Genomic DNA, 72,089 nt, shown 5'->3' on the forward strand with positions numbered 1-72,089 from the left:
GATCTTGCTTTCTCCGTTGCTTTTGGCCACAGCTCTGATGTACTGTGTAGGCATGCGCAGTACATCAGAACTGCCGTGGAAACCAGACAGCTGCGGAAGGGCAGCAAAGAGGCATTATACAATGCCATTATTTAAGAAAAGTAATTATTTCTTTTCTTAAATAATGTCATAGTATAATAATAACTCACTTCTGGGTGTGGGTAATGCGGATTTACCCACGGTTGTCTTTGTTTGGTCCCGAGGGCTAAGCGCCAACCGTGGTAATCCGATTACCCACACCCAGGCGTGGGTTATTGCTATATTCTTCAATGGTACTTTCCATTCCACTGCATATCATTGTCTTTTTACATGTGTTTTGTATGTTACATATAGATATATATATATATATATATATATATGTATATATATATATATATATATATATATATATATATATATGCATGTGTGTATATATAAAACATATTTACCTTTCAGTTAATCACATCAACATTAGACAACTGTATACATACCAATGTTGATTTTTCAGACTTCCACTTCATTCCAACATTCCCTTTTAATGTTTTCTGACTTTCTCATGATAAGTATTCTGGGGATCCATTTGAAAATACATGGTCTAGAGAGCATCTATTAAGCAGGCAGGGTTCATATGCATGGCAGTATCCCTTGTAGCAGTGTACTAAACAATCTACATCGTGTGCTAAATTTCCATAACATACTATGACAATATACAAAGGAGACAAATTCACAGGAACCACACTAGCTAAAATAAAGTCCAAGAATCCAATGATAAATTCCAAGGTTTATCATGCAACCTTAGTAGTTTCACTTAAAAAGCTTCATAGGTTCATAGGTTCATAGGTTGGTACTGGGCTATCTGCCTGAAGGCATATATTAGCCCGGCCACGTTGTGCGGTATTCAACGCCTCTTTAGTAGTTCCCTAGACCCTTGTACTAGCAGTTAGTACCCTTGGCCCCTATCTAGTAGTGCTGTTGATGTGATCCCCGGTGTGAACTTTGTTACCCATCCACTCATCAAGGTTCCTCTTGAAGAGTGATAGTGCGGGGCTCTGTCTTATGTAGATTGGGGCCCTGTTCCATAGTAAGGGAAGTCTCTGTGAAGGGAATCTATCCCTCCAGCATGTTCTATTCATTGTTGTGTTGAGGTTTATATCCCTAGAGCGTGTAGCTCGAGTAGATTTGATTTTGCTAAGATGGAGCATGTTCAACAATTCTGGGTTGGACATGGCTCTGTACGTTAGACAGAGATCGCCTCTGAGAAAGTGGTATGCAACAGAGAACAGTCTTAGCTTTTTCAATTGTGCTGCATAGGGCAATTGTTTGAGGCCAGTAATCCTCTTGGTTAGGTACCTCTGTGGTCTCTCCAGCTGCTGGAGATGTCTAGCCAGGTACATTCCAATTGGTGCATTGTACTCAATAATGGGTCTGATGAGAGAAGAGTAGAGGGGCACCATTACATCCTTAGATCTTGATGCAAACCCTTTCGTGATCAGATGGGTCGCATAGAAGGATTTTCTAACCACTTTGGCAACATGGTTATCAAAGGAAAGCTAACTATCTACTTTGGGTCCCTAGATCCCTTATTTCTTCTTCAGATTTCAGGGGATTACCTCCTATGTTGTAGTTTGCGGGTACTCTGTTTTTTCCAAAGGGGATTACTATGCATTTTTTTGCATTTAGCTTGAGACCATGACTTTGACACCATGCATCAGTCTCATTTAGGCCCTTCTGGAGGATCTCCATGTCGGCCAGAGGCTCTATTATAGCACCCAGTTTGCAGTCGTCCACAAACTTAGTCAGCCACAGCCCTTCCGTGCTTGCCTGTACTTCTGAGAAGTATATGCCAAATAGGAGGGGCCCCAGGACAGAGCCCTGATGCACACCACTCATTACTGGTCTGGATTCGGACATAGATCCCACTACTCTTACTTTATGGGATCTGTCTGAAAGCCAGTTTGCATTCCATCTTGTGATGTAAGGGTTTATGCCCAAGCTGTTGAGCTTATCAATAATACCTGAATGGAGGATGATGTCAAATGCTTTAGCAAGGTCAAGGTAAGCCATGTGTACCTCCTTTCCCTTATTTATAGCCTGAGTAACTGTCTCAAAGAAATCCACCAGGTTCAGGAGGCATGATCTGCCCTTGACGAAGCCGAACTGTATGGGGTCCAGCGACTGGAGGTTCCCAATCTCTCCATTTATGAGTTCCATAATGATTCACTCCATAGCCTTACAGATCAGACTGGTCAGGCTTATTGGTCGGTAGTTCCCAGGGTCAGTTGTGGCCCCACCCTTGTGTAGTGGGACCACTGTTGCCGTGCGCCATTCTATGGGCACATATCCTGTGGATAGGCTGAGACTGAACAGGGTATTAAGATGCGGGGTTAATTCCTTTTGGAGCTCGCGTATGACACAGCCTGGGACACCATCTGGTCCCATGGAGGCAGTGTTTTTAGCTTTAGATAGAGCCTTGTTAACCAACGTATCAGTAATAATTGGACTTACACAATCCCCTGGAATGGTAATAGGCCCTGTAGGTGGGGGGGGGGGGGGGGTGAGAAATTTGTACTGAACCTGTCAGCCAAGATGTTGGCAATGTCAGAAGGGTCAGTGTATTTTGTTCCATTTTGTACTAGCTCAGAACAGACCTGAGCGTTGCCATTTAGGTTTTTGACGTTGCCATAGAAGGCCTTATGGTTATCCTTGGCATCCTTGGCAACTTTCTTTTCAAAATTAGCTTTAGTTGACTTGATGAGGGCCCTCAATTTCTTACTAATGGTGATCAGGGATGATTTTTCTACTTGAGATTTGGCCTTTTTTTGTATAAAGCAATCATCAGGCAGTAACAGAAACAGAACTAAATCAGTTTAAATAATCCAAGATCAAAGTCACATGATAAAATAAGTCACATAAGATCACATGATAAAACTACACAATAAAATCAGATTTGATGCGGTAACTGTTTTAACCAAGGTTTTAAAGAGATTCATTTAGACTTGGTGAAATATGTGCTCTGAGCCTCAAAATCCATTTAAATTCTTCTAAATCAGTATGTTGTACTAAGTCCCCTCATGAAAATAAAATCAAAAACTTAAAATAGTGTATTGAATCATGATCATGAATATGTTTATAAAGTGCATTAGTACATAATTTTCTATTAATATCTGAGAGATAACTACTTATATGATCCTTAAGTCTCCTATTAGTTTTCCCAACATAATATGCGCTGCAAGATTGACATGTGGCTAAATATATAACATTCCTTATATCACAATTCCCAAATCTGTATACATAGAAAGCCAGTCAGAGGATGAATGGAAGTCTTTTCAGTATTAATATCATCACAATGGGCACAGTTATTACCTTTAGAGGTCCCTGTTTTGTTAGTCTTATATTCTAGGCTGTTTCTTATAAGATAATTGATTTTTGAGATTACATCTTTTATAGCCAAAAACTGGTCTGTCACCTACAAACTTCCTTATCTCAGGGTCATTGTACTGTGACAATATAATATAAAATGACCTAATGCACCCATGTGACAGATTCCATAGCTCAGTGTGCTAATGCAGTGATATGTTTACCTCGGCTGCTTGTACTTCAATATTGCTGAAAGTGGTCTACCATGATCTTGCTACAGGTCTATACTGCAGCCAAGATGACTGGCTCATCATCATGCACACTGGCTTAGCTGCATGCATGATTATCATTGCTGCTTTTCGCGCACACACTGCCAGAACTGTCTTGGCTGTGATCAGAGACACAGTGTTTATATTTACTATCTATAGAACACAATAATGGCACAGGGGCTGCAGGATGTAGCTGAAATGGTGAGGCTAACTGGAATGGGGTAGGGCTCTATTACAGCAGGTTAATAACCACTATCTGTGACAAACAGATGTGGTCATTCATTTTCATCTACAGACTGTCTCTGTATGCATCCAGTCATTATAGTCACTTTACTGACTATATTTATCTTGTATGTCTGACTGCAATCAACAAGACAAGCTTTAGGTGAAATAGAGCACTAAACTAGGGTTCCATAGGTCCATCCTGTTGCACGTTAGTCCTACCTGCAGGTCCGCTGTGCCCCTCCTCACTATTCCCCCTCATTGTGGCCTAACACCATTCAGATAGATTACTTCTTTCTTGCTTTTTCACGTTGTCTTACTTTTTAGCTCCCTGCATAACTTTAATGCATCCTAAATGGCCAATATTCTACTGCAGTAAATCTGGGGACTGCAGCTGAATTAAGTTGGTGGATCTAGCTGCTACTAAGCATCGAGAAGTTGTGTTCTAGCTGCTCTGTGGTGCATAGCTTCACCCAGAAGTTGTGTTCTAGATGCTCTGTGGTGCATTTTATAGCTTCATCCAGAAGTTGTGTTCTAGATGCTCTGTGGTGCATCTTATAGCTTCACCCAGAAGTTGTGTTCTAGATGCTCTGTGGTGCATAGCTTCACCCAGATGTTGTGTTCTAGATGCTCTGTGGTGCATTTTATAGCTTCACCCAGAAGTTGTGTTCTAGATGCTCTGTGGTGCATCTTATAGCTTCACCCAGAAGTTGTGTTCTAGATGCTCTGTGGTGCATCTTACAGCATTTTTTACAACTTTTTGAATATTTAATGATGGCTTGATCTAAAACTCATGAGTAAGGGAAACGTTCTGACTTATTTTATCTTTCAAGGAAAAAGAAGTAGTATCTAAAGCTTAATGTTCTAAGCTGACAATAGTTCCCCAATAAATTGAGAAGACAAATAAAAATATATATAAAACCTTTGAGGGACTAGTTCCTGCATTTCTGCCCCTCCAAAGAGAGATAGTTACATTTTGTGTATCCTTTTGGTATTAAACTGAAATGAAATAAAAGTATAAATGGACAGGTGCATATAATATACAGCTGAGGGTCTAGGAGAAGAAAAATATGAGCATAGATAAAGCCCACACAGACAGGGAATACATGCAGATTCCACACACAAGTAATTGCTGCCAAAATCTCAACAAGAGAACCAAGATATGTTAGATGCCAAAACTACTCAATGTGACACACTGACATTGACAAAGTGCAAAGATGATATCTGACAGGGGCATCCCTAAAGCCTGCACTTAAATCTAGGAGACCGAGAAGTATACAGACATGACCAAGGATTAGTCTCACTTTGTTTATTAGTATGTATTTAAAAAAAATGCAGAGGTCATTATATCTTATGTTTAGATATATTTATTGCTAGGTGCTTTTATTTATATGAATATCTTATTATACACATTTTTAACATTTATAGAAGGCTGCTTTATAATACGTTTGTAGTTAAAAGCTGCTATTTTATGACAGTCTAGCTACAATGATAGAGGCAAGTTTATGTAAGGATGGTATATGCCTTTAAATTTTGGACTTACATTTGAAACTGATTCTCTGAATTCTGTTGGTTGACTAATTTTATTTAAATGTCTTTGTTTTATTAAGATGCTTTTACTGGTCTGAAGAAACTCACAGCGAAAACCCTTACCATTTTTTATTTTATGTAGCAAAAGTTTTATGGTTCGTATACTGCCTGGCTACCTCACTGCTATTCTCTGTGTTGGATTATTTGGATTTATACTTTTAAGGAGTGGGACACTTATCCTGTGGAGAGCTATCTGGATATTTGTGATAGCTGACAGTGATGGAAAGTGAAAACAAATATGACCAATTTGCCACTTGTAGAAACACTGTGACCTATCTCCCACACACATTCAGTCACTTTCTTCACAGTCAGTCCAGATACTCAGAACATGTACACCTCTGATATCAGATTATCAAAACAATCACTAGCTAGATTCACACAAATGCACACTACCTCTGCAAAGCTAAAATAATGACTGCTTAGCTTGAATGGATGTCAACAGTGTCACTTACTTTCATCCACGTACAACCCCTGTATGCAGTAATTAAAGCCAGCTTTATTGAGTGTATATATCTTAGAGACCAAAATGTAATAAAGTAAAAGTAATAACTACTGGCAGCAGTAATTTATTTTAACACCCTACACATACACATACTCACACACAGAGATGTGACCATCAATTAGTCACTAATAGGAGGCCTCAGGTATTTGGCTGCATCAAATGGATGAATAAATACATGTGGACTGCCACACAGGAATTTATATTCTCCACTCACTGTTGTCAGAATAATGTGTAGCCATTCCATACATCTCAACATTTTATCTCTTGGCTCAAGTAAAAAGCTAAGATAATGGTGGACAAAGGACCAAAATCAGGAACAGTGTTGCCTTTGTATACTTAGCAACTTGCTAGAAAAACAAGCTTTGCATCGAAGTCTATTAATTATACAATCTCCATTAAATGGTCAGAAGAAAAAAAACACCATTTTTTTCAGTAACAGACTAAAAATAAGATATAAAACATCAGAGCCAATCTGCAAAATCAGGAACAGTTGCAACAAAGACATGACCACCAATTACAGCCAGGTGTATGACTGTGACTGTATACCCCGGGTATTTAGTTGTAATTAATGAGTGAATAAAAACATCAATAACTGTCATGCATGACCTTATCTTCTCTTCTTACTACTGTAAGAATACAGCGTGCATCTCATTGCATTCTCATACCCAAATACCTCTCAACTACTAAGCTCAAGAATCAAGGAGAAACTTGAAAATAATGGCAAACAGAGGAGCAAAATCAGGGTAGAAACTACCTTCACATACTTAGAACATTGCTAGAATAACAGGCTTTGTGTTTCTATGATTTTTTCTGAAGACTGTCTGAAACTCAAATGTCTCAGTATTTATTGACTACAATGCAATCCTCACAGATTTGCCACATAGCACATTTTTTTGGTAAAAAAACAGATATGCAGATATTACTAAAGCAACATGTTTAGTATTAACACACATGTTCTGTAGAATATGTAGTCTAAAACTTAAATTTCTGTCATTATTTAGTACTTTCCTTCTCAACAATTTGCAAGAAAACTACAAATTTTATGAGTAACAGACCAAAAGTATGAAACAAAAAATGTGGTCATTCTGTAAGATTTTTTAGCAGTTATGCTGCAATCCCCAGTGATTTGCTAGACGATACATTATGCAAACAATGATATGATTCAAAATTAGGGACAGTCGATTCCTCATGTACCCAAGTCCATACATATTAAAAATGGACTAGAATATGATGCACAAATGGAATGAGGACAGTCGCAAGCTTACATGACCCCATCCATCCATGCATCCATCCTTTCATTCACATTCACATTAAAATTTCCATACACACACACACACACACACACACTTTAAGTACTTGTTTTTTTTCTGATGTGCTATATATATATATATATATATATATATATATATATATATATATATATATATATGGTTTCACTTCATAAACCCGAATTGCGGAAATATCGAATTTCAGCAATTCATGTCCATGAAGCCAAAAACTCAAAATCACGAAAGTGCGAATGGGACTATGTCGAATTCCCGGTTATGCATTTCTGTGATCGCACGGCAGGTTTCAGATGGGATGGGAAGGTAAGTGAGTGTGCGTGAGTATTTTTGTAATGTGAAGGAGTGGGTTAGGGTAGGGAGGTAGAGGTATGAGTGTGTGTTTTGGCTGTGTGTTTGTTTTATTTTACTGATTGTGTGATCTCGTAGTTAGTATATATAAGTAGGGGTGTAGGGGGTGTATGGGTGCTTGCCCCCCTGCATTTGTATAGTGTAGGTGTGTGTTTGTGTGGTGTTGTGTTTTGGTGTTTTGTTACGTGGGTGTTATGGTGTGTGTGTTTTGTGTCGTATTCTGTGTGTTCGCTGCTGTGAGTTCGTGTTTGTGAGGTGTCGGTGTTTTGATGGTTTCAACTTTATATGCTCGAAATGCTAAAATTCGATATTTCAGCAATTTGAGTATATGAAGTGAAACTATATATATATATATATATATATACATGTGTGTGTGTGTGTGTGTGTGTGTGTGTGTGTGTGTGTGTGTGTGTGTGTGACTGTGTATATGCATAAAAAAATAAATATATAAAAACGTGTTCCCTGAACTCATGCCATTGTACCTTGCCAACTTCCATTTTCTATCCTCAGGCTTTCTCGGTCATCTGGGGCAGCCTAAGCCAATAGGAGGGGCTCTTCCCTGCTTCATGCAACCTCCCAGGGAGCACTGCCTCTCTTGGTGCCTACTGGTGTCAAGGAAATATGATTTATGATCAGGGGAACTATTTCTGGAATGATTTTTTTTGTCAGATCTCCTTGAAATATGGAATTCTAAGGACCCAAAACAAAAGAGAAATTCAACTATTATTTTAAATTTAAAAATAATTATTGACATTCTGACAGTCTGATTCAGTTTAGCACATTCCTTTCCTGTTTTATTTGGGGAAGAAGCCCAGCAGCCAATATCATGAGCCACCCATTTTCCAATTCATACTCTTACCATCTCTTTCCTGGTGCCAATGATTATCTTTTTCCGGTAGCTCCTTAACATAAATCTATTATGTATATCTTCCATTCTCTGAGAAACCAAACTAGCATCTGATTTCAAACTTCTAAGCTTACACACCGACTTTTCATTACATTATGCTTTATATAAGGGGTGAGCACTATTATAATGTGAACAGGAGTCACTGCCTGAAGCTTTAAAACTAATACATGTGTTGATTGCCATTGGCTTGTTTATAGGGTCATAGGTTCATAGGTGTTTACTAGGCTAATGATCACAAGGGACTTTTTAATCCTAGCCATGCATCCCAAATCTCTGACAAGTTCAAATGCCCTTCACAAGTGCAAGCAGGGGCTTGGGAGATTAAACATTTACAAGCAGTGTCCTGGGAGATGAGCCATTTACAGGTTGCCTGTTTCCATTACAGACATAGGTGCCAAACCAGGGATGAATTTCCTGTTCCCCATCCAGTTGTCCAAGTTGCACTTGAATTGGGTTAGGGAGGAACTCTGCTTCACATGGATAGGGAGCCTGTTCCATAGACTGAGTAGTCTCTGGGATACATACCTGTCTCTCCTGCAGGTCTTATTTATATCACAGACAAAATTTAAGTCTTAAGAACATGTAATTCTCATGCTGTTGGTTTTGTGGATATGCAGAAGATCCATCAAGGTGTGGTATGACAATGCACTGTATGCCAGGCATAGATCATCCCTCCAAAGCCTGTAGGAGACAGAATACAGGATAGGGCCTTGAGGCGGCCTGCATAGGACATTTTACTTAAGGCCTGTATTCTTTTAGTGTGGAGCCTCTGTGGATGTTCCAATTGTTGGATAAGCCTGTTTAGGTACATACCAAAGGGGGATTTGGACTCAGTGATAGGTCTGATGAATGCCGAATACAGTGGAACAATGACTTCCTTGGACTTAGATGCCATACCTTTGTTTATAAGTTGTACAGCATAGAATGATTTCCTCACTACTGGAGACACATGTTGGTCAAAGGCTAGATTCCTATCTATGTGTGTCCCTAGGTCCCTGACTACTGGGTCATCTCTAAGGGGTGTGTTGTCAGTATGATAATTACAGGGTGGATGACTTCCCAAAGGATACTATTATGCATTTCTTGGCATTTAGTTTTAGTCCGTGGCTCTAACACAAGTTATTTGTCTGCATCAGCACCTTCTAGAGAATATCTGTGTCAGTGTGGGATTCAGACACAGCTCCTAATTTTCAGTCATCCGCAAATTTAGTCAGCCAGAGACCATTGACATTGGCCTTGACTTCAGACAAGTAAATGCCAAAAAGGAGAAGTCCAAGGACTGATCCCTGAGGGACTCCACTTGTGACTGGCCTCTTTGTAGAGGAGGACTTTCCAGTTCTAACTTCCTGGGTCCTGTCTGTGAGCCAGTTGGCTATCCACTGGATGACATATGTGTTTGTATCTAACCTCCTGAGTTTATCAACAATGCCCAAGTAGGGTATTGTGTTAAATGCCTTGGCCAGGTCAAGGTAGGAAGTGTGAACTATTTTGGTTCATCCGTTGCTTTGGTTACCTTCTCAAAAAAGTCCACCAGGCTAAGTAAGCATGATCTGTTCTTGATTAATCCAAACTGGGTTGGGTCCAGTGTCTGGAGGTTTACTATATCATTACTGATCATTTCCATGATAATTCTTTCAATGCCTTTACATATAAAACTAGTGAGACCTATGGGTCTCTAGTTTCCAGGGTCTGTAGATGGCCCGCCTTTGTGCAGAGGGATGACTGTTTCTCTTCTCCATTCATGAGGCATGAAGCCTGTTTGGAAGCTACATTTAAATAGTAATTCCAGAGGCCCTGATAGGTCATGTTTCATGCTATTTTGAAGGCATCCTGGGATATTTTCTGGGCCCATTAATGCACTGTTCTTGACCTTAGAGAGACCATTAAGGACCTGTTCCCTAGGGACATCAGAGGGAGTTATATTTGATGGTATTTCCTGAGGGAAGGTTGAGGGGGAAAGAGGGGTAAAACTGGAGATGAATTTATCATCCAGTAGGTTTGCTAAAACTTGTGGCTCAGTATAGGTGGCTCCATTTACAATGAGCTCTGCAGACAATTGTGTATTGTCTTTGAGGTTGAAGACATAGCTAAAGAATGCCTTGTGGTTGTCTTTGGCCTGGGAGGCCAAATTTACCTAAAATGTGGCTTTGGTAGACTTCATTTGTCCTCTTAGTTGTTTGTTTAGTTTGATAAGAGTGTTTTTATCCTGCTGGGTGCTGCACCTCCGAACTTTTGCCATGATTTTTTTTCCTCCTGTTATACAGCCAATTAATTTTGTGATTCCACCAGGGTGGCTTGTTTTTTGAGTTAGTTTTGTACTTCTTCCTGGTGGGTACAGCTGCATCTATGTAGCTATTAACATGTTTGTACAGGGTTTCTGTGAACAGTTCTGCATAGGCAGCAGTTTTCTCAGGGTTTATGGGGGCTTGACATTTTACCAGGTTATCACTTAATAGCAGGAGGTTAGCCTTAGAGTAGCGCTGAATATTCCAGGTTTAGCTGGGGGTCCCAGCAGGGGGTATGCAGCACTCTCCCACATTAGTGAGGACCAGATCCAGTATGGTGGCACTCCTGGTTGGTGTACTGACTATCTAGTTGAGGGAGTTTGTGTTTACAAAATCCAAGAATCTCTGTGCCTGTATGTTTGGTGTTGTATAGGATTCCCAGTTAATAGTGGGGTAATTAAAGTCTTCCATGAGTATGGCATTGAGTTGGATGGTTAGTGTTTCTAATAAGTTTAAATACATGGTATGGGTTTCCTGGGCCATAGAAGGGGACCTATAGCTTGCAAGGAAGTGGTTTTGGATTTTGCCTATGGTGATTTGAACATGGAGCAGTTCAAGTGCATTGTCCTGTTTGACCAGTCTTGAGGTATATTTATTTTTGATGTAAATAGAGACACCTCCAGTTTTAGTCCCTGCCTATGTAGTAGCCGATCTAAATGTGTGGAAGGCATTATAACCTTGCACTGTTTGTGTGCTCTACGCAGCTTTAAACCATGTCTCAGTGACTGCACAGATGTCAGCATTTTCTAGGGTGAAGAAAGCTTCTAGAAAATGGAGGTTTTTGTTTAGACTCCTAGCATTGAGAAGTAATACCTTTAGATTTTCTTGGGTTGAGTTGCGATGTCAAAAGTAGTTTCAGTTTGACACTGCCTAAAAAAGGCACTATGGGGGAAGACAATGGTTTAGCTAATATTTGAAAGCCTAGAGGGAAGATGTGCAGACCACCCTAGCAAAGCAGTGTGGTCTGTTGACCATCTCCTGCCATGCTGGCAAATATTGCACCCCCTTAGAATGACACCAGAAATTAAGACACTTATTAACGTCAATCATCTTTTGTTCATATTGTGGCATCATCCTAGGAGAAGGTAAAATGCTATTTAATGCTAGGCTCATACCAGCCTGAAACACATATTCCGAGATATCTCTCTTCATATAGTCAAAGGAGATGCGTCTCAGGTCATTTACTCCCACATGGACTATGACTGAGTCATATTGGTAATTATGGTCCAGTGACCTGAGTGCATGTATAACGTGGTGGGTCCTAGCCAGAGATAAGCAGCTGACAGTGACGTTCTCCTTACTCAGCTTGGTGAAAGGGATATTGTTGTCTCAAAGTGGAGTATCCAATGACTACAATGTTGGATTTTGTGGTAGTTTACCTTATGGGCTTAGAGGTAGAGGCTCCATGAGATGTGGTTCTATGTATTGATGCTGGTGTTGTTTTGAAAGAGTGAATTTGGGGCTGCTGAGGGTATTAGTTATGTGTACTTCACCAAGGAGGTCTTTAGGGTTTAGAAAGGGTGTATTTAAGTGCCTCAGCATATGTGAGTCTATATGTCTGCTTTGAATTGTGTGTGATGAGTGCAGCATGTTTACTACTGACAACCTTATTGACATTAGGAGTACTTTTATGTGAGAATTTTGCCTCTATTGACATTGTGTAAATACATCTCTTACATATCATATCAGTCTGTTTTAGAATTAACCAGTTGTCAGTAAACATATGGCAATTTCTGTATTGCCTCAGGATACTCATATCCACCAAGATGGTAATAGAGATAGTGGGCAAGTTCATATGCATGGCAACAGACTCTTTTTTATTGATTAGACAGTTGGAGAGAGAATATAAAGCAATCTCAGGAATATCCAGTTTGCAACTCTGGGGACAGTGCTTGTTACTGCAAACTAGATGTCATTTGTGCAATTAGGCATTGGAGAAATTTAAATTGTGCTTTTACAAGAAAAATGTCACTCAAGGTATCTGAGTCTGTACAGGGCACTGCCAAATACATAGACCCTGAAAATTTAAGGATGAAGTATTTAGGCAGATATTCTGAAGTTAGAAACAAATCAAGCAGTACTTACTGAAAAAAAGACTTAGCTTGTGAAGAATGATGAAAAAAGGGAAGTCACATGAATGGCTACTGCCTGACTATTGCTAGTGCTGGTCTCACTACAGCTTACCTCTGCTTGGATACAATGCTCCTTTGTTTCTTTTCTCACCAGAAACAAAATGATAACACCAATCCCAAGATGAGAAGCAGGCCACAGCCTGTTTGGTGATCCACAGTCCTGTCTCAAATGATGCAAGGGTCTGTAGGCTTGTTGCAGCCTTTTCCTGCTAGATGTCTTGAATAGCAAACAGACCAATCAGGAACATTAAGCACAAACACTCACTGTCCAACCAGAAACAGTCAATAATCAATGTACTCTGCTCCTTCTCTCACCAGGAACAGAATATAAACACAAATCCCAAGCTGTCACCTATAAAGCAGTTATTAGCCTTTCTGGTGATCTGCAGTCTCCAGGAAATAATGCCGCTGTGCCCCATTTCTCACCAGGAGAGGACAGAAGCACTAATCCCAATATGACTACTAAGAGGCAGAATGTGGGCTCTCCAATAACTTGTGGTCTTGCAACAGATGTTTAAAGGTAAGATGAAAAAATGGGTTAATATCCTAAAACACTGCAGTGTGTGCTAAGCAGTTAGATATGAAACTCTTAACTTAAGTTTTAGCTGCTTTTAGCTGTCAAAGCAGACAGCCACTAATTTTAAAAGAGCAAGATAGATTGAAATGGGGGTGGACACTTTTGTATTCTGGTTCAATGGAATACAGACAGTAGGATGGCCAATAAATGTAAATAGTTGAAGGGGAGTGATTTCACAAAATGATACATTTGTGCTTACTCACACCAGCCAGTGAAAGGGGGGAGGCAAGCAGATTTGTGGTCAAATTAGCATAAGGGGCAGGCAACTAGAAAGACAGTTGTTTTAAGAACAAAACAGCAATAGGGTGGAAGAGTGGGGAAAAATAAAAAAAAATTCTGTGTGACTCACAAGAGACACAGTTGTGGTCTCTTTCCAAGTTTTCATATGCAATTAAAAGCAGAATACAAAGTAAAACACAGTGTAAAGAAAACAAATCACAGTATACAAAATAGAAAAAGGCAATAAAGTAATACAAAATACAAGAAATTAAAAGCAAACTAACCTTTCCTCACAGCACGTTGTAGCAGAATCTGGGTGAGCGTTTCCAGTAAATATATGTTACTATATGTTATTATATTTAAAAACGAATACTATATTTATCGTTTTCATTAGTAAACTTCAGGAAATCTGTACTTTGATTCATAAACTCTAAAAGCTTATCTAAATGGTCTTCATTTTCCATCAAAATGACATCACCTGTTATGGGTACTGCATCCCCTTCCACACCCACAACTTGTACATACAAACTTCAAAGCTGCACAGATCCTCAATCTAATGGCAATTTTACTTTCATGGAAAAAAATGGCATTTGTACAAATGTGATCACATAATTGACAGTCAGTCATTACAATTATTATGATATTCTGTTATTTACAGATTCCTTAGGGAATATCTATGCCTTCCTCATAGGGATATAGGGGATCCATTAGTCTAAGAATTCTTATACCCACAAAAATCAAACATTCCTTCTAACACTAAGGCTAGACTTCTAAATCTACTTCAACAAATAAATAAGACAAAGTGAATGAATAGCTTTGCTGTGCAACACCCACCTCTTCTCTGGAGTAAACTTCCTCTCCAATTTAAGCAGTGTGAAACACTGCCTGCCTTTAAAAAAGGACTAGACAACAGGATGAGTATTCATCCCTGGTATGACTGGCCTGGCTTGCCTTGAAAAGGATGACAAGGCCAAAAGGTGAGTACTGGTAAGGTGATAATGACCACATGGCTCATTTGCCTTGTAACTCCTATGCTCCTATGATTATTAAGTGCAAACTTGTTTAGTATCCTATGATTATTGTTTAGAAAACAAGCTTGGCTTTCCTAAACAAATCACTGCTGAGCAATAATTAATTACTGGTTTGTTGGATAATCCTTTAATTATCTAGAAACCTAAAGGCTTTCATCTAAGTTGTGACCCACTTTAGCTCATACTATGGTCCATGAGTTATATTACACTAAATTTCCTTGATGGCAGAAAAGTACAATTAGCATATCTAGTCTGTCTCTAAGTGCATGCAGCAATGTACTGCCCATCCATCCCTTAATTCAAAATCGCATTTACTACACATGTCCTTCGCTCTCCAGAATTTCTTTTCAGATTCTCTCTACCACCCTTACTGGCTGTCTGTTCCATAGGTTTACAACAATCTCAGTGAAGATGTACTTTCACAAAAAAGTAGCTAGCCATTTCAGTCTGCTTTCTTTGATTTCTCTTCTCCTCAGTCTTTTTGTTTAGGGTGAGTCTTACACCCATCCCTTACTTGATTTTGTGTATCCTAGTCATGTCCCCACATCTCTTTTGGATTATAAAGAGAAAAGCTCCAATTCTCATAGCCTCAGATGTCTTTCCTGTGGATGTTGTCTTGCAGTCTTGTAGAGCCACAAGAGCTGTGCACAGTCCTTATGTTGAGCTCTAAATATCCCAGTACAGGGAAAGTATTACTACTCTGTTTTTGAAATCTTGCCCACTAAGAATGCACTTCAATATTCTGTTTATTGCTGTTATAAACTTCCCACTCTACTTCTGGTGGACCTTCCTAGTGTGATAGAAATTTACACATCCTGTTTTCTGCTCTTTTACCTTCAGTTCCACTCCACCCATTGAATGTTCACACAAAAGTTGTTGTGAAACAGCTTCAATACTTTGCATTTGTCTGCAGTAATCCTCAGTTGCAAGCTTTCTACCAAAACAGTCAGTTTCCATGGCCTTTCCTTATCTCATCCCTCACCATGTTTTCTTGCATTTATCATTCTGTGATTAGTGTAGATGCATATTCCGCTCTGTATTCTCTCAGATATGTCTGAGATGAACATATTACAGATGGCAGGACCTACAACCAATACCTGGGTTAGTCCTTTATTCATTAACCCCTATTACATCATTCTCCTCATTACAGTTCCCTCTATGCTCCCCTAAAGCTAAACAACATTCCAGTTTCACAACATCAGTTTTGTACTCATCTTCTGCACTTTTCATAGTAACAGCCTGTGTACAGTGCTGAGTTAAAGCTCTTGGTGAAATTCTGGTAAACCATGCCATTTGGTACTCTTTTGCCATGTTATGCTATAACTTAGTATGGAACTACATCAGTCTGGACTGACAGCTCCTTTTGGCCATGAAAGCATTTTATTATCCATATTATTTTGATAGATTCCCTGTCAGTGCTGCTAGGCAACAGGTCTGTAGCTCTCCAAAAATGTTTCTCTTCCCATCTCATACAGGGTTTCTGTTCTTGATATCTTTTTGTATGTGGTACTTCTATATTGGCAAGTAATATACTGAAGATTTCCTCAAGGGAACTGACTTCAAACTAGCCCTATAATGGCAAGTGATATATTGAAGACCTCCACTAGGGAGCTGACTGCAAACAAGCCAAACTTTTGAGTATCATGGGCAGCAACACATTTAGTCCTTGTGCCTTATCCTCGCTTAAGGTAATGATGTGTCTTTCTTCCTCCTGTAGTTTTATCTTGGTGACTGTTCATTGATTTCCCTGCTCTGGTCTACCACCCACTCAGGATGGCATCCTACCTTCCCTTCCTTTTTCTTTATGATGATTGAGGCAATGCATCTATTTACTATGTTTGCTTTTTCTCATGTTCTTTAAAACTTCTCCATCACACCCCTCTTTAGCCCAAACAAGTCTCTCCATCCCTTTCTTCTTTCAGCTATATATCTAAAATGCTTTTGTTGCCCTTCTACTAACTCCATTTTGACATAAACCTTTTCTTCCTTGACATATTTTGTTGTCCTACTTCTCACCTCATTATACTGTGCCACCTCTGCCTTCCCATAACCTCTCTTCTACCTATTGTATGCCTTATCTTTAGCCCAAGTTGCTAGCCTGACATTCCTGTGCAGCCACATTCACTTTTTCATGTTTTCATTTTGGATTTTAATAAAACCTTTACCATCGCCTTGAATACGGTAAATCTGTAAGACATTCCAATAACATGCTAACTCTGTAAGATTGCCTCTACTAATTTATCCTTGACTCTTTGACCAGCTCAGCATAATCCACAACATCATCATCTCCCTTACAGTCCCACACCATCATATATGTGCTTGTAGTCTTAATCCTTCACCATTCTAACCCACATAATATAGCAATTATTGCTTACCAGCTGCACCTTGATCTAGAAATCCATGACCTATCATCCTTGGATCACCTCCAGTCAAGAATTCTGTCTTTTTCTGGTACAGTCTCCCTTCATGATCTTAGATGACAGAGTCACTTCTCACACCCTAACTGCCATGTACAATGCCCCAGTCTGTTGCTCTCAAAATAAGACTTTCATGAGTATTTCCCCTTCCTCCCTAATCCTACTCTTTTACCCTCTCCACCAGTCTGCTGTTCTCTTCACTTGGGATGTCTTGGTCTATGAATCCACCATTACATACATCTTCCTCTACTTTAGATGTAAGGGCACTTAATCTATGTTCAGACCCTGCCAGATATATCAAATCCTTCATCAAGTGACATTCCCACCTCTCTAATGTCACATTTGATGCCATCCTTCATGTTGCTAATTTTCTTGTTTACATCCATCAGCTTATTTCATGATAGCCTGGCACCTAAATGTCTCATTCCCTGTTGTTATTGGCCCACGATTCTGTTATATCTGTAATATCCACCCTACAGGTCTGCTTCATGCTTAGATCTTCCCATCTTCCAATGCAGACTCAAGGATTCCCATAGTAATAAATCCAAGCATGCAACATATCTCCCTTTTTCTTCCTCTTGTGTGTCCCATGTCCATTTTCTGATTCTGCCTCCTACCCAGATATCATAATTTTTCTCCAGTGGTATGTCCTACACTACATCTACTATAGTTTACAATCACTGAAGATATGTTTCCAGCCCAGCTATGAACACCTCTGTCTCCTGAGATAAAATGTAGTCAGTACACAGTATAAATCTGGTGTCTCTGTCAAAGAATTCCAGCTCTGTTACTAGATCCAACCCCCATTTTTTGGATAAAGCTATGGGAGGGATTCTAATTTTTCAACATGAAATCTGTAATTAGAAACCTACCTAAATCTACCTTAAATCTCCAGGATACAGAAACAACATCTAAAAGTGTTCTTTGGGCGTAGCAAAATATCTGTAAAGAGAGACAACTTAAACTCTTTTCAGCTTTATTTCGTTCATTGCTTATGTCTATCTTGATTGTTCTAAAGAATGCATCCAGGTAAAAACTAGCAAATGGGGTGGGGGGCAGGGTCTGCCAGGCTAAAGAAAGCTGATTTGCAACATAATGTATTTTTCTTTCTTATTAAAGACTGTTGGCACTTTTGAGTACTGTATTTGAGCTCAGCTTTAATCTGCAAAATGTGTGTAACTTTTGTGACCATTCTCACTTTTTGAGTGTAAATGTAGATGCTTGGAGCTAGTATCTGAAGTGTAACAAGTCTATTTGGAATGTAAACTGTAACTTAGGAAAATATAGTTGGGTGCATATAATTAAGTCATTAAGTTACACAAAGGTTGCATCAGCAACCTAGCAAATCATAAAATGTGAGGTAATTGTACTTCAGAAGTGGCAGATCTCCAGGACTGGGAGTGGATGCAGACATTAATGTGCAAAGAGTTAATATATGCTTATTTATTTTATTTATTTTATTTTACATTTATTTTACATTTGTTGACCGGGCTAGTCTGGCTGGATACATGTCCATTTTCAGCAGAGGCCCGAGGAGAAAAGCTCCACTAAATACTAAGTACATTACAAAATATTACAAATGTTTATAAGTAACAAATTAGAAAATCATAACATCACACAGAATGCAAGACAGATTCAGGAGAAGCACATTTCGATGAGCAGTTAATACCATATTAGCAATTTTACATAGAATGTACCTAGGTCGATTAGTACTGTAAAAGGAGAAGAAATAAGACAGATACTAATAGGAAGAGTGAAGGAGAGATGTAGTATGAGAAAGAAAAGGTTAGCCTGGTGTACTGCAGGAACAAAGCCAATGATTTAGGTAGTACAGTTTAATTTTCTGTTTGAATTGAGGCAGGGATGTAGTCAAAGTTATGTCACAAGGTAAGAGATTCCAGCATTTACCTATAGTGTTAGTGAAAAGAGAACAACCTGCTGTGTTGTTTGCCTTTATTGATTTAGTCATAAGTTTACTAGAGGAGCCAAGCGAGTTCAGATTATTATACGGGATTAGGAGTTGAGAGAGTATAGGGGTGTTGTCAGGTAGGTGTAATATGTTGTGAGCTATAGTGAGTTGAGGAATTTTTAGGTAGTTTTGAAATTCGAGCCAGCCAAGTTGCTTTAGATTTATACAGTGGTGAGTCCTAAAGGGGTTATTAGTGGTGAAACGTGCTATGTTATTATAGCAAGTTTCAAGTTTGTTAAGATTGTTTTTCTTGAGGTTGGTATAAATGGGAGAAGCATATAGGAGAGTAGATAGGAGATGGGTTTGAGCACATTTGGTTCTTGTTGCTGGGGTTAGAAAAGGTTTAATACGATATAGGGATCCAATTTTTTTGTTAACAACCTTGATGGTGTTGTTTATGTGCTGATCGAAGGAAAGATGATTGTCAATGGTTATTCCAAGAAGTTTAGTAGTTGGATCAGGCGAGATGATAGTGCCATTATTAGAAGAAATGGTAAAGTTTAAAGGGGGGGACCGAGAGGTGGGGGAGAAGAGGAGGAGTTTAGTTTTTTTTGCATTTAGTAGGAGAAACCGTTTAGAAAACCAAGTTTCTACTTTGTTAAAGGTATTTTGTGTTAAGGAGGTCAGTTCAGTAGAAGAAGGTGCGGAGCAGATAAGGGTAGAATCATCTGCATATTGTATGCAGGTAGCTTGTGGTATAGCAGTCTGAAGATCGTTTATAAAGAGGGTGAACAGAAGTGGACCTAGAATGGAGCCCTGGGGAACTCCGATGGAAATGGGCAAGAGAGAAGAGATGTGATTTTCCCAAATTACTGCTTGTTGTCTGTTGTTAAGGTAAGATTTAAACCAATTTGTGGCTAGTTTATCACAAGGAAGAGATTCGAGAATATTGATTAAGAGAGAGTGGTTAACCATGTCGAAAGCTTTTGAGAGATCAATGAAAAGAGCGGAGGAGAGAGAATGGTTGTTTCGATTTTTGTTGATAGTATCTATAAAGGAGAGAAGGGCAGTGGTGGTACTATGATGGGGTCTAAAACCATGCTGGCAGTTTGCTATTATGTTGTGGAGGGAGAGGTGGTGTACCAGTTGCTGGTGAATACATTTTTCCATTATTTTTGCAAGGGGTGAAAGAAGGGCAATTGGTCTAAAGTTGGAAAGGTCAAGGGAGTTTCCACCTTTATGAAGTGGTATAATATAGGAGACTTTCCATATATCAGGGATGGTTCCTTCTTGGATAGTTCTGTTGATGAGTAAGGAAATAGGATAAGCAATTTCTTTAGCAGCTTTCTGAAGGAAAAGAGAAGGGAGCTTGTCAGCAGAAGGGGTGCAGGGTTTAAGTTTGTGAATGAGTTTGAAGATGAAAGAGGTAGATATAGGTTTTAGAGCGAAATTGAGGGAAGAGGTAGTTCTGTTAGGTGGTATATGAGAGTTGTTAGTGTTCATTTGTTTGGCTAGGGTTTGAATAGTTTCAGAGAAAAAGAGTTGAAAGCATTGGCAGTCTGGAGAGGGGTTTCTGGGTCAGCATTTAGAGGGGAAGGAGTTTTCGCAGTTCCTGGGGAAAGAAGTCTATTTACTGATGACCAGAACTGTTTAGGGTTGTTAATATGTGTTTCCTGGAGGTTACAGTAGAAGTTTTTCTTGTCAGAGATTATTGATTTTTTGCTAAATTACGAAGCTGGCAGAATTTAACTAAGTCAGGGTTTAGTTTATTACATCTCCAAGATTTCCATGCTTTGTTTCTAGCAAGCATGAGTTTTTTTGTGTTGGTGGTCAGCCATGGGGCCGATTTGGTCTTTACTCTAATAGAGCGTTCTGGTGCATGAGAATCAAGTATAGATAGGAATGTGGAATTAAAGAATAATACTGCTTCTTCTAGGGGGAGTGATTTTAAGCAATTCCAATTACATGCACTCAGTTCGGCTTTAAAAGGTCTATGTTAAAGTGTTTGACTGATCGAATTAGCCTTGTATTTGGGAGGTTAACAAATTCTGATTTTTGTCTAGAAATGTAGGTTAGGCAGTGGTCGCTGATGTCATCAGGCATAATACCTACCTTATAATGTGTCTTAACTTTATTAGTTAGTATCCAGTCTAATATACTCTCTTTCTTACTGGGTTTATTGACTCTTGTAGTTGAGGTAATACTTTGTGAAAACCCATGTAGGTTAATATGGGAGGTGGGATTGACTGTATTTATAGTGTTCCAGTCTATGTTAACGCCACCAAGAATTATGGTTTCTTGGCGGTAGTTGGTAGAAACCCAGCTTAAAAAGTCTTCTAGTATTGGAATGTTATTACCTGGGGGAAGATACAAACAAATAATGTAAATAGATTTTTTGGGGTTAAGTTGGAGTTTAATAATGATGGTTTCTGTTTTGCTATTTAGGTTTGGGCATTCTGGTTGAATAGATATGTTAAGTTGATTTTTGAAGAGTATTGCTACTCCTCCACCCTTACGCTTTTAAGCGGTCGTGTCTTATTATGTTATAACCCTGGGGTACAATCTCTGAGTCTTTGTGCCTGGGGTAAGCCAGGTTTCAGAGAGGCAAAGGATGTCAAATGAGTGTATATCTAAGAGGGCATGGATGAAAGGTATTTTGTTATTTATGCTTTGGATGTTAAGGTGTCCTATAAGGAAGTTATTGTTGGGGTTAGGCAAGCAGTTTTGGGGAGGTGGTGAGGTAGGGCCAGGGTTGGGGTGGATGTCTCCATCTAGTAGAGTAGGATTAATAAGTTTTGTTAAGTAGTTCTTATTTAGAATTGTTAGAGATTTTGTTTTTGCAAGATAGTAGGGGTATGTAAGGTGATGTTGCCTATGGAATTTAGATAGGTGATAACTAGGGGTGGAATTAACATTAGGGTAGGTTGTGAATGTGAGTCTAGTAGAGGTGTGTTTATGTGTGGAGATAAGAGAGTTATCTAGTGAAATTTCAAGAAAGGTGAGAAGGTATGTAGAAAGAAGGGTGGTTGTGATTGCGATAGAGAGTACAGGCATAGTTCGTATGTATGGAGGCATCATTTAGTAATTAGAGAGGTGAGGAAGTAGAGGGGAAAGTGTAAAGGGAGAAAATAGAATGTGGTAAGCAATATAGGGAAAGTCTGTAGTTTAAAGCAGTAGGTAGATAAGAAAGGATATTAATTGGAAAAGAGAAAGAAAGGCTGGAGTGGAAGGAAAGTGTAAGGAGAGAAGTCTAGGTAATAGTGAAAGGTAATAGAAGATGTATGGTCTTGGGGCAGAGATAGAGTAGGAAGGGATGTACTAAGGCTGGGGAACAATTTGGCGGGAAGGAGAGTAATAGGATAGGAGGGCTAGGGGTGTGGCTATAGAGCTATAAATGTAGGACCCCGGGGTGGGTGGGAATTGGGGTAGGGAGGAACGGAGTGAGCCAAGAGGCTTAACGGAGCGGTAGAAACAACTGAGGTATAGCCAGGAGACAATCAGAAAAGCAGGTGAGACTATAGGAGCAGCGAGTGTCAATAGGGAAGGGGTAAGATAGGAACCAGATACCAGAGGGATAGGAGAAAGGTAAGGAGGAGTATGACAGAAAAGAGTACTGAGGATTTAGGAGGAGATGAGTGAGGTGTAATGGAAGAGAGTAGGGCAGGTTACTGGAGAGATATCAGCACAGGTGGTAAGGAGAATAGGCAGTCGGTAAGGAAGAAAATGGAGGTAGAGGGATGGAAAACCAAATTAGCAGAGTAGACTGAGGAGGGCTAATCAGGGGAAATAGGAGGAAGCAAAGAAGAAAGAGAGAGTAGAGCCACCTAGTGGCTGGTATAGGTAAATGAGAGGGAGAATGGGGAAAATAGAAACAGGACAAGGGAATGAAAAAAAGAAAGAAAAAATGAGGGCAGGAAAAGGTGAGAGTGAGGGGGTTTTGGGGGATAAGAGAGGAGAGGTACTGGCTGCTAGGCACACAAACGCAGGCAGAGTAATGGACTCTGAAGGTGGACCTATACAGAGGCTAAAGAGGCAGAAAGCGAAGCCCAAGACCTACTTTCAGTTCCTTGACTGTAGATCAATATGGGAGGTAGGCAGATTTTCAGTCACTGTAGTCAGGGCCAGGATGATCCAACAGCAGTAGGGCTTAAAGCTGGACAAGATTCAGTAGGGATGGTGCTATTAACTTCTAGGGGGAGAGAAGAATAACAGTCTTAGCATAGATGTTAAATTGAACAGGTACAAAACACAGCCAAATTGGTAAGGATTAACAAAGGTACAACAGCAATATTATCAGCAGTCTAACAGTAAAATTATCTAGCAATCTAACCCTGTTGAAACAGCTTGTCTAAAACTAACCCTGATAACATTAAGAGCGGAAAATACATAAAAACTATCAATAGTGAGCTAGAAATAAATCAAGCAAAAATGTATACCTGGATCTACTTGATAGACTCTAAACAATAAATATTATGAGTAGCAACAGTCATGTGACCAGCTGGTAACTCACCAGAGTAATATATTATATGCAAGTCATTGCGGGGATATAGGGAGGTTAAACTATTTGTAAAGCTAAATTAAAAGTATGTAGTTGGACTTACTAACAGTAGAGTAAGTGATACAGCTATTAGGGTACTATGTAAGAGGTAGCCCAGAGCAGAGAATCCAAGGTACTGATTCAAGCGTTGCAGAGGTTCTATCAGAGATGAACCGAAGAGTACATCCCTTATCTACTGCAGCGCTCACTCGCAAGGAGTGTAGGCGTTTAGGTACAGCTAGGCTTAAGCGAGCCTAGTATGCAAAAATGGGTAAATGGTTGGTAACAAGCTCCAAATAAGGCTAGCAGCAGAGGCATCTATGGAAAATAAGCCATCAGTGCCGGGTCATAGGATAGTTGTAAGCACCTTAGCGTATTTGCACCAGCATACACGCCAGCTAACGATAAAGAAGCTCCACGTGTGTGATGCCGTTTAGTAGCAATGGGCTGTAACTCTAACGATAGCCTGGCCAGGTACTAACTTGTCTAGATAAGTGTACAGGCAGAAAGAAATACAAAGTAGAGCAGGAAATAGTATTAGTCTGTACCTCTTAACACATCTAACACAGTGCAAACGCTTTAACACTTAACACATCTAACACAGTACAAACGCTTTAACGCTTAGCGTTTTAGTGAAAAAAAAAAGCAGGAGTAATCTAGGCAACATCAGTTTGTACTAAGATGCATGAGCAGGTCTAGCAGAAAAAGTATAATCACAACACAGCGATGTAATAGTGCTAAATACAATGCTATAGAGATAAAAAGCGAACGAGCAGATTACTACAACAGTTTTAAGAGCTTAAAAATGCAATGCGACTATGTTGAACTACATTTAGAAGCAAACATCAAATAATGCAGCGGATTAAACAGACCCGATGCCTGAAGCTGTTAGTCCGAACCCTGGGTCCTTCGTTTAAGAACCAATGGTGCCTCGTCGGAATAAATAAAGACTTCACAGTAGCATAGTGATTAGGACTACTAGCGACAGTAATCACTGATAAATACAGTAATAAGTTCAGCTATTTCGGCCTTGACAACATCAAAAATTCCATGCAGAGAAAGCTCAAGGTAACCGTAACCTACCAGAGATAACTCGCCAAGGCAGGAGCGCACAGCAGCCAGGGACCTGGAACGGTGGAAGGAAGTGAAAGGGGTGACGCAGGTACAGGAAGGGGTATAAGTAACTTCAGCGGAAGAAGGGCGGGACAGGGGAAAAGAACACGGGCTATAGGGAAGGGTAGGCGGGACCAAAGGAAGAGGGTAGGGGAGACGGAAAAAAGAAAGACAAGGGAAAATAAGTGACGTGGTGTTAAGAAGGGAGATAACTAACAACTGAGGTATAGCCAGGAGACAATCAGAAAAGCAGGTGAGACTATAGGAGCAGCGAGTGTCAATAGGGAAGGGGTAAGATAGGAACCAGATACCAGAGGGATAGGAGAAAGGTAAGGAGGAGTATGACAGAAAAGAGTACTGAGGATTTAGGAGGAGATGAGTGAGGTGTAATGGAAGAGAGTAGGGCAGGTTACTGGAGAGATATCAGCACAGGTGGTAAGGAGAATAGGCAGTCGGTAAGGAAGAAAATGGAGGTAGAGGGATGGAAAACCAAATTAGCAGAGTAGACTGAGGAGGGCTAATCAGGGGAAATAGGAGGAAGCAAAGAAGAAAGAGAGAGAGTAGAGCGCCACCTAGTGGCTGGTATAGGTAAATGAGAGGGAGAATGGGGAAAATACAAACAGGACAAGGGAATGAAAAAAAGAAAGAAAAATGAGGGCAGGAAAAGGTGAGAGTGAGGGGGGTTTTGGGGGATAAGAGAGGAGAGGTACTGGCTGCTAGGCACACAAACGCAGGCAGAGTAATGGACTCTGAAGGTGGACCTATACAGAGGCTAAAGAGGCAGAAAGCGAAGCCCAAGACCTACTTTCAGTTCCTTGACTGTAGCTTAGTCTAAGTCAAGTCCTTAGTTCCTCTGTGCAGAAATGGAAACTAATATAAACTGATGTAGCTATAACTGTTTTGTAGAGGGAATGGAGGATGATGTAATCTGATGACCCTGACTTATTGACTGGAATAATTATCGAAATTATTATATTTTGGCATCAGAAGCCATGGAACTTAGTTCTGCTGATGGTATTAACCTGACCATTTCCTTTATGTTTCATAGCTGCAATTTCTGAAATTTATCTTCTAGAAAGTTATAACAGTAAGGGTCCTGAACTATTTATGCTAGTAGTAGTTAAATTTATTTATATGACTTAGGCAGATGTTTCCTTTAAACATTCCTGTCTGTGTAACTATCTATTACTTTGGCATTTCTTGTGTATCTTCTCATTCCTATATATATTTAATGTGTAACTGCAGTATTTTCTTTGTTGTTTAAGTAAAGTTTATTCACTATATGCTCTTGAGTCTGGTCTTCATTATTTATATAGTATTATTGCCACTTATTATCAGGTTGTTCTAGGTATGACACAAAGAAGAAGGCCTCAGGGCAGACCCAAGACACAGCAGACCGATTATATCTCTTAGCTGGCTGGCAAAGCATGGACATTCCAGAGCATGTATTTCTGGCTTAGCTGGAGGAAGAATGATCTGCCCTGTCTAGCGTCCTACCAACGTGAGCATGATCAAGACAGTCAGAAGGAAAATAATGTCAAAGGAAATTAAGACTTAATACATCCCTAGTTTGGACTTCAATTGATTATTGTTTTGCAATGCATGGGTGGGTCTTCTTGACTCCTTTCCCGTCCTCAGTCCTGCCATCCCACCTGTGAGTACTTAAATAACTAAAAAGTGACTCTCCTCCAATAACCCATAACAACCAATGAAAAGCCATATATAGGGGATGAAATAAAAAGTACACTAATGCATATGAACACCGCCCTATTAAACAATGAAATGTCCTACTAAAGCTTCTGATTGTAACACCAGCAACTACACCTACAGCAGACAATGTTTTTAAAGATTGCATAAATAAGCCAAAACAGTTGTCAGCACAAATTACAAATCAGATAAACTGAGACAGCTTAACAGGCATTGAAAGGTAGCCTAAACACAAAACATATAAGTAATTTAACAAGCCTGATTTTTTATTCAGTATTTCAACTTACTACTGGACTTCAATGAGCTTCGACAAGCTTGCAACTGAAATTCTGACAGAAAAAATAAATAAATAAAAGTATAAATAGCTCACTACGCTTTACCTCTACTAACATTTTTACTTGGTAGTAACTTAACCTTACTAGATAATTCAGTAAAATGAATTCATTGTCACCACTGCACAACAGAACAATTGGAGATCTCAGTTATTGTTATTTATAGTTTATAACTGAGAACTTTGTATCCTCCCACTCATTAAAAAATACTAATTATGTACTAACTTCAACACAGGTGGGAGATGTGCTTCACCTGTTACCATGAAATGTGTCAGTACTGCATAAAAGTAGCAGCTGTTACAAAAATAACTGCTAACTGCACAAAACACTTTCATCTACTCGTTCAGATGCCAAGCACTGCTGCTCATTTAAACATCACATCTTCCAACTAATTTATTGGGTGTCCTGGTGGCATGAGCGCATTTACTTTTAATATTAGTGCAAACCCTTTTAAATGCTTTTAAACTTTCCAGTTAATACCAAATCAAGCCATCTATACCACTTACTAGAGTTTACTAATCCACTTTAATCATTATATGCACTGGTGGCATACAAGCTGCTCTTACTACTACACAGTTCTACTATAACCACTCACTACCTCCATCCCTGACCCAAGTAATGTTTTCTCTACACAGGAGGCAACTAAATATACCAAGTGACTCGTCTGGCAAGCAGAGAGAAACTGGGGGTATTGGATAACTTGTATAAGTATAAAGTCCATATTTTGACCATGGTGTGAGCTTCCATCCTTGTTATCATTAATAAATATGTTGCACTGTACCCATTTGTTCCACATTATAACATGGAGTAGGATTCCATATTTTGAAAATGGAAGGTTGACTATGGTTGTAGATTCATTTATTCTTTTCTTTGCTGTTGTTATGGATGGTATGGCATTCATGATGTAAGACTGCTGTTAACTGTATTGCTTGATTGCTCGATCCTGACTGGAGTTGATTGTGTTTTCCTTTTTTTTTGGGGGGGGGTGTTGTTGCTTGATTTGCACACCTGGGATCTTTTGCAACTTCAGTTGTTTCTCCTGAAAATCTGCAAAGGTTGAAGAACTGGGTATGTAGTAAGAATTACTTCAGCTTTTATAGTATAACTGATTTATAACTTTTTTCCATGAAAAATAATGTAAAAGAAAAATATTAGGTTGCAACCAAGTGGCTGTTTTTGCATGCAGTGGGAGACTGAGAGCATCAAAAGAGCTTTTTGTAAGTGTAAGAGTAATTTAAGTATTCGAGTTTTCATATCATGGAATGGGTTATTATGGCCAGACATTCCCTTTTGAGTGTTACCCATAATTCTCAGTTCCCCCTGTTTTTACAGAATGTCCCTGATTTTCCTTCAAATGTTTGCCCTATCCCTCATAAAATGTTTGAATTTCTAGAAAATCACTCATGATTACAGTCAGTCATTAGAGTTTTATATCTCTTATTGTTCAAATAAATGCATGTTGAAACAAAAACCTTTGTTCTATTAATTTTTTTAGCAATATTTACAAATTATTTCCTGATTTTATCCTGAACCCATTACTTTGGCTTTGCCATAGGTTCATAGGTTCAAAGGTAGGTACTAGGCTATCGGCCCAAGGGCCTAAGTAAGCCTAGCCAACAAGGTTGCCTGGCTTACACCACCCAGAGTTATTAACCAAATAAGCTTAGAGGCATGGTACAATCCCAACACATTCAGATCTAAATTAGTTCTGTTGGTGTTACTGCATCAAACCAGAAATAGAGTTTAGTCAATTCATGTGCTGGATTTGGCTGATACAGTGTTTGTCTTTTTCTGTGCTGTTGTCTCTTTGGAGGGGGCTAGAAAACTGACATCATTTGTTCATTTATGGTTGCCACTGCATCTCAGTTACTTCTTTATACCTTTGTACTCTGACTATGTTATGCATAAAAATCATTAAGTGGTTAATATATTTCCCCCCAGAATCCACTTCAAGTCTCCTTTATGCAAGTCATGCCATGCCTAATTAAATCCATTTGTAACCTTCCTTTTAAATGGGATGGCAGTAGTGTGAGTCATGGATAGTTTGTACAACTTCAGGAATATATTTTCATTTTGATTTTTTTTTTTTTTGCTTGAATTACTCTGATTTGTGTTCTCAGATCAGATCTTACTTCTTACGCATCACTGTAAATACTCAACAAAATAAACTAGCCAAACTGAATATTTTAAGGCTTCCAGTGTTTTAGTTCATGTGCTGACAGACCCTCTCCCACATTCTTCCTCAGGTCTCAAAACTATCACTGCAATCCAGGAGGTGTTAACTTACCACTCTTGCTTCTATTTCAAAGAACATGAAACAGACATTTAAGCTACTTTTGCTATTTAACCGTGTCTGCAATGAGAAGGTGTATGCTTTATCTTGTATGTTGGCAAAATGTGCTATATTTGTTTGAATGTATTTTCCTTGCAGTCTGACTTTCTGTTCTGGAATTTGGGTTAATGCTATTTTTTATTTTAGTGTGGCACAAATGTCTTTATCACGATATTTTCCCACCTCCATTGTATTCTCAACAACACCCTTGGCTTGTTGTACTGTAGTATAAAAATACCTCATCCAAACCCTAATCATGATAGATTAGTAGTTATTTTGCATTGTGAACATTGCCAGGATGGGCGGCTACCATGTATTCTACACATTCTTGATATGGTGTTTTGATGGGGTTTTTTTTCATGTGTCCTCCAAGTCCCATCAAATAGCTACTCTGCCCTTATTGTTCTCTGTCCAGAAAATGAGCCTGGAGCACCACTACTCCTTCCTTCTAGCGAGCAACATAAAGTGCCCTAAATGTTTGACTTCCAGCACTTACTACTACTCATACCTTTGCCATCTACTCTGTTCTGTTGTGTGTGTGAAAGAAACTGAAATATTTTCTATCAGTTGACCAAAACCAGACATCAGAGAAGTAGCCAGACTAAAAAACTTTGGGTCTTGAAAGCATTTTGTATGTGAAGGGAAGTGACCACTATGATCACTTACTTACAGTTATCCATTGATATGGCAATGTGTGTGTGTGTATGTGTGTGTGTGTGTGTGTGTGTGTGTGTGTGTGTGTGTGTGTGTGTGTGTGTGTGCACTTAAATTAAATTGTAGTATGTCATCGTGGGTAGAAGTAATCAAATTTAAATTATTAGCAATCTGGACTTTCAAGGACAATGTGTGTGTGTGTGTGTGTGTGTGTGTGTGTGTGTGTGTGTGTGTGTGTGTGTGTGTGTGTGTGTGTGTGTGTTTGTGCGTGTGTGCGTGTGTGTGCATGTGTGCGCGTGCTTGTGTGTGTGTGTGTGTGTGTGTGTGTGTGTGTGTGTGTGTGTGTGTGCGTGTGTGCGTGTGTGTGTGTGCGTGTGTGCGTTTGTGTAAAAACAAATATATTACAATAGATAGAATTTATTTCAGTTAATAATATTTAACACTAAAATGCAGTCAGTCAGCCAAAGTTATTCTTGATGGGGAAAAGGAAGATATGTGTTTGAAAGACATCATATCAGGAAAAAAAAACATTTTTTTTTAATTATTCACAGTCCAAGAAGTGGGCCTATCACATGGGGTTTATTCTAGAAGAAAGATCCAAGTATGAAAATAAAAAATGGAAACGTGGATATATGGATATATGTGCTTGAGTGTATGTATGTTTTTCTGTATGTGAGCATTTATGTGGACATACCTAACTTCTCTGATTTTTCAAACTGCCCTGACTTTTTCTCATACTTAGTCCTGTAGCTCATAAAATGTATGATCTCACTAAGGATATTAGACAAGTCAATAATGTCAGACATTAAGAGTTTCAGACTTCTTTTTATTTAGAAAATATATGCTGATGAAAAACTTGTTTTTATATGTATGTATACGCACACATATATTTATATCCGCATACATATTTGCCCCTGCCCCTTTTTACATTGTGAAGTGCCCCTGTTACCCTCAATCCCCCCAGCTATCAGTAGCTTCCTGCACCTTATTGACATAATCATTTAGTCCTGGAAGTAAAGTTGCATTGGTCCTAGGCTGCCATTGGAACTCTCTCATTTCTAAAAGAGTTATCCAGTCCCCACCTCTCTGACAAATGCCCACTTTTTCTAGAAGCAAAAATAAAAAAAAAACATTTATGGTTTAGACACGGATAATTAAGATGACCCCCTGGATTTCCTTATACCTATGTGTAGAGTTAGGTAACCCTGGCTTGTGCAACTGTACCCTGATCACTACCTCATCTGAGGCAAATGCATGTTCTGTCAGCCAGATCCACTTAACCTCACCAAAATATCCTCAAAAAAAAAAAAAAATCATGAGATATGTCAGAAGTGAAAGCTGGCCTCCAGTCACCCATGTAGGAAAGTAAGTGTATATTTCTGTAATGAAATCACTGACAGTATCTTTTACCTTACTTCTATGTTTTTTTTTTCAGTCACTTACTACAGATGATTGAATTCTCAGGACGAAAATTAAGTTCAGCAAATGTGTGATCCTGAAATCTTTTGTTTAACTTTCTCCACAAGTTAGATTTTACCAAATCCTAATAACAGTCCTAGGCAACTAGAAAAGGACAAAAATAGCTCTAGTTCAGTATACTCTGCACAGATTAATGAGGAAGGCCAAGTCCAAATGACTGTTCTGGACAAAAAGGAAGAAAAAGAGAGCAGCGGCTGTGATTCTACATCATGGAGTTTAGGAAGAATTTCATGCCCAAATAATATTCTCAGGTGAAAATTAAGAAAATAACAATAGCAGCTTGTGTTCAGTATACTCCGAAGAGATTAGAAAGATTTCAAATGCAAACAGAATCTTTTGAAGGAGCTGCTCGAATCCAGAGACATTTCTATTCCACGACGATGCAACTTAGGCTGTGAAAGAAACACTGAGCATGGTAACAATACACGATTCTATATTTCAATAATCAATTCAGTATTAATGAAAATAGATATAAATTCATATTCTTAAGATAATACATAGCTATTTACATTTTAAATCCAAGAAGACCCCTTTAACATTTTTTGTAAATATGTGCACGAACTAATATATAGAGAGACTGCATTTAAGAAGGTACCCTCCTTAGAAAATATTGTTCCTTCACAAGCATTGAGGTTTTCCTTCAGCTTCAGCACCTCTGCAATGCCTAGGAGATTAAACATATTTCTACACATAATTGATGTACTTACTGGTCAATGTGAATATCCCCAAAACTAAGCTATCTTCAGGAAGTGGGACAGAGGTTGGTAGACGAACCCTAAAAATTCTCAAGGAAATATATGGGATAATGTCATTTCCCCATACAGTCTGAAGAAAGCTTTTCCCACCTTGTCCCACAGAAAAATTAATTAGGGCAAGTTATGAAAATGTGAGGGTAGTTCTCTAATAACTTGGGAGTACAGTGCCAGCTCTGATCTAAGATACTAAAACCATTGGTTAACAATCCTAATGTTCATCAGGGCTATCAGGCAACCAAAGGGCACATTCTTTAGAAGCAGGAAAAAAAACAACTATGTCGTTTGCTATCCATGTAGTCTAAGCAAGGTAAAAGTAGCAGTTGCAGCTAGAGTTAATAATGTCAAGTTTTGAAATTTTATTATAGATGCTAAGAGTATTTTTGGAAATACATTTAAGCTATTTGGCTGAGTTTGAGGTAGGCAGGTTGGGATTTTATGGTTTTAGTGATGGTGGTACATTCCATGTTTTAGAAGGAGATGGGTGGGCTGAGGAGGAAGGGGTGTTTGGATTGGGATGAGTTTTTGGGGCTATAGGGGAGTCAATGTGGAAGGAGAGTTTCTCCCCGGGTCTCCGCTGAAACTGGACCTGGTCCAGTCGGAATTTCCTGGTTAACAAATGTAAAATAAAATAAATAAATAAATAAATAAAAATAAGTAAAGCTTGTTTGTTGTGATTTTAAGAGGTAATTTTATTTTTGTGTAGTAGGTTTAAGGGTATAGTAATTTAAATTTTAAGTAAGATTGGGTGTGTCAGTGTATATATACTGGACATGATTAATAGTGAAGTGGGGTGACTTGAACAGTTAAAGTTTAAGAAAATAGTGGGAGAAATGTGCGTAAAATTGCCTGATGTATGGTAATTTGTAAGGTCAAAAAACATGAAGAGTAAGCATGCAGTAATATTTAAGAGAAGCATGGTATGTAGATTTGTAGAGAGATAAGTCAGTGATAGAGGAACTAAATAATGGGATAACAAATATAGTAGGTATAGGAGTAGATAGATGAGTGGGGTGGATAGAGGTGTTCACCAGTGGATTAGTTAGGGACTCTATAGGCTCTTGCAAAACCACATAGCTTTATCAAATATTTTGAGTATCTAAATATAGAAGAACTTCATCAGAATACTAAAAACACACATAGCTCTATCTTTTATACCCAGCATACTGTTGGTGTTAATTAAACAGTTGAAAAATTAACATCTTAAAGGGCTATGTCCCAAACTTTCCACATATATACAAACATTCATTTCACCATACCAGATTGTTAAAAACATGAAATACTTATAAAACTAAGGCTGCTTTTAGTCTTAAGACTGGACTGATTGATATATTTTCATTTAACCCAGGGTAGATAGTGGCATTTGTTCGCAGATGCCACTGAAGCTCCTTGTATTCAAGGTAGTCATCTGTGGGTCCACCTCTCTGTCCCTCGTCCACCTGGTCAATAATAATAAATTTGAAAAAATGGTCAGTAAACATCTGAATGTGCCATTGATGACCAACTAAAATTCGATCTTCACATTAACAATTGTATCAAAAAACCCACCAAAAGCTAGGACTACTATACAGGAACAACAGATTCCTAACTACTGAAGCTAGGATTTCTCTTACCCATGCCTACCTTCTACCATGCTTAACCTATTGTTCCCAAATACTCACAAATCTAAACTCCTCCCTACTTATCAAATTAGAATTGACTTACTACAAAATAGCTAGATTTGCAGCTCAATAAATGTATAAATCTCACCACTGTCTCTCCCTAAAATACCTGAACTGGCCTGAACTACCTCACCTGTTCCTACAATCTCAACTCCAAATCATACACTCCATCCTATATCAGCCTGATTTCTGCCCAAGTCTATCTTCTCTCATCTCTCACTACTCCCCAACCAGACTTCTCTGAAGCTCAACCCAAGTCCTACTAAAAATCCATAAACCCAAATCTAACACAGGGTGCAACTTGTATAGCTACCATCCCTCTATTGCATGGAACAAACTCCCACTAGAAAAAAGGTCCCCCACTCACCCAAAACAATTTAAGCTAGCAACCAAAGACCACTGCCTACCTTTTGTAGTACAGTCAAACTAACTTACTAAAACTTACCATTAACTACTTCGTCCTATGCTTCCTATGCCACCTCCAAATCTTCTTCTATACTCTGCTCCCTGAAATTCTTATGTAACCTTTTAAGTTTCTGCTACTCTGCATACTAAACCTTACATTTACTCAACTCTCTTTTTAAACCAAAACATACAACTTATTCTACTTTTTTAACATTCTCCTTTTTTGTTTATAGTACTGTCAACAATATGCATGTATGTAGCTTACGCATTTTAACTACCAAAATTCTCTGTTGTTATTTTTATTGAAATGTATCTGTATTGCTATTTTTATTGCATTGTATATCTTTGGAGCTTTTCTCCCCAGGCCTCCACTGAAAAAGGGCAATAGCGCAGCCAGACACTCCCAGTCAACAAATGTAAAATAAAATAAAATAAAATAAAAAATAAATAAATAATTTACAGAATAAAACCAAACCTATGCCATGTAATTGTTATGGCTAGGCTTGTACAGGCCCTAGGGCCGATAGCCAAGTACCAACCTATGAACCTGTGAACCTATGTATAAAGTCTCCACTTCTCCACCAAAGTGACTGCCCAGGGTTACATGGCAGTTAGCCAGATCACCAGAATATCAGTCACTGACAAAAAAAGAAGTAGAATAAAATGGAAAAATGAGCACCTACTCACACATAACAAAACCTATGAACTTCCACACCTGTAGACTAATCCACTGCAAAAATGATGAATTAATATTTCCCTCAAAACTCAAGAAACTGTGACCTAGCTAAATCCATAATATGTTTCCAAATGTATGTAAACATCTAGGTACACTCAAACCTCCTATTACAGCACAGATTACATGAACAATTAAATAATGTACACACGTACTGCACACTGCATCAGCTTTGGCAAATGACACTACTTTCAGTGCATAATTACAGTAGTGGCAGCAGTGGTGCCTACCCTCTCAGTCAGGCCTATTGCTTTCCTGTTGTGAATATCTGTGCTGGCCCTCCCAGTGATACTAACTCTTTATCTTGATTAGGAACACCTGTCACCAGAAAGGTTCACTGTTCCTACTCAGGCTAAATCCAAAGGGGTAGCAATCACCATGCACCAATTATTCCTCTGTATAAAAAGTTTTCCATTTTATCTCAGTCTTGTCTTCCCTGTGGGGTAATACAGTATATAAATAGAAGCAAATCTGCTTCCTGAAATCTGGCCTGCTAGCTCCAGTGGAGGGAATAAAGCCTTGACTATGACCCAGATGGCCAAGATTTCATTAGTGGCCCTGGCACTGGAGGAGCTATCAAAGGGTAAAAAAGGAATGGTGAAACAATGCACATTTTCCCTCTCTTAGAGGAGAGGTGTGGGGTACATGTCTAGGTTGTATCTCTCACATTAGAATTCCCAGTGAAGACTGGAGACCCCATGAGAGAACTAGCTGCAGTTATGGCCTCCAGAGGGGTGGGGTTTATTACTTGTGGAAGTAAGTAATGCACCCCACTTATGCACAATGCTTAGTGATCTCTGTAGTATGCTGTTGTGCATGTCCAGTGGGGTACAGTACAAAATCTCCGTTCTTGAGACTGTCTGATGGCACCATGAGTTATAAGGCACTCTCCTCCTTCTCTGCATGGGTACAAATGAACCTGCTCAGTGGTGAGGGGAGAAGCTTAATAGTCATTGAGGGTGGGTGCCAAAATGTATTCAAAAAAACAAACCATACCATGTTATAAGCTCTAATGGATGCACTTTAAGCAAATTGCCCACCGTGAAGAAGTGAGCCCAAACTGTAAGACCTTTGCCCCTTTGCTTTCATTTTTTGACTGATTTTAATATTTCCTGGTGATCAATAGTATACCTCAGCAAACTACTGGCCATTTTTGTTTGTGGAAGTTATATGCTGTAGTGCTATATCACTGATGTCTGTTCACAGGGGGATCACAATCAGTGGTGATATCAGCAACAAAAAACAGTATGGTGAAATAAGATGTAACCATGATTAATCACACATATAAGGTATACCAACACCTCTCTGGCTAAAACAAGTATTGCTTTTTCATATAATACAGACTACATTTTCCAGTATTCTCAACAGAAGTAGTCATGTCACACTTTTATTTAATCAGTAAAAACATCATTGTCTTTCATACATATAATTAGGTCTAAGTAAAATGAGAACTAGCCCGATCTGTGTTCATGATGATATAACTATCCGTTTTTCATGAGTGTTGAAATTATACACCATATAGCTGACATCTATACATGTAAATAATAAATGTATGACTGTCTGATAACTCTGAAGACTGACATCCATTTGTTGAAGCCTAAAAAAATGTATAATCAAGAATAAATTTGAATAGTTAGTCAGTAATCCTTGCTAAAGTCAATATGACATCATGGAAATAGTTCAGTACAATTCAGTTAGTTATTTTGTTTTGGTTTAGTGCCAGATAGATATTGTTCTATTGTGTTTTAGTTTAGCTTCAGAGGTGGTAACACAATTTTTGTCCAGGTGTTCCACCAGTTAATTATCTAGAAGCTAAAACATTAATATTCGGGTATCATTTATATTTACTTGAAAAAATATATTGTCTAGTCACAACATACAAATAGCAGTACAATCCATTAAGAATGTAGACCAGTTTAGGTACATTATGAAACTGTACCAGAAACTCTCCAGTATTCGATGAGTGTTCATTTGTTCAAAGGTGACATAAATCATTGGGATACTCGAAGCTGATACAGATATTGTAAACTACACATTTTTTTTTCAAACAATGCATATATGATGGTCTGATAAAAAGTACTACCTTGATACAGTTAGAATGAACTTAGTAATTCTGTATAATTAGATATAACAGTCAAAAGTCAAAGGAGATGGAACCACGTTATATTTTGGAAAAAAAAATAACAATGCAGTCTAGGTAATATTCTAGTGTATTAAACAAATATAGGTAAGACCTAAAGATATTTTTCTGTAGCTTATTCAGTAATAAGAAAACAGTGGTGCCCAGTAATTGCTAAAGCAAATGGCTTCTCTTGGGTATTAAACAGAAGTATGAAAACAGCAGACAAGACTACGCAATATTTCATTATTCACAATTGCTGCCATTTTCTGATTAGGTAGCAGCGTTTTATATTAGCAGTGCAATAAATCAAGCACAACATGTGTTTACCAAACCATTAAAAGGTTAAATGATTCCTGTATATGAGAAAAAAACTCAAAATTAAATCTATTGTCACCGGAATTAAAAGAAAATATAAAAACTATTACAGACCATATTACTTCTAAGCCATGAAAATCTGCCTTGTGAACTGCATATAAATTTCAGTCTCACAAAGACAGGTACAAAAAGCAGCCTGTGGTAAATGAGGTGACAACACACCCTTTCAGCATGTCATAAATCAGTTAAATCCTTTACATATACGTGATAATACTAGTAAACACACAAACAAATTCAGGTTAAATACTGGAACAACATGTTTCCATGAAAGTACGAAAAAATAATGTTTATTATTTTTCATCTGGCCAGTAATTATAACCACAGGATGATAGATTTTAAGCATTTACCTTACACTGTATAATTTCAGCATATCGCTGTTAATGTATTATTCTTCTCCTATTCATATATAAAACTGAGCTTTTGTAGTTAGCCGCATCTGGTAGGCTAATAACCATTCTGGAATAGAAACTACAGTCTTAGCTATTTCTGTTATATCCTGACAAAGATATAAAAGCAGGCCAGCTTGCAAAGTCCAAGGGCAACTTCCACACACACAAACTGTCAAGCTGAGCTGACTAAGTATCAAGGTTTGGTGCATAGACCTTCAGAGCTTTCCTGCCAGTAGAGAAAGAGAGGCCGAGCCCTGAAAGGTCAAGGCTAGGAATAAAAAAAAAAAATAAATGTTCACACACTAGCATAGAAAACACACTAAAAAACAAGGGGGATAGACTACTGCAACAGTGATCATTCAAACATCTATTGTTATGGTAAGTTCAACTTACACATCTGTACTATGTTCTTCATATTGATCACTGCTGCAGTAGCCTTACCTGTATGGGTAGATACTATAGCTAGCTATACTTTGGATGTGAAAGGAGCAGGGTCCAGGAGCCCCTGGACAGTGGTCCTAGTAAAGCATGATCTCAACCTAGAGAGGGAATCCAGTTACAGTACATTGTAAAAGTATATACAATGACTAAGTTGGAGCTTCTAGAATACTTCTAGAATCCAACCCTTTCCAAAAAGCCATAGAAGAAGCCAAGGTCCTTGCAGAGTGGGCCTTGACCCTGTCTGGAATACATCTGTCATGATGAGTATAACAAAAGGTAATAGCCTTAGACAATCATTTGGAAATAGCCTGTTTTGATACTGCTTGTCCCTTCTTCATACCTTCACAAGAAATGAAGAATTAATGCGATGATCTGAAAGATTTACTTCTGTCAAGATAGTACCTGAGTTGTCTGTGGACATCCAAATTATGGAGTATCCTTCCTCGCTCATTTTTAGGTTCAGGAAAGAAAAATAGGGAGATGGATAGTCTGACTTAAAGTAAATGGTGATACCATTTTAGACATAAAGAAGAATGAGTTCTTAAAGAAAACCTGTCATTGTGGAAAATCAAGTAGAGCTGACTCACCACAAGAGCAATCAATAAAACTGTTTTCCATGTTAAGAACCTCGCATCAGCCAGATTAGCTGGTTCAAATGGAGTAGGTGTTAGTTTCTCTAAGACAAAATCAAGATTCCAAGGTGGGGCCATCAGTTTACTTGGAGGCCTATTGTGCCAAACCTCTTCCAAGAATATTTTGACATGTGACTGCCTTGAAAGAGAGAAATCCATGGGCAGATATGCTGAAATGGCCAAACAATTTACCTTGCTAGAGGAATAAGAAAGGCCATAGGATTTTAATTCACACAAATATTGCAAAAATTAGAGAACAACTAGCCTTGAAGGGGTGCTGGTTATGTTGTTGGCACCAACTAGAAAGCCGTTTCTATTCTTTAATACATGATTTCCTAGTAGCAGTGTTTTTTGCCTCCATTACCTTCTGCATGTGAACAGAAAACAGGTGCCAAAAAGGAATCCAATCAATACAAGATGATTCATGTCAGGGTGTGTTAAACTGTTCTTGTGTGAGTAAATCCATTCTGTGAGGAAGCATGTGGGAATTTCCCCTGGCCATTTCCAAAACAAGGCAGAATCACCATTATCTGGGCCGGGAGTCACTACAATGATCTTGGGAGATTCCTACTGAATCTTAAAAAGTACTCTGGATATTAGTGAAAAGGGTGGAAAGGAATATGAGAATATTCCTGTCCAAAGGAAAAAAAAGACATCTGTCTTCCAGGCCTTCTTGCATAGAGTTGTGGAAAAGATTTTTGTCTGTTGATTGTTCAGAGAGGAGGCAAAAAGGTCTACTTGAGGGTCTCCCCACAGATGGATCAAATCTTGGAAGACCCCATTATCTAGTTTCCATTTATGAGGGTCTGTCCTGGTCCTGCTCAATTTGTCTGCCACAGAGTTTTGCTCTGATGGAATGTAGGATGCCTGTAGAATGACATTGTGCTGTGAAGCTATATCCCAAGTTAACAAGGTTTGTCTGCAAAGGGGCTACATCCTGGTTTCCTCTTGATTGTTGATGTACCACATCACTGTGGTGTTATCTGTAGCCACTTGAAGAGGTCCTAAGGACCAAAGATGGTTCAAAGAATTGAGTGCCTTGATCAGGGCAAGCATCTCCTTGATATTTATGTGTTTGTGTCTTTCCTTGGTTTATCACACTCCTTAAACATTTATCACTCATGATACTGCTCCCCAAGCAATACCTGAAGCATTTGTGGTGACTGACTGCTTTGGATCATGAAGGTAGAAGGGGAGACCTTGATAGATGGACTTCTGTTATCTCCCTCATGTGTTTTCTCTTCTGAAAACCTCCAGTACTGTGATTCAAAAAGATAAAGGTTGATGCTAGGACCAAAACGTTTTCAGATACCACTGTATCTTTCTCATGTTGAGTCTTGCCAGTGTTATCATGAGAATAATAGATGCTATGAGACCCAAATTTCAGAGGCATCCCCTTGCAGTGAATGAAGTCTGAGTAGAAAAACGTATAAATATAATCTAAATAAAGATCCATTTTTTCCTATGGTAGAAACGCCCTTTGAACTGAGGTGCATAGTAGACATCCCAGGAGCCCCATCCTGTGTGAAGGAGTAAAGAAAGAATTTTGAATATTCTCTTGGAATCTCAACTTGTTCAAGAGATCTCTCACCCAAGAGAGAGTGATTCCTGACAGTTTGAAAAAGACTCTTCAACGATAAGCAAGTTGTCTAAATATGGAAACATGTGGATACCCTGTAGCCTGCAATGAGTTATAACCCACCTGGGAAAGAGGAGCTGCTTCTATCACTTCTTGGGTAAGCATGTGATGAAGAACAGCTGGAAACAAAACAGTCTGCAGGGTGAGGAATGAGCCCCAGGAAAGGAGGAATTTCCTCCTACTGCCATGCATAAACCTGATAAATACTTTTCTGAACCCATTTGTCTGAAACAATCTGTAGCCAAAGTTGTATTATCAAAATGTATGCATGAGGAAACTTAACCCATTTATACTATTCAGTAGTCATCTGACTTACATCTAATTGATTAATTAGAGCAAATTAAAATAAATTAAGTTAATATAAATGCAATTAAATAGGTTGCTCTTTTAAAGGTATCACACATAAGCAACCTTAAAAACAATACCTATACTTGATTAAAACCCTAGAGATACAGTTAATACATTAAATATCCATATATAATGTTATAAAGCCTATATAAATACAATAAAAATATTCTAAAAAAATATGTATGTGTATAAACTTCTAAAACATCTAAAATTCCACTATACAAATGGCTGTACATATAAACCTTAAAAATGCACCTCAACCCAATAAAAAGTTTACAATTAAATACATAATTAATCAATGCAGTTAATAAATATTAAGGCATTCTTTATACCGTAAGTACTTCAAACTATACTGTTAAAAAAGTACAAAAACATGAATAATGGATCGTATATTATAACCTGGCCCTTCTAATCTTCAATACACTGTGAATACAGTTTCCGTGTGGAATGGAAGCAGCTCAGTTTCAGACCCGAACGCCTTACAAAGGATAGTGGAAGCGGCAGAGAAGATAACGGGCTCCAAACTTCCAGCACTACAGGAGTTATACACAGCATGATGTCACAACAGAGCTAGAAAAATAATCAAGAATCTTACAAACCCTGTTTATGAGCTGTTCGCATGCTTGTCATCCAGCAGAAGATACATCAGCGTGCACTGTAAAATGTCCAGGTTCAACAGTAGAGTCTTCCCTCAGGCGGTAAGACTTTTGAACTCTGGCAATAATCTCAGGGAACCCAGATACTGACAAGATATGGGACAGCCAACTCTTTTGGTGCAAATAAATGAGACACAGTTTGGATTCTAAATGTTAACAATATATAGATGGCAATGAATGTGCAATATTATACTAACTAGGTTATCTTATTCATGTGAGAATCACACAGTGCAGTAGGAACTTGTGCAATAAGAAATCATTTAGCTGCTGAAAATTATAGATAAGGTAACCTGTGGTAATATATAGGTAAAATAACCTGTCTAATGTGAAATGATGAATATATGTCCATTGTATGTGTTATTGTATGTATGTATGTCTTCTTAGTTAGAGCCTGATGCATGCAATTTCATTTAGATTGCACTTCTATAAGATAAATGACAAACTTTACTTTGACTTTGAACTTAGTTCATATACAAAACTACTTGTCATGGAAATTGGTGACAATCTTAAATATGATTTACGTATGCACAACAGCATCAAGAAAACCCATTAAAACTAGGTACCCTTCGCAGAGTAAAGAAATTGCTTACAGACTATGCCAACTTAACTCTAGCTACCAATCACCTTTTACCATCTCCCCTATAAGGACTCCCTATCATGACCAACCTACAAGCTTTACTGAGTTCTAAACTTGAATAATGCTATAACAAATTTGACAGATTTGCTTGCAAAAACCCTTACCAGACCCACCACTGTTTAGCACTAAAAACATTTAAGTAGCTCAAACTTCCTCATCACCTATCTTAGACCTAGCTCATCTTAACCCACAAAATTGTTTATACCCTATTTGCCTGCCCAACAATTAGCTCCATACTCCAATTCTATTTGCCAACCATTCCATTCAGTCAAATGATAAACAACTGCTTACTATCAGCAAATCACAAAGGGCTGCTGGGGTCAGTATTTATTCCAATAATGCAGCTAGAACTTGGAATAACATTTCTATAATAAAAACAAAACACTACCATGAAGATAAAGCCAGTAACACTAAACAATAAATAGAAAAATAATAATAAAACAAAGTGATACTGGCACCACAAAGGTCAAGGACCAAACCAATTGAAACTTCACTTCACTTTATTAGTATAACTGTTGCGCAACAGTTATTCTAATAAAGTGAAGTGAAGTTTCAGTTGGTTTAGTCCTTGAGCTTCATTTTGATAAAGCCTGGTATCAGCCAGGCGAAAGCGCTTGTTTTAATTTTGCCTGCTAGTTTTTCGCTACTGTTTCGTCTAATAAAGACTCTTTACTGAAGATATTCCGTGGCTGGTGGTCTCTGCTGTGGTCTACACTTCTTCTCTGTAGCCAAAGTTGAGATTCAGACTTCCTGTAAGAGAAGGGGGGCCAGGGTAGGAAGAGGACACATGGTCTCTTGAATGACAGTCATTTAGACTTGTTGCAGTGTATCACCAAAGTCATGCACACTCTGCAAACAATGAGTAGTGACGTGCAATAGAAGAAAATAAGTTATTTAAACCAGATTTTTTTTCACAAGAAGAAACTATTGATAAAGCATTCCTCATTCTTTCACAATATGTCAGAATAAACTTTAACATATGAGCCTGGCAATTCAAAATTCTGAAATTCAAAGTTGCAGAAGTATACAGTTTTTTCCCATATCTATCAGTAACTTTCCCATCCTTATTAGAGAAAGTAGAATTGACTAAGTGCTTAGCAGCAAAGGAGTCAACTAAGGCTATAGCTGCTGGGTCAGGTTTGGGAATATTAGATAAAAATTTAAAAAAACAAGGAACTTTATACATCCTATCTGCCTTTTTAGGAACAGCTGGCTGACTAGCAGGAAATTGCAGTCAGTAAGACACACATCCTCTAAAGCAGACAGGACAGGAAGAATGGGTGTAGGTTCTACAAAATACTTCTGTAACAATTCACAGCACTTTTTGAGAGACTGAGAAACTTCAATGTTCTCCTACGGAAAATATTGGGGCATTCTAGCAATAGTCTCAGAGAAAGACAAACCCCTACAAGGAGAATCAGAAAAAGAGATCTCCTCTGAATCTGAACCAGAAATCTCAGGATAAAAATCCATCCCTGGATCTTCCTATTCAGATTCAGAAATCTTGAATCTATACAGAAAAGAGGCATCCCTCTTTCTTTTATCAGAAATTACTCTACAAGAAGGATCAATAGCCTGAATCAAACCCTGAGCCAGTCCCAGTAAACTGCTGATATCCAAAGAAATTTGAGAAAGAGTAGATACATGCATGGTTTTTCTTTTTGATAGAAAAAATTGGTCCAACTGAGTTACTAGTAGCAGCCGCTACTTTCCCAGGGATGGGGATTATGACAAAAAAAAGGGAAACCTTCCCTGTTCTTTCTCCCAGGACCAACAACAGTGACTCCCACTTGCCCACTGAGGGGACCCCAACAGCTGCAGAGGACATGGCTAACCTCCCCCCAGTCCATAGTGGCTGTAGGTGCTACACCAGTGGGATCTTGGGTAAAAGATGAGTGGTCTGAGGTACAACAAATTTTCACAGCAGAGTCACCCACTTGCAAATGCAGCAAATTGCTAGCCTGCTGTGGTAGGAAAGGCTACTTACTTAACTTTTTCTTTCATGGCTGGAAGAAGGAGCAACCATGAGCATGGCAGTCTATTCCACTGTCAGTCCAAAAATTGTGACTCTATCCTGGGGAAAACAAGCAACAATGCCAATAAATTACCAGTCCACAAAAGTTACTTTTTGACAGAAAAAAAAACACATTAAGAACACTTTCAACACTATGGCAGCCCCACAACCTTAAAATAAACACAATTTCTCTACAGAAAATATTTTATCAGTTAGATAACACTACTTTTAAACTGACAGAAACAATGAGTGCTCTGTTTTAAAATATGTTACAGTCTTGAGACAATCCATTAAAAGACAACACTCCTAGCTTTAAAATAACTTTCTTAAAGAGGAAAGTAAAAAGCATCAGCAAAAGAAACAAGAAAATGGAATGCTTTTCCCCAAAGGGAACTTATCTGCCCAGCTAAAGAAAACATAAGCTGACTGTCAATCCTGAAAAGCCTCAGAGGAACATACTCTTTAGCATCAGTAAAGCAATGAAGGACTTCATGCCCAAACTTGGCTTTTATTCAGCTCATCTCAAGCTGCTTGACAGTTTGGGTGCATTGAAGGTGCCCTGAAGTTTTGGAAGCTGGATGGCTGTCATATCTTTAGCAGGATATAACCCATGTAGCTAAAGCTACTGCAGTAGTGATCAACATGAAGAACATCTTAAGCAGTCTGTATCTACTTATCAAGTGAAGTGTCCTAAAATACTAAACATATTGCTTCATGACTATATACTCTGTGTTCAGCTTGTTTAACTTTTCACTTATGAACATTGTGACAATAGGAAGTACTGCCAGCCATGCCAGGCAGAAGTAGGGCAGTAGATGTAAGACTTGTGTCAGCACAGCTAGCTGGAATTTTATAAATAATTGTATGTCATTAGTATATCAACCTGATCTCTACAGATGCTTGTACTGAAAATGTATTTGTGACCTCTGCTTCTGTTAATTGTTTTAAAATGTATGAACAGTGTACCCTGCTGAAATGAAGAGAAATGTGTGTGTATTATGGTAACTGAATTAAATGTATATGTTTCAACAGAGGACACGGGCACAGCAATGGTTAACCAGCTGGTGTATTTTAAGAAGACTAAGGGAAATATAAATGAGCTGTTAAATCATTAAACGGCACCCCACAGTGCCGAGTAGGCCCAGAGCCGGTAGGTCTGAGAGCAGACATTATCTGTTAGCTTTTGTAAAGAAGGTAGGAAGTGTTGTAAAAGCTCTAAATGTGTATTGTAGCAACCTACTAAAGTCCTGTCTCAAACTTCAAAGCAAGATATTGTAGGAACCTAGAGATAGGTGACCAGATGAGGTCATTCTGCAAGTCATCTTGGATATTATATTTTACAGTGAGTAATCTCAGATAATATAGAATATTCTGTTTGGGGCCTGACCAGAAAGTCTACTCACGTATTTCATCTTGCCTTGCCCAAGTAACTTAACTAGGAAACAGTAAAAGTCTCTTAGATTCATTAAGGAATATAGTGAAGCTTAGTTTAGATATTGTTTTTCTTTATTTGTCTGAGTCTGTCCTTCAATGTTCTTTTCAATATTTCCTGTGGTTTGAACTCTGTGGTTTACTGTGAATGTATAGTCAGTATTTTCATGTACTTTTATTCTTCATTATTAAATAAATTAAAAATGTCATTATGCCTGGTCCATTTTAGAAAATATTAACTTTTGAGAGTATGTATATTTATTTGGTGACACTGTGTGGGCCACTGCAGAAGGCCTAGCCATCTAGGTTAACTACTATAATTTGTATTAGTATTAATATTGCACAACATAATTGGGCACCCTTTGCTAAGGGCCTTAGAATAGCTGAGTGTCAAGTGTCTGGTGGCAGTAAATCTACCTTACAGTCTGGGCAGAAGGGGGCATAGCTAGTAAACCTGTGCCAGCCTTTTCCAGGTGTGTGTGTGTGTGTGTGTGTGTGTGTGTGTGTGTGTGTAAATCAAATCTGTGTGTGTGTGTGTGTGTGTGTGTGTGTGTGTGTGTGTGTGTGTGTGTGTGTGTGTGTGTGTGTGTGTGTGTGCGCGTGTGTGTGTGTGTCAGCTACTTGGGGCAGGGACACAAAGCTGGAGGACTTGGCTTGAACACTCTGCTGAGGACCTAATCCTACAGCTGTACCAGTGGGGAGTCTTACTGGGGATCTGGGGGAGGACAGATATAGAGACATCCAGGACCCAAGCTGAATGCCTTCTTTGTGTGCTCTTAAGGGAAATTGTACTAGATGCAGAGAGGTCTGCATCTGAAAATATTGTGTGTATCCAATATATAATTGATTTTATTTATGTGTTTGTGTTCACTACTTGAAATCATTATCTTACAGAACAAATATGATTAAATATAACTAAATCAAACAAAAATCAAAACACTTTTATTTTATCTCTTTATTTTTATACATTTTTGACCAGTTACTCTCTTTAGGCCTGTGACCCATCTTCAGTGAAAATCCAAGGTGGTATTCATATGGACTATGGGAAACACTACCAGGATAGCAGAAAAATTCTCCTGCTCTTCCCTGTTCCTGGCAAAGGTGAAAAAGGAGTTGTGATGATGAAAAGGGGGAGTGGAATAGGTCTCAGTCTCAGTGAAAAGCTAGATGAGGCTATGAATATTACAACTGAAACTGAAGAACTGCTGTTCACTACAGTTAATGAGGAATGTTTGTAAACTGAGACTAGATTAAAATGTCCAGCTGAGCCTGATGCTCCTGAGTCAAGCCACAAAATCCTGTGATAAAATGGCAGGTGTAATGCGCGGGAAGGAAAGTTTGTAGTTTAGCACCGTTTTAGGACACCAACATGTATGACTGAAAAAGGCTTTCTGCTGCAGAAAGTTATAGAAAAATGACGTTCAAGATCAAAATGCCTTATAGAGAATTCCTGATTATCAACACTGTAAACTACAAGGAAGAGTAGTACTGCAGGTTTGCAAACAAAGCAGCATTTTTCAGTGAAAATGGACTTATGCAGCAGGAGAATCAACAGGAGCTTTGATTTGTCTACCATCTACGAACTTAATAAATATGTTAACATGGACAAGGTAACCCAAAAGATCAAGTCAGTTGAGTTACAGTTGCTGAAGTAATGCCCTGTTATTCACATTTAGAATGAATTCTATTTGGAGTTTTATTTCATTTTGTTGTAAAAGACAGTGGAGAGCTGTTAGTATAATTAACAGACCTTTCTTGAAAAGAAAAAAAGAAAATATCTCTGAGTTTCAGAAATTGTATACTTTAGTGAGAGATGAATTTATACCATTACTAGAGTGAATACAGGGAAATTGTGATTTCTGTGACAAAGAATTTGGACTCTTGGAATCTGCACAGGGTGTTGGGAAGCAACTGTGTTTTTTTTAAACTGACACTAGTGGTTTGGTGCATGTACCTACTATTATACTGGTAAAGCAACGCAAATTCATGGGCCATTATAACAGGTAGCCAAATAACTATTGTTTGTGTAGTACAGAAGGACACCTTATAAATAAATGTCAGACAAAAAGTGTGAGACTTGTGGGCATTGAGGACATGGCAAAATGGACTACATTAAAAATGTATATAGTGTAAGAAAAAGATAAAGATAAAGAGATATTTTATGGATTTTACTGTGAAGATTAAATATGTATCTAAAACAAATGTTTCCGAGACTGGAGAAGTATAAGAAAATGTTAAAAATGTGGGAATAAAAACATGGAAATCCTTATAAAGGGGTGGAAGAAAAAATGAGTGGTGGGAGTGTAAAAGCAGAATGATGGTAATGCACATATTATTGTTTAATATGTGAAATGCAAAATTACTATAATGATTACAAAAGTAAAGAGATGTAAGAAAATGAAGACTAGTGGGTTTAAAGTCCAAGGCGGCAATGGAGGCATTAATACAAGCCACAGGTGTGGTGTTCTGCAAGGGATGGCAAAGAAATAGATGCTGATGTTGTTTCTGAGGCCAAAAATAAAGAAACAGTGTGAACAAATTGTATTATAAAATGAAAAGAAACAAAGAGAAAGTTGGCAAATGTTGAATTATTACTAACTTTAAATATTAATAGTTTAAAAACTGACATGAGAAGACTTACAGTATTGGAATGGTTTAAAACACAAAATTGACTCTATTTCTGTGCAAGACTAAAGAAGAAGGATTTCTTTCAGCAGAGCTGGAGAGGGAAGGTACTGTAAAATGCAGGCCTAGAGCAAGACACTGGCCTTTGTGTTATGTTCCTTGAGCACAGAAACATACTCATTTCAGATCATATCATTATAAAAAAACACATGGATAAGTATGATAGATGAAGGCATCCATGTGCGACTAGCAGTATAGTATGCAATGCAAACACCAAAGGGGAGGAAAGCATTATTTGACATGATATATGTCTATATGCTAATAATTGCTATAGTAATAATTGCAAGGGATTATAAATGTGACTTTATATATGATGGAAATAAGAGGAAATCAGGTAGAGATGTAAAGGAAATACAAGTTTGGATGAAAGTAAATGGCTTACAAGAAAGAATGAGAAATAGAGTAATTTATTAAAGATCCATTTTTAAAACAGGTATTGATCACATTTTGCATAATTGTAAGTGCCATGGATTGGATAAGCAATTGACTGAAACTGGGTTTCTGATCACAGAAATGTATAGGTAGTAATAAGTGAAAACATGAACTAGAAAGAGAGGACTTAAGGGAATAAACAAGGTTAAAAAACAGTTCTGCAAAGAAGAAGGTGATCAGATATATATCAGACTATATGAAGACTGCTTAAATATGAAGATGTTTGCAACATGGAATGAATGGCAGAAGGTTTTTAAAGTTAAACTAAAAGTGAATTATGAGTCATGAGACAAAAAAACAGAGGCAAACAGAGAAATAGGAATGCAAAAAAATTAGTTGAAAAAATTAATGAAATGTTGGATAAAAGAAAACAGATACTGCTGTTTTTAATCAATAAAGAAAAGATGACAAAATGACTATATGAGTAGAAATGTTTTGTGAGAGGTTAAAAAGAAGATCTGCCTCTACCGTTGGCAAAAAAATAGCTCAGACTGCTAGGAGGAAGTTAGGTTTAAAATGCAAAGGGAAAAGTGGTTGAAAAACAAAAGTTTGGCGATATGAAAATAGGAGAAAAGATCAACTGGTGCTAGAAAACAGGAAAATGTATCTAAAAATTAATCAAAAGAAATTATAGTAGTTTAAGTAAAACACTATTGAAATAAATCAAATAGTTCCCCTGGAGAAGAGAGGTTATGAGTTCTGCTTGTCATTAAATGAAATACAAGTTACATATATCACAAACATTTTAAATTAGTGTTTATTGGGAGGTATTAGGGAAAAATAATATAGGTATATATGATGTATGTATAAAAAGGAAAATGACTAATATGAAAATTAGAGAAAAGTTTTATTAATTAATGCAAACATGAAAATGTTAATGGGAAATTTAAAAATGTATGGATGAAATTGCTAAACATGTTTTTTTTAAAGAAGGAGTATTAAGAAATGTTAAGTTTATTACGGGAATTAGTAGACAGCATTTTCGAGAAAAAAGGCAAGGAATGTGACATGACAAGGATATGTGATATATAATTTTGGTTGCAAAGTAAGGAGTTTTATTGTCTGTATATACAAATGTGGTGATGTTTCCCTTTCTTAATGCATGGAGAGTATGAAAATAAGGTTACATAATGGGTTAAGGCAGGATTCACTGTGCACCCCTTGTTCTTTAATCCAGTGATTTATGCTATGATACACAGTATAAAAAATGTGGCAGAGCACTGATCAAGTTAAAATAAAAAAGGTATTCATACCAACTATTTTAGGAACAATGATAATATAACAGTTCTTGCTAAAGATGTAAAGCTTATGCACATATAATTGGTTTGTTATAGCAGAGACTTGAACTGGTAGGTTTACATTTTAAAGGATGCAGAAGAAATAAAGATTAGAAAAAAATGATGTTCAAATAGTGAATAAGATGATGCTCTGAAAAAATGGAAGAATAATTAGGATTTGGAAGACGTACAATATGACTTTCAGTAAAAAAATGTTATATATTAAATGCTGCATTAAAAGGAATGCTTTGTACATACAGGGAGTGTATGAGCTTCTGGAGAAGATGAAAACTGCTATGTTATTTTACTTTAGGGAGAGGTCTAGGCTTTATCCTGTATAGAAAATAATTGTCCATAAAAAGAAACTGAAATTAATTTAGTCTTAATAAAGGTTGCATATCATGTATCCTCTCTGATCTCCCAAATTATCTGCCAGTATGTTTAATTCTATTCTCAGTTTGCACTATCCATTCTCTATTTTATATATCACATTTGTCCATTTCTTTCATTCCATGATTATTTGCAGTAATAATGGCATTAGAGCTACAGTACTGTTGTCAAGTAATAATGGATGAAGCATATAATAAAATTTAATTTTTGCAGGACTGCCTTTTATGCATCATATATGCTTTCAAATTAAAACTTTAAGGCTATATACTGGAAACCTATGAAGTTACATTTCATGCTTTGGAGTGAATGAGTTGTACTGAAGTAACACCCACAGAAAAAAATAGTCTGGTGCTATATCTTTCTTGCTGTTTTGCATGGCTGATATAAAACACACAGACTTTCCTGATATAGCAGCAGTTCACTTTAAAAGAAAGAAATACTGTGGATCTTAAATCAGACCCAGCTAATAGAGATCTTAATTTTTATTTATCCCTTGTTGATAGGGATAGTCTCACTAGGATAGTAGACTCTTTTCAGGGGTGACCTGAGGTGGTATTTATACTATTAGGGGAAATTTGACCAGGGCATCAGGGAACTTTCCCTACTTGTCATTCTTGTGAGTGGGATTGATTTTGGACAAGCATTTCCTGTTTCCATTCCAGGTGTGGAGGCAGTCCAGAGAAACAGGGAGGCAGATGGAGAGAGAAAGAGATGATAGAGTAGTGAAAGAAATGAAGGAGAAAATAAATATTGAGACCGGAGAATGTGTGCAGGATTCTGAGGAAATGTTTCAAAGAAACTAATTATGGATGTAAAGTTACAACCCTCCAGTCAGGAGGGTTGTGGGATTATTTACTTAAAGAAATGGTGGTGCAGAGTGAGCCAGAAAAATAAGGAAATGTTTCCTGGGGGGACATTATAGAGAAAATACAAAAGGAGGATGCAGAGTCAATCCTAAAGAATAGTGGTGAGATGGAAAATAAAACATATGCAGATAAAGTAAAAGAAAGCAAAAGTGGATTAGCAGAAAAGAAGGCATAAGAAAACGAAAAATGCAAGTACGTGCTATGGATTCAAAGAAAATAAAACAAAGAAATGGACAGGTATGAAGTATGGGAAAATGTAATAGCTCCTTTGGGTGTAAAAGCACATGAGGTAAGAGCATTTATTCTTATTAACAAAGAGACATTCAGTGGTTATATATAAAACATCTTCTCTTGGTGAGATAAAAAGTTAATTGAATGGTAGATCATATCTTTCAGAAGGCGAAGAAAGGAGGCATGTTATTATTGAGGGGAATTAATATGCCAGATGTTAAATGGATCACTTTGACTGCAGCCATGCCTTAGAGAATAAACATAATTGGCAATCCATAAAGGAGTAGGCTTTTAATGCTATAACTTACTTAAGAAAGTTCAGTTTTAGCCAGCTCCAAGGTGCTGAGGGTCAAAGTCCTGACTATGATCCAGGTGAACAGGGTTTGATTATCTGCCCCTGTGATGGAGGAGACAAGCAGGGTGAGAGGAGAGTGAAGTGACTAGAGAGTCATTTCTCTCTCTCTCTCTTTCTCTCTCTCTCTCTGTAAGGGGAGGTGCACATCTGTGTGTCTACATGCATGGGCTTGATTTTCCTTTGTGGACACCAAGCAATACAGACTGTGGTACCTTACAGCAGGAGCATGGTTACTTGCTGTGAACACCATTCATGGAAGTGGGGGAGTTTCATTACGTGACCATCTCTACATGTATTTTACTTGTACATGCACAAGTGGAATAAAGCATAGAGCATAAAATAAGAAAAACTCACAAACTACCCCAATGGCTGCCTGAATGATTAGCTCCTTTTGGCTGGCCCTCACTACAGTGATGGAGTGGATGAATGGACAAACTGGATATCAGAAGGGTGGTAAATCAGCAGACAGCAGCAACAAAAAGTGAAGAGATGAAATTTTAAAGAAGAAATGTGGTCAAATATTTTGGCAGAAAGGTTCACCAAAAAGTATGTTTCACAATCAACCTAACTACATCATTACATCTCATAAAAGTAAGTCTTCTGGATTTTAGGATAATACATTTTGACATCTTTGGATATGACTTCAGAAGAGTACTATGGAAAAAGGGAACTCGTGAAAGAACCATGGGATAACTAGAGACTTCCATCACTGAAGTAAAATCCCTGTAAGTGAAACAAATAAGTAACTCGATTAAATAATGCACTGTTCTTTGGTTCCTAAGTGAGGTGGCATCAAAGGTTAGGTAAAATGTTACATCATTCAGGAAATATATGGAAACACACAATTAGGAAACTAGATAATGCCAGTTAAAGCATTAAGAAATTAAAGCAGCATTTTGAAGGCAACTTCTTGATGTGATCACTGATAAACATGTGTCACTGAATGATCTATTGACCATGCTACCTCACCACTCCATCTGTCTTGTTGCATTAAAGTTTAAAAAGCATAATTTTAAAGCATTTTTGCAGTGGCAATATCCTCTTCTACCACATGATCTGGTGTATTCACCACCTTGCCCTTAATGTATACATATAACATCTCCAAAATTGCATCAAATCAGATGAAAGGGAAATAAATGTATACCCTTTCCTCCAGGATGATGCAGCTTTGGATGTAGTATATTAGGAGATTAGGGGTGTATTTATTTACTGGGAAAGTCCAACTTGGAATGAAGCCAAATGTTAGTAGAGGCCCAGGGAGAGACTCCTCAAACGCATGTCTTTGTAACATGGAAAGAAACCAGAGTACCCAGATAAAACCCACACAAATGCAAGGAGGGCATAAAGACTCCACACAGAAGGCACTCCAGCCAAGGATCGAACCAGAGGACCTCTTACTGTGAGGTAACAATGCTACCGCTGCACCACTACACCATCCACTTCATGATATCAGTGCATAAATGTCTGAAGAGCAGAGGACAAAACTGTGGAAAAAGGTGACCAGTCCAATCAGGAAAGGAAGCAAAGTAATATATATGTGTAAGTGAGAAAAGAAGGGCAAATGGAGTGATGATAAAATGAAGAAGCCATTAGAGGATGTGCAGAAAGCCATATTGGAAAAGAGGGAAATTAAAGGAACACTTGTCAGTTTTTACAGTGGAGGATATGTAGGCATGAGCAAGCCTCATCTTGTGCTGTGTTTAAACTTTACAAAAAAAATCAATCTTCTAATGCCTTGGCAAGTCAAGGTAATATAGAGAAGACTACATTGATGTTTGTAGTATGATTTCACCCTTCTCGTTCTTCAAAAAGAGAAGGGAGCACCTCTTGTGAAAGAAGTTTTGATCTATAACTTGAAAGGCTCGTCATACCTGGTCAGCACTGGGGTATTTGTATACAAGATAAAGTAGAAGCATGACTATGGTCAGTAACCATAATGGATGCTGTTATTATTATGGTCTGGGTCAAAATGAAAAAATATAGTACACCAAAACGTAGGTTAGTTTGATCACCAACCTTCAAAAAAAAAAACTATAAAAATATAGAGTAGCAATAAAAATCTAGTTAACCCTTTTACCTGAACCCCATTTTGGGACAGGACTCATGTAGACTTCTCAAAGATATCATCAAACAAAATATTTGAAAAATGATCACAAAAACTGTCTTCAGCAAGCATCCAAGAAACCTTTCCCTCCTGCACTTTCATGTGGGGGGATACCTCCCACATCCCTGAACTTATATATACCAACTCTAAGATCACACAACAGTAGAGAAAGATGTAAACTCCACTGTAAATGAAAGTACATTTGGTGAACATACTTTGATTATTTCCTGTAATCTGAAACTACCTTTGGTGACCTGACATGCTCTCATTGGGACAATTGGTGGCAAACTGCAAGTAAAATGAATCCCTATTCACTCTTAGGATCACATGCTGTTGCGCAGAAAGGAGGGAGGGTGGGCATCTATTTTTATGCATGTAGTCACTTGGGTCTACCTGAAAATGCCGAAAGTCCACAACGCCGACAACGAGAACACCGACACTGGAAGATCGACAATGGAGAAGACCAAAAGTTGAGAATCCCGATGCTGAGAACACCGACATGTTAAGGTAAGTGTGCGATAGGGATGGACGTTAGGGTCAGGGTGTGGGTAAGGTAAGTGTGTGATAGTGACGGATGTTAGGGTAGGGTGCGGATCAGTTAAGTGTGCAATAGTGACGGACTTTAGGTTTAGGGGCAGATTAAATGAGTTAGGGTTAGGGTGCGGGTAAGGTAAGTGTGCGATAGTGACGGACTTGAGGGTTAGGGGCGGATTAAGTGAGTTAGGGTTAGGGAGCGGGTAAGGTATGTGTGCGATAGTGACAGACTTAAGGGTTAGGGGCAGATTAAGTGAGTTAGGGTTAGGGTGCGGGTAAGGTAAGTGTGCGATAGTGACGGACTTTAGGGTTAGGGTTTGGGTTAAGGTTAGTGCATAGATAGTTGTGTATGTAAGGTTTAGTGTAGGTTTGTAAGGTTTTTGGTGTGCTTGCATTATGTGGGTGTTTTTCGGGAAAGGAATTTGTTTTGTTGATTGTTGGGATTGTGGTTTGTCAGGCATGTGAAGCTTCGTGTTTTTGAACTTTCGGTTTTTTAGTGTCGATTATTTTGTTGTCGGTGTTTTGGCATGTCGCTGTTATCAGGTAGACCCAGTCACTTATGCTATTAAAGTTACAGCTGCAGTTGTAATAGTGACTGAGCAGATCTGGAAAAGTAAACAGCTGTGATAAAAGGTTGTGCAGTCAGCTCTGTTGGGTTTATTTTTTCCTGTAAGTTCCATGGCCTTTAAGTATGTTTTGGAGCTGGAAAACTTTTTCCTGATTCTTTAATATGTGTGTATATGGTATTTTGACTGGGGAGACTTTGTCAATCCTATAATAATGACATTGTAATGATGCCATAAAGTACTTTTGCTAAATGAAGCCAACTTAGCGTACATTTGCAACCTGTACATGTAAGAGAATAGAGCTTGGACTCCTAAGAAGATACCCATCTGGTCATGCTGGCAGTATATGATATGATGGTTGTCTGCAGAGTATTCCTGATTATGGTGCAAAAGTTATAGCAGTATATTCTGATGTAGAAATGATGTCACAAAGATTTCATCCATGTAAGTCATGGAGATTGCATGTCACTTCAAAGCACCTTTGCGCATTATGTAAAAGCCATGTTGGGTATCATATTAAGGGTCCCTATGAACATTATAAATAAAGTCACTTAAGAGATCTGTAGAATGGAAAAGTGAGATGTGCAAGAAATATAACTAGGGGGGTTGTTTTTCATAGTTTGTTTGAAATACCCCTGACCCATTATGCAAAACAATGAAGATGGAGTTGTGGTTGAAGAAATGATATTGCACTTATAAGAAATTTACATATTTATCTGAGGCTTAAGTGTCTGGAATCAACAGTTTGCCCAAACAGTAAGGATCCCACATGCAAAGCACTTAAGCAATCAAAATTAAACACATCTTAACTTACTCATGATATTCACTTCCACATTTAAATTGCTGTTTCTTTGTCAGTACACTGCAAAACTCCAATTGTAGAAATAATGTTATGGGTTAGGACCTAGCATGATGCTTAGTACAGGGATCTGGCATTTCATCCATACTGCTCAACCTCTTAATGTGAAAAATCTGGACAAAGCCAAAAATAATGGGGGTACAAAGGCTTAAAAATAGGGACACTTTTTAAACATTGCTCATATAAACTTACAAACTTGCTAGAATAGCAGGCTTTACTTTAGCATACATTTTCTGAAGGATATAAAGTCTGAAACTTAAGTGTCTACCATTATTTAGTGACGTCAGTACTCCCTGATTTGTAAGAAAACCACAAATTTTATGAAGAACAAACCAAAAATATGAAGGAAAAATCTGGACATTCTGCAAAAATCTGGGCAGTTGACAGGTCACCATCGTTTTTCTGATTCAGTATAGCAAATTAAAATGCTAATCCTCACTGTATCACTGGAACATTTACTGAACTGCATGTAGCATTATTAGCAATGAAGTGAAAAAGCTGTAAAAGCTTGGGTGTAAGATAGTTTAATGGAGAAAGATTTGGGTATGTAATAATATGAAACAGTATACTTAACTAAGCAGTCTGAAGTTAAAAGATATCATCGTAAGTAATTAGACTGCAGAGCAGATGAAGATAATGCAAAACAAAGATCTGTTTCAGTAGTTCTGCTACACTTACAGAAAATTATGAAAGGAAGAGTTGTCTGTCAATGTTTGCAGACTCAGTTGTCCTTGAACCACCTTACTGTGATATAGGTAAAAGCTTATTAAGCAACATATTGTGCAGGGGATTGTGAGAAGAAACTATTTAAGGCAGCATCCTCCTTGAAATTAATATGTGGATTATTTTCTGGATTAGTCTACATACTTCCTGGACTATAAATGACCTCAGGCATACATCCCTGTAATATATGAAAGGAAACATTATGGATCTTCAGACTATGTGTCTCAGGCTGTTATGACCTTAGCACTGAGCAGTATATTACCATTATCAAGGATGATTTAAACTGTGTATCTTTCTGGTGTTATTCTAAGGGGATTCAATATTTCTCAGTTTATGAGGATATGGGTAATAGACCACAGTGCTTTTCCAAGGATGGTATGCACCTGTCCTCTTTAGGCTTTTGAATACTAGCTAAAGCTTTATCCACCCTCACAGTGCCTTTTTTAGGCAATGTCAAACTGACAAACCTACTAACATAGTAAATTTAACTCAATTAATCCTCATGGTGTTACTGCTCACACTGCCAAGAGCCTAAATAAGAAACTACACTCCCTCCAAGCCCCCTCACACTCAAGAATATAGACATCTGTGCAGTTACCAAGACACGGTTTAAAGTGACAGAGTGCCCCAACAGTGTAAGGTTTCAGTGCCTTCTACAATTTTAGACAGACAAGAGCTAAAGTTGGAGGAATCTCGATATACATCAAAAACAAGCATACCTGTAGGTTGGTCAGATAGAATGATGTGCTGCAGTTCCTTCATTTGCAGATCACCATAGACAAACTCTCATACTATATACTAGACAGCTATAGGTCACCCTCTATATCACAAGAAGCTCACAATGCATACTTATACCTTCTGGAGACACATCATCTAAGATAACACCCTACTCATGAGAACCTTTAATTATCCCTCTGTAGACTGGGAATTCTGCACAGCCTCAGATCTACAAGCACAGATATTCCTGGACTTTGTAAATGCAAACACGCTTCACCAAATAGTGAATGCACCTACCTGAGGCTCCAACATACCAAACCTTGTACACACATATATGCGATAACACTGCAGCCCTCCATGTCTCATTCTCCCTGGTAAGATCCAACCATAAGGCGGTCTCCTTCAAAATCGAAATCAATTCTTTAACCCAGTAAAGACAGTAAGTATTAGGAACTATTCAAAGGCAAAGAACCTTTTATTAAGAATGGTTTCTCAAAATTCAGTGCCACTCCAAGCTCAGAGAACAAAGCAGCATACGTTAAATTCCTCTCTGAAGCTCTGTACAACTATGTCAATGGCTGCACAGAGGCTGCTGTACCTAGCAGAAGTAAACCTAGAACTAGCCCCAGAAACAAACCACCGTGATGGCTTTCCCAATTAAACAGGATCTACAACAAAATGGAAAAATATGACAAAAATCAGGAAGGGTAATTCCTATGAGAAAAGCTCTCTCATCAAACTAAGTAGGCAACTAAGAGAGCTAATTAGGTCAAATAAGGCCATCTCTGAGGTTAAGATAGCCTTGTAGGTGAAAGGTAACCATAACACATTCTTGCTTTGTCAGAAGCCTCAAGAGCAGCTCACAGAAATCTGCTGAACTGGTAGTTAATGGTTCCACATTCACCAATCCAGGCAATATAGAGAACCTGTTAGCTGACAAATTCAGTTCAAACTTTACCCCCTCAACCCCCCAATCATGACCCAAGAAATACCCTAAAATAACCCCTCTAACTATAACTAGGGTGCCCTTACTATCTGCACTCACTACAAACACGAAGACAGCCTCAATGGACTCCAGTAACATTTTGTGATGCCTCTGGAACAGTCTTTTCAGGACACCTGGAGTCACTAAACTATAGTTTTGAATAGACTTTTTGCCATGAGAATGGAGGACTGCAAAGGCCATCCCCCTTCATTAGAGAGGACCATAAACATTTCCTGAAAACTAGTAAACAGAAAGGCACTGAGGTAACATAACAGGTAAAATCACTGAACCTTTATTGTCCAAATATAAACTGTTGAAAAGACTTTACTGACTAAGCGCTTTCACCCTCCTGGGCATCGTCAGAGTCAGTTAACTTCATTGAAACAAACTTTAAGTACACATATCAATTAGTACATAATTAAACAGCTGGATCTTTGTTTGACATGGAAAATTTTTTGGTCCCCCCAGTTTTAGGTGATACCTTTAGGTCTGAAAATCCTGGGAAACTTAACACTCAGGTATCTAAATTTGAGAAGTTAGTCAGGAAATACAAATCACTTCAGATGGATAATGTTTTCTTAGAACATTCAATAGAACTTAACCAAGTACCTAAAAGTTTGAGAGTGTATAGAATACCTATGGGGATCGAGGCAAATAGTGAGGCATACAACAATATGTTGGAACGTTTTGACAGAACTGGGTTGGATTTAATGAGAATTATCATTAGAGATAACAACAACAGGCTTAGTGTCTTAAAAAATGAACTACTTACCCTCAAGCAGAGTATTACGAATGACTTACTTTTTGAAAGTAACAAAAGTAGATTTGACAGAATTACAACTGAACTTGAAAGATTTGTCCAGGTTAGTATGGAAAGGAAACAGAAAAAGATTTTAAGGGATACTGCTGAATATAAAGAAAAAAGACCTTATCCCTTACCCAACGTTAGTAGGGATGTTAATCATGAAAGGGACATAAGGAGAAATACAGTTCTAACTGAAGAGGGGGTAGTTGAAGAGACACATTTGGTGGTAGAAGAGGACGAAGAGGTTTTTTTGGAAAATCAACCTCAACTAAGATGGTCAGACAGGCTGAGGAACCGAGGCAACTCACGAGACCAGGTGGACCAGAGAGTAACCCAGAGGCAAGGGCTGTATACAGAGAACAACTGGAGCGGTTGGGGACAGAGGAGGAACAACTTGAATTTCAGCAACAACAAAAATTGGCACCACAGATGAATGGTATTTGTAAAAACATTTCACCTACTTTTTTACTTACAGATAGTCCAGCTTTTTACTTTGAGTCACTGGTCGTCACACCCAACATTCTCCTGAAACCATGTCGAATTCATCTTTGGAGAACCACATCAAGGAGGGTCCTACATTTTAGGGGACGACTCTTTTCATGTTTATAATTTTTCCAGTTTAGAGATCACAGACAGCCATCTTAGTTTATTGAAAAAAGGCTTATCCTTCGTCCCTGACTTTAAATATGAGATCAGTAAAGTACTTATTAATTTAAAGTTATACACAAGAAAATTGAATTTAAAATTTTTTTTCAGTACTAAACAAAGGATTGATAGAGAGTTGCAAATGTTTACAATTAAAAGAAGTAGTACATTTATACCCCCATACCACCCTGCAGTTTTGGCTTTTGAACATTTATGTACAACACAAATTAAGCGTCTTATCGGCAACAGACAGGTAGTGTCTGATAGCAAATTAACATCTGCAGAAGTATTTTGCTTAAAGGAGCTTTCTGGTAACAACGAATATAGGGTTATGAAACCGGACAAAGGGGGAGGAGTAGTTATTATGGCTAACACTGATTACTCAATGCAGATGCAGAGTATTGTATGTGATTCCAACACATATGAGTTAGTTTCGAAATTTGATGTTCAGAAGGCATTCACCAAAATAGACTGGCAGCTCTATGAGATGTTATGTGAAGGAATCATAGACGCAGAGGAGTATAAATATTTACAGGTGGAACATCCGGTCATGCCCACCCTTTTTGGTATACCCAAAATTCACAAAAATATAGTTAATCCACCTTTCAGACCAATAGTTGCAGCTAGACGATCCAAAACTGAACCACTAGCTTCATATATAGACATTATGACTAAGGAGATCTTGGACAGGTTGCCTTATATATTAAAAGATTCTTGGCACTGCTTGGACTGCCTTAGAACTCTGGCTGATGAACATCTAGGGGAATTTTTATTAGTAACAGTTGATGTTATTAATTTATTTTCCCCATGACATTGGCCTAGATTGGTTTGGTAAGAGTTTGGAGAAACACACCAATTTACATCAGGATAAGAAGGGCTTATTAGTGGACTTGATGCAAATGGTATTGGAGGACAAGTATGTTGGTTTTGAAGATGAATACTATAGACACTCCACTGGGGTTGCTATGGGCGCTAAATGTGCGCCCATATATGCTAACCTTGTTTTAGCAGAATGGGATGACCAGTTTGCATTGACATCTGAATGCAAGACAAAGATGTCTATTTATTTAAGATTCTTGGACAACATTCTGTTTTTTGGAAGGGTACACGTGACGAACTGGAAGAATTTATAATATACTTGAACAATACCACTACATTCTTAAAATTTACATACAAGGTTGATAATAAGACTATTGATTATTTGGACTTACAACTATACATTAAAAATGGTAAAATAGAATCCAGTTTGTATAGAAAGAAAACTTACAGTAATTCATTTTTACACTACAAGAGCTGTCACCCTTCTCATGTTAAGACAAATGTGGTCAAGGGCCAGATGATCAGGTTGTCCCGTATTATCAGTGAGGATGACATTTTTTTAATTGAACTAGGTATATTAAGGGATTTATTTGTCCAAAGGTGTTATCCGCCTGACATGCTTTTGGCGCTTCTAAATGAAGTACTTAGAAGAAGGTCTACTGGTTTTGTTCCCATTTTGTATGACACACAGGATGTGTGATAAAGTTTTTAATTACAAAAGTAAACTTGATAGAAAAAATGTGTCAACAGGAATGGTACTACAACACAATTTTTTAGCATTCGAAGTTAAGAGTGCTATCTATAGTGCTTGGGAAAATATTATCCCCGTAGATTTATATGACACACTAGGTAGAACCCCTACATTTATAAACAGTAGGGGTTTGAACATGAAGGATTTGTTAAAGAAGACACCTAGATCCTTTGGACAAAGACCTGCCAAAATGGCCAAATGTGGCAACTGTAAAGCATGTAAATTTATCAATGACGGTCCTTATGTCTGCATAGGTAATTTCAAGAGAACCCTGAAGAGTCCTGGCCACTGTAATTGCAACACAAGCATGGTCATTTATGCTGCCACCTGTTTATCTTGCCCAGTGTTCTATATAGGTATGACTACTAGAAAGCTAAGACAAAGAATTCTATAACATTATAGAGATATAAAAAACAAAAAAAAGCACTAATTCATTATATACTCATATACTCATACTTATATACTCATACGAACAATTGCCCAAATTTTAAAAAGTTTATATTCTTTGTCATAGATAGGCTTTATACAAAGGAGTTTGGGGGAGACTATAAAACTATTTTGGAGGTAAGGGAATGCCTTTGGCAGCTGAGATTGGATGCTAGTAATGCTCCAGGTATCAATGACACTCTGTCTCTAGCTTGCATTTTAAGACACAAGGCAGCCTGCATTTGACACACAACAATTTTACTTACACATATGAAAACAAATATGAGTTCCTGTTTTATTTAGCCCATAAATAATACACGTTGTCTTTTTTCTTTTTTCTTCTTTTTCTTTTTCTTTTTTTTTTTTTTTTTGTTTTGATTAATTACATTGTGACCTTAGTATACAGTATTAAAAAATACTGATTTTTTAAAAGACAAAGACTTGGTTAACAAATACCTAAGGGGTTAATCAATTAACTATTTGCCTGTTTTATTAGATCTGTTTAATTATGTACTAATTGATATGTGTACTTAAAGTATGTGTACTTAAAGTTTGTTTTCAATGAAGTTAACTGACTCTGAAGATGCCCAGGAGGGTGAAAGCTTTTAGTCAGTAAATTCTTTTCAACAGTTTATATTTGGACATTAAAGGTTCAGTGATTTTACCTGTTATGTTACCTCAGTGCCTTTCTGTTTACTAGTATTTTGCATTCTTTGGATTTCCTGAAAACTATAGACTCATTAATCTGAGTAGTCTCATTTTAAAAGCCGTGGAAAGAATTATCATGGAAATTATCAACAAGGCCATAATGACCTCCAGACACTGGATCCCTCCCAGTTTGGCTTTGTAAAAGGAAAGTCATGCTTACTGAACCTGGTGGACATCTTTGAAAAGGTCACTAAGGCAATGGATGAGGGGAAAGCAGTTCATACTGTCTACCTTGATCTGGCTAAAGAATCTGACACAATAATACACTCAGCATTATCAACAAACTTATGCAACTAGGCATAAACCCCATTATAACAGGCTGGATAGCTAGCAGCCTCACACAAAGGACCCAAGAGATTAGGCTTGGTGAGGCCACCTCCACAAAGAGGCCAGTCACTAGTGGAATCCCACAGGGCTCTGTGCTGGGCCTGCTCCTCCTTGGCATCTACTTCTCAGAATTCAAAGCCAATGTCAAAGGCCTCTGGCTGACCAATATCGCAGATGATTACAAACTGGGAGAAATTCTTGAATCCCCTCAAGATGAGAACATCCTTCTGGAAAGTCTAACACAGACAAATGCTGTGTGGCAAAGCCATGGCTTAAAAGTCAAAGCCAAGAAATGCATTATAGTACATTTTGCAAAGTTGGCCACCCCAGGTAACTACATTATCAATGAAACAACCCCAAAAGTTGATTCACTAGTCAGGTATCAGTGAACTCATGTAGACAGTAACCTAGCCTTTGATGACAGAATTGTGTACAGGGTAGCAAGAAAATCCTTCTGTGTTGCTCAACTTATAAGTTAAGGCATGACATATAGGACCAGAGAGATTACAGGACCACTGTACTCAGCCCTCATAAAATCCATCACAGAGTATAATGCCCCCTTTGGTATGTACAGTACCTGACCAGATACATGCAGCAATTGGAATGCCCACAAAGCTTCCTTACAAAAAAAATGCAGGGAGTAAACACAATTTCCTACAATAACTGCCTCTAAGCCATGTCTCCTTACTCAGTATCATGCAGACTTTTGAGAGGTGATCTTTGCTTGGCATACAAGGCATCCTCTAACCATGTTTTGTTGAACCTTTTGTACACCCACAAAACAAACAGCATCAGATCTACTGCATCAAAAGACCCACATTTTGCTTGTGATCTAAATGATACATGTTGGAGAAACATCTATGTTTCTCATAGAATTCTAATTCTCTGGAACATATTTCCTATACACGTGAAGCAGAGTTACTTCCTAACCCTATTTAAATGCAACTTGGACTAATCAATAGGTAATCGGAAATTCACCTCTGGTCTAGTCCCATATCTCTGATATAGAGAGGCAGTCAGTAAATCATCCCCTGTATAAATCAAATTTGTGGGTCACTTTTGGGTTGCATGGCTAGGCTTATAAGGGCCTAGTGGTCATTATCCTAGTATACACTGGAATGGCAGAATGGTTAAAGTGTTTACCTTGCAGACACAAGGTGCAGGGTTTGATTCTCACATGGGGTAACTGGCTAGGCTTAAATGGCCCACAAGGGCAATTAACCTAGTACTAATCTATGAACCTAATCTATGAACCTACACCTATGAAAAGGGGAAGGATTTGAGATGTTCAGCTTTAGCTTGAGGAGATGGCTGAAGTAGAATGGTTCAGAGAAAGGCTAGCAGAAGACAAGCATCTCTGGAGAGGAAGACAGACAGGGTTGGTAGTGAGGATAGAACAATAATGCCCTGCAATCTAAACAGCTGTTTAACATTGCAAAAGGGATAAACATGGGAAGTAGGTTCCTCTTTTAAAATCATAAGTTTCAATGGCCTTTGGAAACACATTTAGTATACAGTGAACAAGAAAAATGTGCTCAAGTATGGTGAGGGCAGCCTCCTCCTGTGGGAGCCAGAAGAGGGGCCTCCTTCCCTCTGGTGTAAGATAACATACACTGTGACAGATCAACAAATTGTTTATTTCATTTGGTAAGGAAAGATTCACAGACATAGATTTCCATAACCATAAGTATATCTACATTCATATGTGAAGAAGGGTTTAATATGACAGTAGCAGAGGAATGTCAGATGTATAAGTTGGAAATCTGAAAAAGTTCCACAATGAAACTGAAAATATATATATGTTTTTATAATTTCTTTGTGCTCTGTACCATGGTAAGCAATCTGTTTCTTATTATGTTTTAATTTATTGTATTTCAAAATGTCTGCCTTGGGGACTTGACACCGATGTTATTTTTTCAGTCTCTTCATTTTGTTCTTACTATGCAGTTTGTGCCCATATAATATGACTGGGGTAAAATAAATTATTTTTTTCTCCATTTAATTACAGTGACTGTCCTATGATTTGCTGTATTCATGGACAGACTTGGAAACACTGTCAGTGTTTCTTTTTTAATGAATTACCCTAGTGTTACTGTATGCTTCTAAAAAGTGTTGCATAGTCCATTGAAATATAAAGTAGGTAAGTTGTAGAGTTTTATTAAGCATTAAACGTTTGACAGGTGGATTCACAAATATGGACCACCTTGGGTTTTAGAAATGTCAGATTCATTCTGAGGAGCAATACCAAAAGTAATACAATTTATAGACCACATACTGTTAATGATATTCCACAAAACTGACAGCAAAGTTCTTTATACATTGCAGTGAGCATGCTTGCAATGCTGTGAAGCCCAAACATGCACCAAGCTGTGAACCTCCAGATCAAGAACATTATGATGCACAGCATGACAGTCTATGTACTTTATATAAACATAATTTCCAGGTTTTGGTCATTCATGTATACAGGTGTTGCATGTGTGGTGGCTAGCTATACTGGTTTGGAAGGGAAAAGAAGATCCTACAGCAAAATAGAAAATGTTCAATTTTCCCCCAACATGAGTAGGACAGGATCTCCATGGATCACATGTAGTAGATCAGAAACCCTTTCTTGAGCTGGGACAGATTAAGGCTGATTAGAGGATGATAAAGTCTGCAGTGGATAGTCACTACTGACCCATGATTTTATGCATGTTTTATTTCCATTCCAAACAGCCATAGGACCTTAGAGAAGCACTGTATACACTAAGGCAGATGAAGGCATATATCGGAGGATTGTGATGTCCATGGAGAGTGACAGAAAACTGTAAAACATTGGTTCACATGTACTACTAGGTGGATTACACTATGTCTGGGGGACATCAATAAAATGTGCTGTCTGGGTGGACAGGTAGGATTAGGTTTCAAACAGTGGAAGGAGATAGAGATAAATGTGCAAACCAGATGAATGAGATGAGAATACCAGATAAAATACATGCACTGTGTGTGTGTGTGTGTGTGTGTGTGTGTGTGTGTGTGTGTGTGTGTGTGTGTGTGTGTGTGTGTTTACATGGGGAAGTTCCTTTTTTCCATTTTAGAACAATGGTTGATTAGGGGATGATTTTAAAAGATTATTTGGAGCAAAGAGGAACTTTATGGCAGCTACGAATGTGTGCAGATAAATTACCAGGATTAAATGATATGATAAATATAAAATGTTTTTTCAAAGGTAAGTGGTGTATAAAACAAAATAAAATATAATAAAATAAATAAAATTAATATAAAATGAATTAAAGTGAATTTCAGCTTGTTATGGTTTTACACTTAATAGATTGTTGTTTGAAAGTTTAATAGATTGTTGCTTAAGGATTAATTCATGTTAATTTATGTTATAAATTGATTGGTTTGTATTTGTATATACTGGGAAAAGTTTGTGACTGTTTTATTCTGAAAAAGTCCTAAGACAAAAGCGTAGAATAAAGACTTTGGCATGCTAATTGTGTTCTTGTGCTGGTTGGCTTTATACATGGTTATTGATTTCTTTTAAGTTCTCAGTTACCACTTTTGGATATTGTGGTTTATTTGTTCTTTAGCCGTTATTGAAAGAAGGCAGTGTAATCAGACAACGTAAGCTGCTGATAGTGAAAGACAAATTGCAAAACTTAACAAGTCAAATGATTTTAGATCTGATCATGCACCACACCACCACAGTATTCATTACTATTCCTATCTGCAATCTTGTTTACCCCATCTTGCCTCTCCTCAATACTAGCTTGTCTTTCAGCAGTACCTTTTCTATCAAATACTCCTTCTTTCTGCTCATACGCTACCCTTTCTTTATCTTAGAAACCATGCCTGAAATTTTCTGTTAAAATTCTCTAGCTACAATCTGTAGTGTGTCACAACTTTATTTACGTATGTGTCATGCATTATTATGAAAACATATATATTAGGTGTTTCTCAAGTATCATGTATTCAGTGTGTTCTAATTCTGATGCTTCTTCTATTGTATCCATAAATCATAGTTCGGTGATACTGTACTAGTTTCTTGAATATAAAGTGCCCTACCATATTGTTTCTTGTATATAGAGTGTCCTACTAAACTTTTTTGTTTTAGTGAATCCACAAATTGTACATCTGTGATATTGTCTGAATCCTTCTAAATTTGTAATTTGTAATCTCTTTTAATATGTTCACTGGAGCTTTTCTCCCCCGGACTCCTCTGAAAATGGACACATACCAAGTTGGACTTTCCAATTAAATAAATGTCAAATAATATAAATACATAAATAAAATTTGTTATAGCTGAAATCATTGTCACAACTGGAGAAGGACTGATGCTTACCAGAACACACCAGAGAAACAGGCAGATGGGTAGGACTAGATCAGTTGTGAGAGATAACGACCAGTAATTGCATTAAAAAAATCAAGAACAAGGGAGATGTTTACCTAGCACTCTGAAGCACTATACTAACAAGGAAATACCAAGGCCAAGGGCTATTTCAGATAGTCTGAATGGAGCCATGTTAACCAGAATGGTGGAAGAAGCATTGGTGTTCCTAATTGCATCAGTACAGGAACAAGGACAAACTGATATCTCTAGGTCAGGTGGGTTTCTGTCTAAATTTTATGGTGCCATGAGGGTGATTTACAAGGGGAGGAAAAGGGACATCTTCAGATTATGAACTGTTAGTACTAATTGCTTATTTAAATATAATCAGATATAGCCCCCAGCTATGCACTACGGAGGCAGTGGTGGCCCCCAGCCCCCAAGTTTTTGCAACTCATACACACACACACACACACACACACACACACACACACACACACACACACACATCTATCCCATTTTTACCATGGTTCTGCTGGGGAAATACTGGAGAAACAAGCAAACAAAAAAGCAAAACTCAGTAAAGAATGCAAAATAAAAAGGTACTAAATAAAATGAAATGAGCTAATGCAAAGCAAATAATAATAAACAGAATGGAAGAATCCAAGCATACAATAAACAAAATGATGAATCAATAAACCCACAAAAAGGAAAACTCCATTCCACTGATAATAAACAGTTTAGAGCCTTTTCTTTTAATATTTATAGACATCTTCAGAACTTTCACTATAACAGATTAAATAAACATTGAAAAACACACCGCTAATACAACATGCTAATCAAAACTCATTTAATCACATTTAATTTTAAAAGTGCATTAATATTCAAACTAGCATTTAGCCTGGACAGGGGGTAAGATGCAATTAGTTTTATTTGCTAAACTAATTATTTTAATTAAAAAAATGTAGATCTCCCCCAAAACCATTTTCTCTACTGACTCTAAAACATTAAAAATGGACTTCTTAAAGTCTCCACAATTCATGGAATGTTTACTTAAACCATGTATGCTAAATTTATTTTTAGCTGCACTCACACATTCAGAAATCTTTACTGCTAGCTTTCTTTTAAGATAAAAGTCTTCATATGTACAGCATGAAGACATAAATAACTTTTATTTTTGGAATTGCACATATAATGCCCATCAAGACCAATACATCTTTCCATGCTATATGTACTTGCCAATAAATCGACATATTTTACAGGAACTACATGAAGAAGTACCATATTTTTTTTTGTAGACAAACGTTCTCCCTTCTTCCAAAATTTCATTATTTTTCGCACTTTTCTTATCTGAAAAAAAATTGTACTGTAACTCTTTTTTGTATTCAGTTCTGGGTTCCCCTAAATTATTTTCTAAAGTTAATATGGGGGGGGGAGTTGTAGTCACCATACCTCTTGTTTTCAATGTCCTGTTATCATTTTTATAAATAGAAACTTATCACACCCCTTCTCTCCAAACATTTTCTCCATCTTAAAAATTTATTTTCAAAAATAGAGTTGATCTAGAAAATCTTGAAGAGACTAATCACCGGCTACTTACTTTATTAAACACTTCTTTAGATGGGCACTTTCTTTGTGCAAATATACATTAACAAATAGTGGCTTCCAAAAAATTCTCCTGCCTGCTCTGTTTGAAGTTAATTGTAGTGTTTGACCATACAAATGTAAATTTTAGAAACTCAATGGCAGAATTCAAATAACACTACAAACTCGTTAAACATTTTTTTCACATTTCCACACAGTAAAGAAATTGTCAATAAATGTCTTGTATAAGATAATTCTGTTTCTGTGCTTACACTTCCAATCAGACTATTTTCTATTGTGTCATTACCAGATTATCACAGGTAGGGGAGTTTGTTTTAGACCCCATGGCCATGATTCTAGTCTTCTGGAATAAGAAATCATTAAAGACAAAATAAGCATTTTTAATACTCCACCAAAAACGTTCTCTTATCTTAGAAAGAGTAGTGTTTTGCATAAATACTGACTCAGCATCTCTGTACCTCTTTCAGTCAAAGTAAAAATGTAAAGTAACATTGCAACAATTGTAGTACATTCTGACTCTCACAATATATAACACAATGAAATGAATCTGCACCCAGTTCAAGCTAGCCTGAACAGTCTAACAGTACATACTGTTATTTTTTTTTTTTATTCCTGTTTATTTGTTATGCTCAAACACTTAGCACCAACAGTTCACAGTTTACAGGGGGCCAACATTTCAGATGTCAGTGAGTTCCATAATGTATGCATTCTATGTTGCATTTGCATTTTCATTGGTATGTTATGTCATGCCATATCTCTCTTGTTTCGTCCATAGGTCATTTTCTCTACACACAAGCTATATTTGTAAATCCCAGCTTTGATCTGAATCATACAGACTTAGAACAACAGCTAGGCTTCACAAAATGTTTAATTAATATCATCCTTGAGTATTTAATTAATTAATGTATTTATTTATTTAATTTGTGGTGGACAAAATATTTTGTCATGTTTGTGACTGAGTTATTTATATACATTAAGCTGATAAGACATAAACTAATAAGAAACAAATCAATTTAGATAGAGAAAGATATATCTATGATAAGGATACCTTACATATCCGACTACCAACAAACTCAATAATTATTCCAAACAGCCAGTCTGATCAATAATTATAGATAATATTTCAATGCTGGACAGTTAATGGGTTCAAAGCAAAATTATGATGTAATTCAGAAAAAAGTACTATATACTATACAAAGCTATACAACAAAAGACAGGAGTTATAGATACACTGAACCTCAGTTAGTAGAAACCAGAGTGCAGTCAAGATAATTGCATTACAAAGGAACTATTCAAAATGATTTTCCTTTTAGTGAGGAAAGCTTTTCTGTGTAATAAATGGACAGAGGAAAACAGTGCTAATATAACAAACAGATCTATATTCTGTGTATGGCAGAAGTCTATGTTTTATGGAACTTGGCATGGTTTAAGAGTGCAGAATCCTGCAGAAGGGTTGAATACACTCTCACTGACTTGACAAAACACTAAATAAAATCCAATGACTGGATCTGCTTTATGAAATTGTTTAAGCAGTGGATCTTAAGAATGTTTCTATCCTTTTTGAATACAATAGAAGGAATATTCAAACTCTGTATAGTAATAATGTGTGTTTGGGAAACTACCAGCATTTGGAAAATACAAAGGGTAATATCCAAGAGATGATTCTTCATCAAATAACATTAAGCAATGATACCCTGACAGCAGACAGGAATCTTACTTACAACAGGAAGAATCCTGTATGACCAAATGTCTGAACAGTTGCTAGGATAAATGGAAGACATTTGTATCTTCCAGAGAAGATGATACTGTGTAAATGAAAAAAATAATGCAAATATTCTTCAAATATTCACTTTTGGATAAACTGCTAGATGAAATGGATTGAGAGCCAACTACTAAGGAATGGAGAAGGAAGGAAGCTGAGGAATGATAGAGAGCCAACTACTATGGAATGGAGAAAGGAAGGAAGGAAGGAAGCTGAGGAATGATAGAGAGCCAACTACTATGGAATGGCGAAGGGAAGGAAGGAAGCTGAGGAATGATAGAGAGCCAACTGCTAAGGAATGGAGAAAGGAAGGAAGGAAGGAAGCTGAGGAATGATAGAGAGCCAACTGCTAAGGAATGGAGAAAGGAAGGAAGGAAGGAAGCTGAGGAATGATAGAGAGCCAACTACTATGGAATGGCGAAGGGAAGGAAGGAAGCTGAGGAATGATAGAGAGCCAACTGCTAAGGAATGGAGAAAGGAAGGAAGGAAGGAAGCTGAGGAATGATAGAGAGAAAAGATAGGGTAAAAGAGTGATTTAAAAGGAATTTGAAAGTAACAGATGGTAAAAAGATATGTAATATTGTATCAATGATGCATAAAAATTAAGTTAGCTGACAAAATAAAGGTGCGAAATATATTCCGTGATTCTCAGTGCCTGTCAAGAAAAGTAGTAATTTTGCAACAGCCATGTAATTTGATCACTTCTGCTGACTAAGTGGTCGATTTTTTTTCAGCAAGGCATAATATGAATAATGGGTGGATGTAACTCATCTATTTTTTTAAGTAGATTTTTAAGGAGGCTAAGGTTCAGGCTTCACCTACAACACTCCATATTTAAAGCATGACAGGAGTCACAGCTATGCATGCAAATAGAATTAACAGTAATGTACCTATGTATGTATGTATCTATGTATGCGTGGATGTATATATGTATGGATAGATCGATGTATGTATGTATGTGCTAGAAAAATATGTATTAATGTGTGTATGCTTAATGCTAATTAATAATCAAAAGAATTAACACATTTTTCATTCTATTTTACATGCACTGTGTTATATATAAATTGAGTTTCATATGAGACTGAAAAAGATGCTTTTTGAAAACTGCAGTATGCGTTTTGAAACTTGCAAGATGCCCCCTGACCTAGCAATTGCTAGCACAGCAATATTCATGTTAATGCCTTTTGGAAATGTACTTGAGAAGCAGGTGCTTATCTGCTAGGTCAGGAACGAATGAATGAGCAATACTATATTCTGTAAATGATTTTAAACAATCAGCTCTGTTCGAAGCATGAGAACATGTGCAGCTGCAGTAGCTAAGAGATAAAGTAGACAAAGGATTATTAGAGAAATGAACTGTTAGCATTGTGCTTGAATTAGCCATAGTACCTTGAATGGTAACATAACATGTATCTAACTGGTAGTAATCAAGGCCATGTTGTTTTCCTCAGGAAGTTTCTCACAAAAATTGTTAAATCAGCAGAAATTCGTGGGAATGATGGTCAACAGATGATGATGAAAAGGCTGGTAATCTGTTACGTCAGCTTGGTAGGCCATGTCTAGTTAGAGAATGTATAAAAATGAAAGTATTTCCTGTTTCTAGTTAGACAAACTCTGTAATAGCACATTTTTGTCTCCTTGCTGCAAGATTAAAGTGCCTTAACCTGAACCTACCATGTTTTGATCATTTTTAAAGTATATTTTTCCTTTGACAGTATGTATGTATGTATGTATGTCCCTATTATGTCTCTAG

Source organism: Protopterus annectens, chromosome 5.part0 (assembly GCF_019279795.1).
Source record: "Protopterus annectens isolate FY-2018-M chromosome 5.part0, PAN1.0, whole genome shotgun sequence".
In the NCBI taxonomy this organism is placed as follows: domain Eukaryota; kingdom Metazoa; phylum Chordata; order Ceratodontiformes; family Protopteridae; genus Protopterus; species Protopterus annectens.